The sequence below is a fragment of the Arachis hypogaea genome, chromosome 13 (genome assembly GCF_003086295.3).
Source record: "Arachis hypogaea cultivar Tifrunner chromosome 13, arahy.Tifrunner.gnm2.J5K5, whole genome shotgun sequence".
Lineage (NCBI taxonomy): Eukaryota > Viridiplantae > Streptophyta > Magnoliopsida > Fabales > Fabaceae > Arachis > Arachis hypogaea.
Genome location: NC_092048.1, coordinates 8,903,246 through 8,964,193, shown reverse-complemented (window position 1 = coordinate 8,964,193; position 60,948 = coordinate 8,903,246). Strand labels below are relative to the sequence as shown.

At 32.6% G+C, this 60,948-nt stretch overlaps 6 protein-coding genes and 1 non-coding gene across 11 annotated transcripts; 5 read left to right on the top strand and 2 right to left on the bottom strand.

The window, feature by feature from the left end:
• Positions 1–13,079: 13,079 nt before the first annotated feature.
• Positions 13,080–14,195, top strand: LOC112737036 (uncharacterized). The gene has a single exon (XM_025786743.2). The coding sequence runs from the start codon at positions 13,219–13,221 to the stop codon at positions 13,804–13,806; it is 588 nt and encodes a 195-aa protein (XP_025642528.1). The 5' UTR covers positions 13,080–13,218; the 3' UTR covers positions 13,807–14,195.
• An 8,656-nt stretch (positions 14,196–22,851) lies between these two features.
• LOC112737035 (auxin transporter-like protein 5) lies at positions 22,852–25,042 on the bottom strand. Its single transcript, XM_025786742.3, has 4 exons — positions 24,234–25,042; positions 24,053–24,150; positions 23,509–23,974; positions 22,852–23,336 (listed from the first exon to the last, which is right to left on the bottom strand). The coding sequence occupies exons 1-4, from the start codon at positions 24,879–24,881 to the stop codon at positions 23,049–23,051; spliced, it is 1,500 nt and encodes a 499-aa protein (XP_025642527.1). The 5' UTR covers positions 24,882–25,042; the 3' UTR covers positions 22,852–23,048.
• Positions 25,043–29,932: 4,890 nt separating this feature from the next.
• Positions 29,933–31,593, top strand: LOC112737033 (uncharacterized). Of its 2 annotated transcripts, XM_025786741.2 has the most exons (4): positions 30,027–30,164; positions 30,434–30,772; positions 30,859–30,931; positions 31,002–31,593. In XM_025786741.2, exons 2-4 carry the CDS (start codon positions 30,440–30,442, stop codon positions 31,490–31,492), a joined length of 897 nt encoding a protein of 298 aa, XP_025642526.1. In that variant the 5' UTR covers positions 30,027–30,164; positions 30,434–30,439; the 3' UTR covers positions 31,493–31,593. The 2 variants fall into 2 exon arrangements, with proteins under 2 accessions (XP_025642525.1, XP_025642526.1); XM_025786740.2 differs by having other exon boundaries at positions 29,933–30,772.
• Positions 31,594–31,845: 252 nt separating this feature from the next.
• LOC112737032 (thaumatin-like protein 1b) lies at positions 31,846–34,687 on the top strand. 4 transcript variants are annotated; one of them, XM_025786739.3, is made up of 5 exons: positions 31,922–32,293; positions 32,435–33,143; positions 34,013–34,116; positions 34,234–34,268; positions 34,364–34,687. In XM_025786739.3, exons 1-4 carry the CDS (start codon positions 32,233–32,235, stop codon positions 34,239–34,241), a joined length of 882 nt encoding a protein of 293 aa, XP_025642524.1. In that variant the 5' UTR covers positions 31,922–32,232; the 3' UTR covers positions 34,242–34,268; positions 34,364–34,687. The 4 variants fall into 4 exon arrangements, 3 of the variants coding, with proteins under 3 accessions (XP_025642523.1, XP_025642524.1, XP_025642522.1); XM_025786738.3 differs by having other exon boundaries at positions 31,846–32,293; positions 34,234–34,687; XR_003168865.3 differs by having other exon boundaries at positions 34,013–34,268.
• A 14,996-nt stretch (positions 34,688–49,683) lies between these two features.
• LOC112737031 (thaumatin-like protein 1) lies at positions 49,684–52,450 on the top strand. The gene is made up of 3 exons (XM_025786736.3): positions 49,684–50,097; positions 50,191–50,863; positions 51,843–52,450. Exons 1-3 carry the CDS (start codon positions 50,028–50,030, stop codon positions 52,222–52,224), a joined length of 1,125 nt encoding a protein of 374 aa, XP_025642521.1. The 5' UTR covers positions 49,684–50,027; the 3' UTR covers positions 52,225–52,450.
• Positions 52,451–56,421: 3,971 nt separating this feature from the next.
• On the bottom strand, positions 56,422–60,293 carry LOC112737030 (endo-1,4-beta-xylanase 5). Its single transcript, XM_025786735.3, has 8 exons — positions 59,313–60,293; positions 59,194–59,228; positions 58,946–59,102; positions 58,453–58,625; positions 58,267–58,368; positions 57,894–58,040; positions 57,174–57,812; positions 56,422–56,947 (listed from the first exon to the last, which is right to left on the bottom strand). Exons 1-8 carry the CDS (start codon positions 59,383–59,385, stop codon positions 56,606–56,608), a joined length of 1,668 nt encoding a protein of 555 aa, XP_025642520.1. The 5' UTR covers positions 59,386–60,293; the 3' UTR covers positions 56,422–56,605.
• TRNAE-CUC (transfer RNA glutamic acid (anticodon CUC)) lies at positions 58,807–58,879 on the top strand. The gene has a single exon. It is a non-coding gene; the product is annotated as a tRNA-Glu (tRNA).
• Positions 60,294–60,948: the final 655 nt, after the last annotated feature.

The window sequence follows — 60,948 nt, the reverse complement described above, 5'->3', positions numbered from 1 at the left end:
TCCACTAGTGAAACTGATTTTTGTTGACTTTGATCCAATTTAATTGGACTTGGATTACCAAAAAGATTTAGATGTCTAACAGCTCTAATAATTTTTTATAGTGAGTTATAGTTTGATAATAATACTCTCTTATTGTAATGACATAAATCTAAATAATTAACTATTATAAATTTAAATTTTATATACATCATAATTTGATTTTTGATAAAGCTTAAAAAAATAAAGATCATTAAATATATATTTATATAAAGATATTTAAATAACTTTTTTTTGTGAAGATTTCGCAAATCTTTATAAGACGGTACTCAATTCCTATTTTCATTCTTATTTATTCGCACTTTCGCAGGGGCATGTTTCTATTTCTGTAAAAATTTTGCGATTTTCGTTAACTCTTTCATAAGATAATCTCTGCAGATGCGACTTTTTTTTCATCCCTAATTAGAAGTAACTTTTTGGAACCATTCTTTGATGTTTATTATGAATGACTAAAGGAATTTGGTTTATCGGCCTCACTTGGTTTTGGACTTAAATAAAGTAAATTTGGTTTTATTCTTTTATTAGTTATTTAAATTTTAAGGTTTGGGTCAGTTTGGCTAAACTTTTTAAATAGATTCTTTTGAAAAAAGAACTTAAAATATAATGACTTTTATTAATAACAACTTTTAAATAAGTTATTTTATATTTGAAAAGTTATTATAGAAGTCTTTGTTTTAAAGTTGTGCATTAATAAGAGGGATAAAGTAGTTTTTGAAAATAGGAGAAGTCACATTTTTTAACTTCTTGAAAACTAGTTTGGCTAAACTTTTTAAATAAATTCTTTTGAAAAATGAGCTTAAAATATAAGGACTTTTTATTAATAACAACTTTTAAATAAGTTATTTTGTGTTTGGAAAGTTATTATAAAAGTCCTTATTTTAAAACTGTGCATTAAATAGGAATGATAAAATAGCTTTTGAAAATAGAAGAAGTCACATTTTTTAACTTCTTCAAAAACTCTTAAATAACTTTTTGAAAAGTTAAAAATTTATCTAAAAAATTGTACCAAACACTATTAATATAACTTTTTATAAGTCAAAAACTAAAAAAAGTAATTTTTGGAATTTCCAAACGGACCCTTAAATAACTTTTTAAAAAATTAAAAATATATCTAAAAAATTATACCAAACACTATTAATATAACTTTTTATAAATTAAAAACTAAAAAGAGTAACTTTTAGAGTTTCCAAACATACCCTTAGTCTAGAACATATGTATAATATGGAAAAAGATGAACTATTTTTATATGAAATATTCATACGTTGCATATCATTATTCTACAATATTGTTATAAATATGTTTGATTTAATTTATTCAAATTGTTGTTATCATATGCCACTGAGTTATAGTTTAAATGGCATAATCTCTCCATACTTAATTAAGAGGTTGCGGGTTCGAGTCTCCTATCTTTGGTATAAAAAAAAATTGTTATCGTATATTTTATGCGAAAAACTGAATGCGGTTTGAATGGCCGAGGATCATGGACTAGTATTACCTGCGTCAATATATACATCTTAGGATTAAAAATTAAATATTTTTTTTATGCAGATACAAATTTAATGCCTAATTTTCCATCTCTAATAAAAATCTAATATATATAAACTTCAGTCAATCTATTTTGAAATTTATAAATTTATAACACAAGACAATCACAAGTATCCTTGAATTTCAAATTTAATTATTTGTTATTGTATATCATCTATATCTACTTCTCGCAACCCCAACTTACTGTGCTTTTCTTTTTTCTCCTTAATTATCTATGTATTAATCTATTTTATCTTTCTAAATGAAGCGTTATTTTTTATATCTCAAAGTTATTTAAACTAAAATTTAAAGTGTTATGCAAATCAAGTTACTTTATTTAATCTTTATTTTTCTCTCTATTTACTGACATCTTTACATTTTGATTCAGCAATTAATAATGTTGAATATTTAAGAAAATTTCAAATATTATCTTTTATACAAGATTACTCAAATATTTAAAACCAATGGCAAATAGTATAACTGTATAAAGGAAAAGTATAGGTAACTAACAATACTTTTGAACAATGTGTAAACAATATAAATTAATAAGGTTAAAAGAGTAAGTTAACTTTAAATTTAATTAGTAGCGTTAAATTAAAATGTGATGTATTTTTATTTGATTGGTGATTGTTCATGTTTTTTAAAATAGCCATTGTTTACCTAGCATTCTCCTTGGATAAAAGATAACATAAAAAAATTAAAAATATAAAGTTAAAGATGAAAAATAATAGAGTAACTAAAGGATTGGGTTTAAAAAGATTTGGATAAATTAAAATCTGAAACTATAAATATAAAACCATAAGATTTGAATCATCCTAGTACCCTGCATTGTGATTCTTTCTATCCCCATCTCCATCTCCAACAATGAATTTTTTTGTTGTTCACCCTTTTTTTATTTTCCCAATCCTACTCATCTCTGTTGTGGTGACCTCCATGTTCACAGAGGATTCAGATCTCATTGTATTATTGTCTTCCATGGCGACGCTGATCTTATATATCTTCATTAGCGTTGTTGGGTCACTGTTAAGAACACTGATTGATGAAAGAAGCAGAGTCCCAGAGGCATCAACAACAGAAACAGAAGAGAGGAGGCAGATAAGAGATACTATTGTGATGGATCATATTGTAAGATTAATGGCTCATCAGAGAGAACATATAACAAGGCTGCAATTCAATGGTGATTCTGCTGTTATAACTATGGGTAGGAAAGCTTTGAGGGTGTTGCCACCGGTTAAGAGCTTTGTTGTTGAAGATAAAAGCAGTGGATGCTCCCCTCTTGAATGCTCTATTTGCATGGAAGTGTTTAAGGATGGGGAGTTGATTCAACCTCTTGGATTGTGTCCTCATCAGTTTCATTCTTCTTGTCTTTACTCTTGGCTTCATAGTGGAAAATCTACTTGCCCCCTTTGCCGTGTGGATTTAGCAACCACATAGATGCTTCATCATTCTTCTTTTTAATCGGCATTAGCCTTTTCTGTTTATATGAGATGAATTTTAGGGTAAGATTCATTTTTGGGGATTGTTGCCCTTGGTGGAAACTGGAAAAGTAACTAATATGTATAGGTTATGCGACTAAAATCGCCTTGAAAATATGGTTTCAAAGCCTTGTTTAGTTTTTCTTTTGCATCACTACTTTAGGTAGGTTCTTTAAGAAACACTTATTTGTATAGTTAACTGTTTAAGTGTCACATACTTTTAGTATTTAACTTTTTTTATCATTAGTTTATTCCAGAATGAACAATTGAACTTGCAATAATGATGAATCACACTTATTACAATGCTAACTACCTGATATATATAGTTAGACTATTCTAACTAACTCCTATACAACTTATCATGACTAATTGAAGCTAGAGTTTAGAATCCAGATAGAAGAACCCAATTATATATGGCATCCATATAAATGATCTAGGGTGCCATGTTGTTAGAGAATTTGATATTATAATAAATTGTGATCCAATTTATTATATTTAGAAGTTAGTTTGAAGATAATGTATTATATATAAATTAGTAGTATATAATTATCGTGCCTGAGATCAACAGCAATTTAGTTGTATATACTGCTATGTCTGCTATGTAAGGGAATAAAATAAGCTCAACCTGATAAGTTAGGACTTTTTTTGACACAGATTCAAAACTTTAGTTCAATTTGATTTTTTGCAGATGGATTCGACAACTTTGTCTCTTTCTGTCGAGGCTCATTGGAGTGCAAAGAAAAATTAAAAAAAAAAACAGTACATGTATTAAGTAACACAAAATTCTTCTCGATTTAATTTCCTCCTCTAATCATGTACCATGGTAATGTAAGAAAAAGAGGAATTTAAACTATATTTACAGGAGTATTCGCCTTTGTATTGGAAAATTGAAAATATGAGCATAAATTTCATGTCTTTCACACGTTTAAGATTCATATATATAAGTAACATTAATAATGTCATCCCAAAAATATATTTCTTTTTTCATCAGAATCAACCAACACTTTTTTTTGTTTGAATTTTTTATACTTTTATTCTAAAATTACAAGACAAATAATATTTTTCTCTTGATATTTTTTGTTAGTTAATCATATTTTAAAAAATATTTATGGTTAGTTTAACGTCGTTGAGGATAGAACTGGCAATAGGCCGGATAAGATAGGATAGGGTTTGGACTTTACCTTTATCCTACCCGCGAGTTAAAAATCTCTCATCTCTAACTCTACTCCCATCCTAAAGTTCTCAATCCTACCCTAGCCGACTCGACTCTATCCGCAGAAAAATCAATTCAAGCAAATATAAAATTCAATCATTTTATATTTTATACAAATTAATAAAATAAAAAATTAAAATTAAAATTAAAATTAATAAAATCTTAAAGAAATCCAATATAAAATTACAAATAGCATGATCATCAAGTTTTTAATAAAATAGACTTTAATACTCATAAATGTCTATTTTTTGGTTACTCACAGCACCATAAAGAGTACAAGTGCCTTTATCCATTTGAAAAACTCTATGTTACAAGGCATGTAGTCTTTGACAAATCTGAATTTCCTTATCAGTTGCTATTTTTTAACAGAGACTCAAATCTAAAGGCGTCAATTCCTTATACAAACAAGCCTATCATTATTTCCATTCATGTAAGCCATCCACTAATACCTACAACACTAATAGTCTAATACGCTCAACAGATTTTCCAGTCACAATAGTACCCTCATCAATCTAATTTGTCAATTCATCAAGAAATAGTTCCAGAGTCAACCACTGTTATATCTCCTCCTCCAGTTCTAGTCCCATCCGAGCCAACCTCAACCCCTCCACCAACGTTGATCGAGTCATTTACCAGTCCTATTTATACTGATTCTTGTCCATTAATTGTTGACACTTGCATCTCTAACTCTACTTCTGAGTTTTCCTTGAGTAATGCAGGGTTTACTGAACAATCATTACATGGTGTTGTCCCTGAGCCTCTGACAAAGGTGGGGCACACTAGCCCTTTGGTGACTAAAAGTCAAGCAGGTATTTTCAAGCCCAAGGCGTACTCTTCCTAGCTTTACTCTTCCTCTCCTGATCTCACACAAATAGAACTTTCTTCCATTGCTCAGGCTCTTACCTCACCACAGTGGGAGGTAGCTATGGACGAAGAGTATGCTGCTTGATAAAGTGCAAAACCTGGAAGCTTGTAGATACCTCAACAGCAACAGCCCAATTGGATGTCGGTGGGTGCTCCACATTGAAAGACAGTCGGATGAAAGTATCCAGAAGTACAAGGCGCGACTGGTGGCAAAAGGCTTTTCAAAGGGAAGGCTTTGATTATGGGGAAGTATTCAGCCCTATGGCTAAATCTGCAGCACTCCGTGCTATTTTGACAGTGGCTTTGTCGAGACAATGGTGAATTCGTCAGTTTGACTTTAACAGCGTCTTTCTCAATGGCAATTTGTCTGAAAATGTCTATACGGTGTAGCCTGAAAGCTACAGTTTTGGCTCTAATTTAGTGTGTAAGCTAGAGAAGTGTTATACGACCTCAAGCAGGCTCCACGTGCATGGTTCCTCAAGCTAAAGAATACTCTTGAGAGTTTTAGGTTCACTAATACTACCTCTAACCCCTGCTAGTTTGTCAAACACAACTCTCTCTCCACTGTTTATCTTTTGGCATATGTCGGTATTCTAGTGACTAGCACTACTGCAGGTGAGCTAAACAAGCTTATTGCTTATTTAAATGAGGTTTTTACACTTAAGGACTTGGGAGAAATGAAATTTTTTTTTTTTTTGGTATTGAGACTGCGTAGCTACTGGTTCCTTAGTGCTAAAACAAATGAAGTATGTAAAGGACTTGCTCGAGAGGGTTGATATGGTTGACGCTCGCGCTATGCCTACACCTATGATGAGTGGCCTTCAGATTGACATGCCAAGAGCAGTGTTTGATAGGCCAACTCTATATTGATCGGTGGTTGGTGACTTGTAATACGCCACCATAACGAGGCTAGACATCACATACATTGTGAACAAAGTCTCACAATTTTCGCATTCTCCCTTAGAATGGCATTAGAGAGATGTGAAGCACATTCTACGCTATCTGGCAAGAACAACAAACATGGAGCTTGAGTTCCATAAGAGTGAAGACTTCAGAATTTTAGCGTTTTGTGACTCAGATTGGGTTCCTGATCCAGTTGATCGCAAATCTACTATGAGTTATTGTGAGCTCCTAGGATCGGACATTATTTGCTGGTCTAGTTGGAAACAAGTATCAGTGTCCAGGGCTAACACTGAAGCGGAGTTCAGGGTGCTAGCTGATGCTATAACTGATACTATGTGGTCGCAGAACTACTATTTGAAATGCACCTTCCTCAAGTCTAGCAACTACATTGTACTGTGATAATCAGAGCACCTACTGATGAGTATAAATTCAATACTTTACAGCAGGTCAAAACACGTTGAAATTGACTTGCATTTTGTTTAAAACAGGATGATTTAACAGCATGCATATATTGTGCATATTTCCTCCTTTGATCAAGTTGCAGATATCCTTACAAAGCCTCTATCTCATGATGTATTGGTATGCCTCGGGTCCAAATTGAGATCGGTTTCACAACTCTCCTCAGTTTAAGGGAGAATATCAAGGATAAATAATAACTAAGCCAGTAAACTAAGCTGGCAAAGTTGGTTAGTTAGTTATGACATCAGTTAGTGGTCGTTAGTATTAATCTTAGGAGCTACGATAAAAGTTACTATATAAAACTAAGAGTCAGTGTAATAATAAATTAATAAAATTATTTTTTTCATTTACACTCAACAAAAAAATCTTTTAAATATATATATCTCTACTTGTGTGTTTTCATTCTCTAAAGAGTTTTGATGCCATCACAAAAGAATTTGATGTATAAATTTTGTTCCTAAATTAAAATATCTTTTATTATATATATTTATGATTTTTTATTTTTAATTATTTTTATAGAATGTTATTGCTTGTCATGAAATCTATTTTAAAATCAAGTCTAATTGACACTTTAGAAAACTAATAGAAAGGATGTATGTATCAGTATATTAATAATGTAAAGTATATCTACAAAAATATCTTATGTTTAGGTATATTTTATATTGTACTGAAATAATCATTGTGTTTGTAATCTTTATTAGATGTAGGGATGGCAATGGAATTTGGGGTTTTGACCTCGTCCCCTATTTCTGTTAAGTGTTAATAAAATGTTCTTTATTTTTGTTCTATGTTTATTATAGATTCTCATTTACTTTTTTTTGGTAGAAGAGGCGGATACTCACAAATATTTATGAATATTAATATTTAATTTATTTATTTTAAAAATAACATAATCATAATAAAATTTAATACAATTTAATTAAATATATCAATTTAAAATATAATTCAAATACAAATTTAATATAATTAAAATGCACACAAAATTTTTAACATATAAATTAAAATAGAATAAAATATAAAAGTTTTCAACAAAACAATATAACAATTCGAATAAATTTCTATATCCAAGTCATAATTCTAACTAATTCCAACCAAATATTTTAAATTCATGCGCACACATTTATTATCGTTGCTTCTTCTTCTCTTTTCTTATTTTTTTTTCTTTTGTTATTGTCATCACCAACAACATCAACATTTTGCTAACATTTTTATTGATTCTGATTTTCTCTGGAGCCATTATTAAATAATTTTGGTTCATTTCTTAGTTTATTTGAGGTTCATTTGGATCCAAAAATGAATTCGATATATTTTTGTTGATGATTGAATTTTTTTACTGCTTGTTCACATATGAACTAATTTAAGTTCATTTGTGAATTAATTGAGGTTCATCTAACCAAATTTTTTATTCTTTAAGAAATTTTGGTTAATTTATTAGTTAATTTAGGTTTGTTTGATTTCGTTTCACTTGAATTTCTCCTCCTCATTTTCCGCTTCGTCTTCTTTTTCTTTTTCATCTTTTTTCTTCATCTTTTCCTTCTTATTTCATTTTCTCAAAATTCTTTTTTATTTACTCTTTTGAGAGGAATAAAACCAAGAAGGAACACAAAAAAAAAAAAAAGGAAGAGGAGCACGAAGAAAAAAGAAGAATAATGCTAAGAAGGAAGAGGAGCAACACGAATAAGAAGAAGAAGAAAAAGAAATAAGAAGAGCGAAACATGGAAGCATTTAGGTTATTGGAGCACATATTCACGCTCCCCTAATAAAACTGATTTTTGTTGGATTTGATTCAATTTAATTGGACTTGATTACCAAAAATATTTAAATGTATAACAGCTCTAACAATTCTTGATAGTTAGTTATAGTTTAATAATAATACTCTTTTATTGTAATGACATAAATCTAAATAATTAAATATTATAAATTTAAATTTTATACACATCATAATTTGTTTTTTGATAAAGCTTAAAAAAATAAAGATCATTAAAAATATATATTTATATAAAAATATTTAAATAACCTTTTTTTTTTGTGAAGATTTCGCAAATCTTTATAAGACGGTACTTAATTCCTATTTTCATTCTTATTTATTCGCAGGGGCATGTTTTTATTTCTGTGAAAATTTTGCGAATTTTCGTTTAACTCTTTCACGAGATAATCTCTGCAGATGCGAGTTTTTTTTCATCCCTAACTAAAAGTAATTTTTTGGAACCATTCTTAAGGATTTGTTTGGATAAGTTTATAAGTGATTTTTTTTAACTTTTAATTTATGAAAAGGTGTAGTATTAATGTCTGGTACAATTTTTAAAACAAAAATTGTAATAGTCTAAAAGTTTAGGGGCCAGTAATTTTTGTGTTTTGTGGCCAGCAATTAACTATAAAAAAAATGAATAATTTCTTACAATTGGATATAATTAAAAACACTATTAATGGCCAATTGATAGTTACAAAATACAAAAGTTATTGGTCTCCTAGTACTCCTCTTTCTAAAAAGTTATTTTGGTGCTTAAGGAGAAGTTAAAAAAATAACTTCTCTCATAATAAAAAGCTTTTTATCACTTTTCTCCTAAAATAAGTACTTTTAGAACTAAAAAATAAACATAAAATAATTTATTTATAAGCTACTTTTAATATAAATATTTATTATTTAAACTATTTCTTCAAAAATAACTTAATTAAGTTATGTATCTAAACTGGACCTTAGATGTTTATTATGAATGACTAAGGAATTTGGTTTATCGGCCTCACTTGGTTTTGGGCTTAAATAAAGTAATTTTGGTTTTATTCTTTTATTAGTTATTTTTTTATTACTTAAAAATTTTAAGTTTTACTAAATTTTTTAAATAATTTTTAAAAAAAAAATTTAAAATATAAAGACTTTTATTAATAACAACTTTTAAATAAGTTATTTTGTATTTGAAAAGTTATTATAAAAATTCTTGTTTTAAAATTGTACATTAAATAGGAGTGATAAAATAGTTTTTGAAAATAGGAGAAATCATATTTTTTAACAAAAGCTTTTAAATAATTTTTTGAAAAGTTAAAAATTTATCTAAAAAATTGTACTAAATACTATTAATATAACTTTTTATAAATAAAAAAAAAAAAAGCTTTTAGAGTTCCCAAACAGACTTTAGTCTAGAACATATGTACAATATGAAAAAAGATGAACTATTTTTATATGAAATATTCATACGTTGCATATCATTATTCTACAATATTGTTATAAATATGTTTGATTTAATTTATTCAAATTGCTGTTATCGTATATTTTATGCCAAAAACTGAACGCGATTTGAATGGCCGAGGATCATGAACTAGTATTACATTACCTGCGTCAATATATACATCTTAGGATTAAAAATTAAATATTTTTTTTTATGCAGATACAAATTTAATGCCTAATTTTCCATCTCTAATAAAAATCTAATATATATAAACTTCAGTCAATCTATTTTAAAATTTATAAATTTATAACACAAGACAATCACAAGTATCCTTGAATTTCAAATTTAATTATTTATTATTGACTTATTGTATATCATCTATATCTATTTCTCGCAACCCCAACCTACTCTGTTTGTTTTTTCTCCTTAATTATCTATGTATTAATCTATTTTATCTTTCTAAATGGAGCGTTATTTTTTATATCTCAAAGTTATTTAAACTAAAATTTAAAGTGTTATGCAAATCAAGTTACTTTATTTAGTCTTTATTTTTCTCTATATATTGACATCTTTACATTTTGATTCAGCAATTAATAATGTTGAATATTTAAGAAAATTTCAAATGTTATCTTTTATACAAGATTACTCAAATATTTAATGGCAAAGAGTATAATTGGATAAAAAAGATAACATAAAAAAATTAAAAAATATGAGAAGCCGAAAGTTAAAAGATGAAAAATAATAGAGTAACGAAAGGATTGGGTTTAAAAAGATTGGAAACATTTCAAGTGCAGCAGGAGTACCGGTGCACCAGTTGTTTTAACCGTTGATCTGAATTATAAAAAATATATATAATATATATTAATAAATATCAACGGTTAAAACAACTGGTGCACCGGTGCACCTGAAATGTTTCCAAAAAGATTTGGATAAATTAAAATTTGAAACTATAAATATTGTCTAGTACCCTGCATTGTGATTCTTTCTATCTCCATCTCCAACAATGAATTTTTTTGTTGTTCACCCTTTTTTTATTTTTCCAATACTACTCATCTCTATTGTGGTGACTTCCATGTTCACAGAGGATTCAAATCTCATTGTATTATTGTCTTCCATTGCGACGCTGATCTTATATATTTTCATTAGCGTTGTTGGGTCACTGTTAAGAACACTGATTGATGACAGAAGCAGAGTACCAGAGGCATCAACGACAACAGAAACAGAAGAGAGGAGGCAGATAAGAGATACTATTGTGATGGATCATATTGTAAGATTAATGGCTCATCAGAGAGAACATCAAACAAGGCTGCAATTCAATGGTGATTCTGCTGTTATAACTATGGGTAGGAAAGCTTTGAGGGTGTTGCCACCGGTTAAGAGCTTTGTTGTTGAAGATAAAAGCAGTGGATGCTCCCCTCTTGAATGCTCTATTTGCATGGAAGTGTTTAAGGATGGGGAGTTGATTCAACCTCTTGGATTGTGTCCTCATCAGTTTCATTCTTCTTGTCTTTACTCTTGGCTTCATAGTGGAAAATCTACTTGCCCCCTTTGCCGTGTGGATTTAGCAACCACATAGATGCTTCATCATTCTTCTTTTTAATCGGCATTAGCCTTTTCTGTTCATATGAGATGAATTTTAGGGTAAGATTCATTTTTTTGGGATTGTTGCCCTTGGTAGAAAACTGGAAAACTAACTGATATGTATAGGTTATGCGACTAAAATCACCTTGAAAATATGGTTTCAAAGCCTTGTTTAGTTTTTCTTTTGCATCACTACTTTAGGTAGGTTCTTTAAAGAAACACTTATTTGTATATGTTTACTGTTTAAGTGTCACATACTTTTTTTTATCGTTAGTTTATTCCAGGATATTAATACGAATTTTCATTTTTATTTTCTTTTTAAATGACATGTGTTACTAAGAACGAGTTTATAGTAGAAGTTCAGTAGAAAACAAATCATCCTGTTTTTGGTATTGGATCGTTTTCGTTTTCATGTTAAGTTCAATTTTCAAGGTCCAAGCTCATCTGGTGAGTGGTAACTCATGCATGCTAGCTAGGTTCTCTTGTTCTGACTTTAAATTAGCAAGAATTCTAGTGATTACTGTAGTGACTCTCTTCTATTAATAATGAACAATTACTTGATTTGGTTATCACCTTAATAGTGATAACTTGAGGAGTAAAAAAACATCTAACTTGCTCTTCAAATGTAGTCGAAATTCATATTACGAAACCCAAATTCAAGCGATTCGATTTCGACCCACTTATATCTAGTTAGGATAGGTGAGCTCTCTTTTCACAAGAGCCATTGGTTGAGTCGAATTGAGTTGGACTGTTTTAGGTTCAAGTATAAACAGATATAAAAATTAACAAAATCGATAAAAATAAAAATTTAAATTTTGTATTTTAATTCAAATTTTAAAAAATGTGCAATTTTATGAATTTAAAATAACATGTTTCATGATTTCTTAAAAATTATCTTTTCATTTATTAGCTTCTAAAAAATTATTATCCTATAATATTAAAAAAGTTAATATAAAGTATAAAAATACAAGAGTATATGATTTTTTTTTTTTTTACATTTAGAAGTAAAAGAGAGTCCTAATATAATTATATCAAGAGATTAACTTTTTTTTTTTTTTACATTTAGAAGTAAAACAATAATTAAAAAATTATTATTATTTAATTAATAAAAATAAGTATATAACAAATGTTTTGATAATGATATTTATTAATTTTTCAACATTAAAAATTTATAATAATTTTTTAGATTTTAATGAATTTAAAAAAATGTTAATAATTTTGTTTTAAAGTTATAAGTTTATGAAAATACGTATTTAAATTAGAACACAAAATTTAAATATTTATTTTTATTAGTTTTGTTTTGTTTTCATATTTAATTTAAAGTGAATTTTTTCTACTTTAATAAACAATTTTATTGTCAGTGACTTTGAAATTAAAGTAAAATACATTTTTAATTTTGCTTATAAATTGCGAAAATGAGAAATAAATCAATAATTTGTATAAGAGTGTAAATATGTATTTTTGAATAAAGATTTATAAAATAAGAGTAGTTTGCGGGTGAGGGAAACTCATAACCTAACTGCGTGGGAGAAAGATATTTTGGGGAACAGTGATAAACAGCGTAAGAGAGTAAATAGAAAACTTCACGCTTAACTCCATTCTTCATTCAAAATCGAAAAAGAAGAAGCAGCGTTGACCACTGCACTCTGGCGCCAGTGCCATCAATCACGTTTTCAGACGGTACAACCCAGAAATCCAACGACCCAGAACACATCACGAACCAATAGGCCACACCCCCCACCACACGATCAACAAATCCAAATCTGGAGCACCCAAATTTCTTTTAAAAATGAAACGGCAATTGGGGGCCCACAAAGCCCAATAAAGCCCTGATACAGCAAGGAGTGATTTTCACCCTTCACATGCTGACGTGTCGGTCCCAATAACCGAGCTGCGGATATAAAACAGCACCGTTTTGCCCCATTCCCCTGTGCGAAACCCTTATTCTCCCAAAATCAAAATCAAATCAAAATCAGAGTGAGTTTGTGTGTGTGTGAGAATGAGTAGGGTTTGCGGTAAGGTGAAGTGGTTCAATGACCAGAAGGGTTTCGGTTTCATAACCCCCGACGATGGCGGCGAAGAACTCTTTGTTCATCAATCTTCGATTCGATCCGAAGGGTTTCGCAGCCTCGCCGAGGGTGAATCCGTTGAGTTCGCCATAGAGTCCGATCCTGATGGACGCACCAAGGCCGTTGATGTCACTGGACCTGATGGCTCTAACGTGCAGGGGAGTCGCCGTGGTGGAGGCGGTGGCGGAGGTGGTGGAAGGAGTTACGGCGGTGGACGAGGCGGCGGCGGCGGCTATGGTGGTGGATATGGTGGTGGAGGAGGATATGGCGGCGGTGCTCGCGGTGGAGGCCGTGGCGGCGGTGGATATGGTGGTGGTGGATACGGAGGAGGAGGAGGAGGTGGCGGCGGCGCTTGCTACAGCTGCGGTGGGATGGGTCACATGGCCAGGGATTGCACCCAGGGAGGAGGCGGAGGAGGAGGCAGGTACGGTGGAGGCGGCGGCGGTGGTGGCGGAAGCTGCTACAACTGTGGGGATTCTGGGCATTTTGCAAGAGACTGCCCAACAGGCTCTCGCTGAAAATAGAACGTATGATGTTTTAATGTGTCTGCTCATTACTTTTTGCGTTTGACATAGAGAATGGGTAGAAGGGTTTTCAATGATTTGCGTTTTGTTGGGGGTGGTTTCTCGATTTTAATTTCCGAGTTTTTATGTTAGGGTTTTATCTATTTTGATGATGGATCTGTTAGATTATGTGGTTGGCAACTCTGCTTTCTTAATATTACAATCAAATTAGGTGTTTCGTTTTGTTCGGATTCGGGATACGGAGGAGCTCTCTTTAATTTTTTTGTCAAGTTGTGAAATCATTTGCATGTATGGCTCTCTGTTTCCGAGCCTGGTTAAGACATGGTGAACAAGATTTGAAATTACTTTTGCTCATGCTGGAACATGTGGTTTAGTTTCTATAATTGTTGTGGGTGCCAGATTGATTCAATGCTTTTTATATTTTTGATGATGTGGTGTTGGTGATTTGCTTTGAACTTTTGCTGTGAGATCTGGTGATGTGTTGGTATTGATTTTGTGAATTAATGGTACTGAAGAATGAAATCCTACCAACATTGTTTTAAGCCCTTAATTTTTACTGTTATTTCACTTATTTGGTGTCAATGCACATACAGAAAAAATTGAATATATTGCTGATTTGTATGCCTGTGTGCTTCGAGTATGTTTTCTGGGATGCTAATCAGAGCTCAAACAATGAATTTAAGTGTTGTTTCCTAATAACCAAAATGCTTTGTTATTCATCAATTAATTTGTTTTTATTATGGTTCTGTTTTGATCATTGTACATTATCTATTGCTACTATTAGCATTGATTGAATCCAGAAGCTCAATACCAGCTGGTGAAATCCAACTTGATGCTAGCTGCAGTATTGGATTTCTAGTTTGCTTTTTAAGAATGCATTCTTGTTTGATGATTGATGAGAATATTTAGTTCAATTTTTCCTAAATATTTAGTTCAATTTTTCCTAAATATTTAGTTCAGATTGTTGAGAATAAATCTTCTCTTAAATAGTGTACTTTGTTATATCAAATTTCATGTTTTTTCCTTACTGAATGTGTGTTCCACAATTAGTATTTATTATATAACCACAGGTTACATAATGGTTGTTGGTATGAAAGAATTTGAAGGAAATCTGACCAATGATGTGGAGTTCGTTGCTTTTTGTTTTATTCAAATCTGACTATTGAAATTTGTGGATTGTTAAATTAATCCCAGTATTGTTCAATCTAACAGTTGCTGTGGAGTTTATTGTTTATTTTTTTTTCACTTGAATGATATTTTGTGCAGTGCGATTTTGTATAGTAAGTTGAAAATTATGAATTGTTGATCTAATCGCAATAGGATATTATTTTATTTCGATATCAATTCGCACTGAATAATTTAAGGGATATAGCACTGCCGGTTTCTGAAAAGGTTTAAGGTTCCGCGCATCCCTTATTTTTCATTTCATGAGCCAATAATTTAACTATGCCAGAAATGTATATTATGTAACTAAAGACATAGGTTTGATTTGGGAAAAATTTTATTTTTCGAATAATATGAGAAAGTAAGACTTATATTAGTTACTTTTATTTCAACGGAAGTGCATATAAACTAAATTTATTATTATTATTATTATTATTATTATAAAATCTAATTATCTAACTCGGCTTGTTTGTGTTTGAAAGCAAATTTAAGAATCTTAACTGTATTTGATTTTAAGAGAGAGGAAATAGTCTAAATGCTAACGGATAAGTATCACGTCTACTCTCATAAAAAGAAAAATAAATAAATAAAAAGCCTTCAAACTAAAAAACTTCGATGATTCCAAATTTCACCCTAGCACTACCCTTGAAAATAAACTTCTCGAGTGATGTAATGTAGGAACTTAATCTGTTTTGGACTGAGTCAACATATCTGATATAACCCCAACAAGAATAGCCCATGAATTCGTTTTGTAATGCTTAGTATTTCGGTTTCTTTTAATGTATTATTGGAAGTGGTAAGCGTCATTGGGTTCTTCCCTGATTTAATGCAATCCATGTCCTTGGAGGCCTGTCAATTTGGGCTTACTTTTTAGTGCATTATATTTCCCGTTTCCTGTTAGTCTCGTTCAACACAATGTAGAAACTAGGTACGTTTTTTGGGCCCTTGGCCTCTTCAAATAAAAGAAAAACTGTAAGCTTTCACATCTAACCTATTCAGAACTTTCCACCACCAAAGAAGAAAGAACCTGTTTAGAACTTTGAATCTCTCCTGCAAAGTCTTAGTCTAGTGCTTATAACAGGGTCAACAATGGCTAGGGTAGAATTTGGATTTCATTCTAACTTTATCTGCAGGCTTGAAACTTTCTTCATAATCCCCCCCCCCCCCCCAAAAAAAAACTTTCTTAAAACCTAATACTAGTACCTTAAAAATCTCTCCATTCTAATTCTATCCACACTCTAAAAGTCTTAATTTTATTCTATTTGTAAGTATAATATCCACACTTAATTGGCCATAGGATTACTCACTCGTATAAATGACGCTATCATATTTTTCATTTCTCAAACTCACTAACACTCATAATAATAAGGAGAGAATTTTTTTGAAACAAACACTAAATATTTTGGTTCATAGAGAAATAGATAACAACATACATATGAAGACTTTATATAAGCAAACCTTCATAATAAAATAATAATTCTTATAACAACTAAGCACTAGTTGTCATAATTCAAGAAACTAGTTGTCATAATTCAAGAAACGTGTAGAAACTTTGACTAGTCAATTCCTTATTCAATTTTGCGTCAAATTCTTAATCATCAATCTTGAAGCTTCCAATTTATAATTCTTCATTCTTCTAATATGAAGATGATGAGTGCAACTTGTATTCAATTTCAATTCAATTTGATTTTGAACTTCTTCAATGTTCTAGTATGTTGTAGTTGTACTACTTTCTTGAATATTCTTGATTTAATTTTTTAACATTGCCTCCTTTAAATCAAACTTGTAGAGTTTATCATTCCAAGCATCTTCTTCAACTTGCAAAATAACTCGGTCTTCAATGGCTTTGTAAATATATCTGCAACTTGTTCTTCAGTTGGACAGTACTCGATCACAACTTCTTTCTCATTTACCAATTCTCTAATTTTATGAACCCAAATATCAATATGCTTCGATCTTCCATGAAATACTGGTTTTTGCAAAGTGCAATAACTGACTTGTTATCGCAAAATATTGTTGTTGGAGTACTTTGTTTCTCGTTCAATTCCTTAAGAATTCTTCTTAGCCAAACTGCTTGCGTTGCACAATTTGATGCTGCTATATATTCTGCTTCTGTTGTAGAGAATGCTACTACTGGTTGCTTTTTTATGACCATGAAATTGCACTAGAACCAAGATGAAATACAAATCTTGAAGTAATTTTTCTTGTTTCTATATCTCCAGTCCAATCACTGTCAGTGTAACCGACAAGATTCACTTCTTTACTATTTTCATAATAAATATCATCATTTAAAGTACCTTTGATATATCGAAAAATCCTTTTTGCCGCTTGCAAATGGTTGGTACAAGGTTTCTCTATGAATCTGCTAAGCAAACTAACTCCAAACACAATATCTGGTCTAGTCGTAGTCAAATACCTTAGACTTCCAATCAAGCTTTTGTAATATGTAGGATTTACTACTCTTCCTTTATCTTCTCTTAGTAACTTGAACTTCTCTTCAACTGGAGTAGGAACTGGCTTTGAATGTTCCATTTGAAATTTCTTCAAAATACTATTTGTATATTTCTTCTAAGAAATGAAAATGCCATCATCTCTTTGAACCACTTCAATGCCAAAAAAGTAAGACATCAAGCCCATATCTATCATTTCAAAGTGCTTTATCATAACCTCCCTGAATTCTGCAATTATCTTCAAATTGTTCCAAGTAAAGATCAAATCATCAACATAAAGATACACGATCAAGATATCTCCAGGTTTAACAAACTTGATATAAAGAGTATGTTCAAACGGACATCTTTTGAAACCATTCTGAGTAAAATAAGAATTAATCTTCTTATACCACGCTCTTGGTGTTTGCTTTAACCCGTACAAGGCTTTATTCAACTTGTAAACTTTATCTTCTTTTCCAAAAACTTCATATCCTGCAGGTTGCTCAACATACACTTCTTCTTCTGGCTTTTGTTTGTATCCTTTTACAACAAATCTTGCTTTGAAATGATCAACTTCACCGTTGGGTTTGTACTTAGTTTTATAAACCCACTTTACTCCAATCGGCTTCTTATCTGCTGGTAAATCTGTCAGCTCCCATGTGTCATTCTTCTCAATAGCATGAATCTCCTCATCCATTGCTTTCTTCCAAGTGTTGTCTTTAGAGGCTTCTTCAAAGTTCAACGGCTCACAGTCTAAAAATAGAGCAAATTTTATGATTTCTTCATCGGACGGATCGTTGTCATTGCCAACTTCATAATCTGCTAATCTAGCAGGTAGTCTCCGCTCTCTTTGTGATCTTCTAGATGATTCTAGTTGTTTGGTTGTGTCAGGTTGCCTTTTTCTACTTCATCACATGTATTTGGAATTATAGTCAGCTGCTTTTCTATCTTTGTGTTCCAGTCCCACATGTCTTTCTCGTTGAACGCCACATCTCTGCTGATGATTACTTTCTTTGTTTCTGGATTGTACAACTTGTATGCTTTTGAGGCTGTGCTATAGCCAATAAAAATACACTTCTCGCCTTTGTCATCTAACTTCTTCCTTAATTGATCTGGTATGTGGGCATAAGCAATACACCCAAAGACTCTGAAATGATGGATGGAAGGCCGCTTTCCACTCCAAGCTTCCTTTGGAGTTTTATCACGAACACTTTTTGTTGGACACCTGTTTAAAATATTAACTGCTGTTGCGATTGCTTCTGTCCGAAACTCTTTAGGCATTTGTTTTGACTTGAGCATGCATATGAACATATCCATGATGGTTCTGTTCTTTCTTTCAGCAACTCTATTTTGTTGAGGAGTATATCTAGTTGTTAGTTAGTGTTGAATTCCGTGTTGCTTAAAGTATTATGAACACGCAAGATATTCCGTTCTTCTGTCTGTTCTGAGAATTTTGATTTTATAGCCACTTTGTTTTTCGACAAACGCCTTGAATGTCTTAAAGACATCACATGCTTCTGATTTCTGCTTCAGAAAGTATACCCATGTATATCTACTAAAATCATCAATAAAAGTGATAAAGTACCTGCTACCACCATTACTTGGAACTTCTACAGAACAGATATCTGAATGCACACTTTCAAGTAATCTTCTAGCTCTCCATGACTTTCCTATAGGGAATGGATCTCTGTGCTCCTTTCCCAGAATCCCAGTTGACAAATCTCATAAACACAATTGGGAATATGAATCCGTAGTAGACCAGAAACAAGTCATTTTCTTAATAGATAGTTTAGGCCAGAAAAATAAAAATGCCCAAACCGCATATGCCACAACCAGTTATCATCAAGTATTACAGAGCAAGAGGGATTAACATGTTGAATTTTTAATGGAAACATTCTGTTTGAAGTCATCTTTCCTTTATCTATGAACCTTCCATTGTTATCAAATACAGTGCAATGTCCATGATAAGTTATCATCTTATATCACTTCTCAGATAATTGTCCCATACTCAATAAATTGTAATTAAGTTCAAGAGCATGGAAAATATCAGAAATATAACTCAGAAAATCATCCTTCAATCTAATTGGTATGTGTCATTTTCCTTCAATAGGGATCTTTGTACTATTACCAAACTTCAATAATAGTTTAACAGAATCATCTAATGAAGAAAAGAATTCCTTTCTACCAGGCATATGATTACTACAAGCATTATCCAAGTACCATATATTTTCATCTTCAATACATGAATTACTTGTAAATAATAAAGTCTGAGTACCCGAATTATCATCAATCTTTTGATGCTGATTTTTTGCAACGTGTACTTAATTGTTATTCACCATTTTGAACCTGCAATCTGCTGCTTTTTGTCCATACTTTTCACAATGAAAACAGTTGAAATTGGTTCTTTCTTGATAAAAATTGCCTCGACTTCTTCCTCGGTTGACAGGCCTGAAACTTGTTCCACCTCTTTCTTGATTAGGTGGTGTAAAATTATTGTAACTTCTTTGGTTGTAATTGCCACGACCTCTTTCTCTGAAACTTCCTCTGCCTATACTTTGAAAATTAAAACCACGACCTCGTCCTTCTTGTGTATGACTTAATTCTGTAACATTGTTTAAATTCACTTGACTTTTCAGGGCTTCTTCAGTTGATTTTTCTGACTTCTCCAATATTCTGCTGATGTGGCTTTCTATGGTTCCTTGCAACTCTGCAATCGGCATAATATCCATATCATGGGACTCTAGTATCGTAGTAACCACTTGTAGCACAACAATTCTATAAATATATCCACTCCTGACATGAAGGAGGTACGTTATTCATTTCGAATAACTTCATCTTTATCTTTTACTCTTACTGAGTGTTGGAGTGCGCCGCCCACCGCCGTCATCCTTACAAGAAGACGATGTTCTTTCTTCTCACTCTCAAGGAAAGCAAATTTAAGCACTAGCAAAACAGGCTATACCTTGGAGACCTATTTTCACACAGGAACACCATTGATAACCAACATCATCATCTTGATATGCATTAATACTAAGCTCTTGTGGTCTTTCTATTTTAATGTGATGAAAATATCTCTATATAATCATGCAATTTCTAATATCACATAAGTAAAATTTTATCTAGTCAGACAATTAAAAAAAATTTTGTTTTGTGAATACTCCTATGATAATATTTTTACATAAAAATAGCATTATGAATCATTAGATGAATTGATATATTTGAACTAAATATATTTGATTAATTATCTAAAAATCCACAATGTCATCTTAATATAAAAATGTCATCATGCGAGTATTTTTTTTTTTTTTTTTTTTTGGTAAATGGAACGCCTGACTTATTAGTTATTATACACCAACTCACAGAGATGTTATGTCTTTTACCGGTTACAGCCCAGTACATCACACTATTATAATTTTTTTATTTTCACACTTTTCTTAACTAAATTCAAACCATGGTATAATTTGTAGAATAATTATATAATATGATAGTTGACAAATTTTTATCTAAGTTTTACTTAACAAAATTTTTATTAATGCGTCAGAGGGATTTTCACTTGAATGAGGGTCTCTGATCTTTGTCTTGCAATATGTGTATCCGAGTTTGAGATTAGATTTAGCTGAGGAAACATTAGACGGGTGAGTGTTGTGAACTTGTGATTAATACTAGTTAAAGGTCGTTCCAAAAAATGTTAGCTGATATTAAATTGTAGTAGTTAGGTCTCTAGTTAGACTCAAAAAATATATTTAAAAGTTTAACTCTTTCCGGTAATTGAATTGAAATTGCTAGTAACGAAAGGAAAAGAAGATTAACAAAATCTATTGCTTTGCTTAATGTTTAATTTGTTACTTTATTAAAAATAGTTATCTGGAATAGAATAATGTCATATTACATATTTTTTCTTAATTATTCATGCAACTAAATTATTTTTAATTTCAAATTAAATGTAAAAAGAGTTAACAACTAGTAAAGACTACACTTGAATAGACTATAATTTCAAATCAAATGTATAATATTTTATATAATAGTCTAATCGCATTTGTTTTTTTTGGATGATCATTCACCCCTTCAATACAAAAAGTAGTTATCTTTATCGAAGTAGCATTACATAATTAGATGCAGATAGATATTAAAATTAAATTAAACTTGAATATTACATAAGGCTCAATTCTTTTTTGTAAGTATCTCTGTAAAACCTATTTATAATTACATTAAGCCACAAGTTTATAGCAACCAGTATATAATTATGAAAAATATTTTTCCAACATCAAAATGATCATAATATTGTATGTCAATATCATCAACTCAAATATCTTTAGAACTTGTTTAGGGGATTGCTAAACACCTAGTTGTTAATTCATATATATATACAAGGCTCCGAGTCCCAAGAAGAATACTTTGGTTACTCTTGTCTTTTTCCATTCAGGGAAAAGCAAATAATAAAGATAAAAATATAACTATCAATGAATAAGAGAACCAGTTTGGAGCTAGGCCGAAACCAAAGAAAGAAGCAAAGCTTGTCTCCAAAGTTGATAGCAGGGCTCTCCTCTTTTACCTTGAGAGAAAAAAAAAAGGGGTAGATCCAAATGAACTGATTAAAGTTGATGAGAGAAGATATTCTTTCAACTGAAAAGTCTCAAAGCTTTGTTATTGCAATTGTTCTTTCTTTTCCCTCTTTTTCCATTGCATGCCTGTTACATATTGAAAAAAAGAAAAGAAAAGCTGCTGTGTGTTCTCAGAACTCGCATGAAAGGTCTATTTGCTTTAGACGTATATCATAAGATCGCATTGTCACTGTATTTTTCAGCCACCCTTTTCAAGGGAGCTATGGATCTAGATAGGTAGATAGATAGATAGATACCTAATAATTATTAGATTCTCCCACCTACCTAACTCTATACATGACACATTTATTATATGTTATGTCAATTGGTACAGTATTCGTACACAGCAGCCTTTATTTGCTTTAGTTTCCAACTTTAATTTTGCTATGTATATTATTGATGATGATATACAGAAGTCTATGTAACACACTAACACTATATCACTGTTTACATATGCTACTCTTTGAATCAATGAAAAAAAGTCTGAGAAACATGTAAAAAAGCAAAAGATGCTCTCATCAGTAGTAACTACCATTCCTCTATCCTGGCTGAACGATTATATACCTTTGTTTCATCTCTAATCATTTTCAAGCCTGTACATTCATTGTTGTTGATTATAAAAGGCAGGCATTTCGTTTTTATGTTTTTCTATTTCCAAGGATATATGCCATACATTATATGAATCATGAGAGAACTTCTCTTTTCTTTCTTTGCTTTGATTCCTACTTTAATTATTGAACCTTTCATTATTATTATTCCACACATATTAAGATTGCAGAGAGCATGAGAAATTAAATTAAAGTGGTAAAGTAGTGTAAGATGAGAGCTAGAAGGGGTAAACAAACTAAGTGAAAAAGAAGAATACATTATGTGTTTGTTTTAATTATGGCATGACCAATACATAATAAATGCAGGACATGACTGAACTCTGATTCATCACATCGATCTCTCCTTAATTAATTAACAACAATGTAGCTATAGCTAGCTAGCAAGGAGTACTACATAACATGCATTGCACTTGCACCACCATTGATTGGGATAATCAGTGACCACCACGATGATGAAGAGGAGGAAGGGAGTGGTGGTGAGGGGAAGGAGCAGCAGCTGTGGCAGTGGCGGTAGCGTTGAGCTGATGTGGCAGCTGTGGTGGAGGGCACTGGTAACACTTAGTGAAGAGTCCAAAAGTGTCAATCTGGTGAATGAAGTTGACCATGCTAGCCCACCCTCCAAATCCAAAGCCTACTACTAGCACCCAGATTACCACAAACACATTGATGACATAGGTTCCGACCCATCTTCCCATAAACTTGGGAGGTTGCTCCACTGCATTCTGCATAAAAAGTTGAATTCATAATTTTAGATACAGAAGAAAGAAAATAGGTACTATTGTGATGATGTGACTTGTCTTTGAATAGTTTGGAGGACTGTGTACAATATTCTGTTATATAGGAAGCATTTTGATGAGATGTGTTTGTCTTGATCCTTGATGTAAGAATATATACCTGACGGGCAGAGGAGGATTTGAAGGTGAAGATGTGAGCAAGGGCAGGGATGATGTAAACAGTGAAGCTAACAAGGAGAGATCCAACGGTGGAGTTGATGGGGCCAAAGAAGGGGAATATGATGGCCAAGAACCATATGGGAATGACAACAGGCAGCCTCACTAGTGCACGCTTGCAGAGGCTCTTGCATTCATGCATTCCAATTGCTTTCTCCCACACAAAGTATAACGGGGTGCATGCAAACCCAAATGTTATGAACTGGTGGATCAGCATCAAAATGACAGCCATGTCCCTGAATGGGGATCTTGGCAGCAGAGCAAATGCGTTTGAGTGGTTCAGAAGCATGTCTCCGAATGCCCAATACACTGCTGCCGCCGATGGAAGCGTCAATGTCAGCACATATATTGTTGCCACTAAGTATATGCTCTTGAACTTCTGTGGCTTCCACATTGCGTGCATTATCTCTCTGTACACAACAAACCATTCAAAACAAGGGCATTTTCGGGTATACAGAAATAAATAATGAATCATGTATGTGTCTTACACAGTAACAGCATGTCCCCCGAAGGTGTAGAGAATGTTTGTGGCCCCCGTAAAATACAAAACCAACTTGGTCGGACCGGAATGCTTAACTCCTTCCACCTACTCCATCCATCATTATTAATACATATGTATGTATGAATGAATGAATGCATAATAAATAAACAAAACAAGACATATAATACCTGGCCGTGAAGGAGAGAAGCAACGGTGAGATACCAGGCAGTGTAAGTGGTCATAAGAAGACCCAAGAAAGACCAGATTCTGTAGTTATGAAAAGAAGGAATGAAGACGGTGGTGGCACAGCAAGCACCAAAGATATAAGTCCAAGTCCTCTTATCAAGATTATCGTTGATGTAATATATGTTGCTGGCACAGGCGATGAGTTGGATAACAGATCCAAACAGAAGAAACGTGCAGTTAAACGCCAAACCCACGTTCCTCCAGTGCTTCCCCAGGAGTCCATCAAGAACCTCGAACCACTGGATCACGTGGTTCCTGAAGTTCACCTTCTCTCTCTCTTTTCGAGTTCTGTATTCTACGTACAGTATGCTTATCAGGTACGCCGTCCAGCTACCTAGCAAACCGTACAGTAGTTGGAATGCTATGCCGGACGCCATGCCTAGCTGAGAGAAGGAGTATGGCAATGTTAGAAGCACTTGTGCTACTTGGTTTGATGCGCAGCTGAACCATGCGTCGTACACTGAACCGCCGTGCCATAACAGGCTTGATACCCTGCTTTTCATGTCTTTTCCCTTCCCTCCTTCGCTTTCCATTTCTACGTAGTTACCCGCTATTACTGTTTCTACCACCTTATCTGATGACGATGCCATTTTTTATGCAGTTTCTTCTTCTTCTTCTTCTTCTTCTTCTTGGTGTGGAAGCTAAGAAAGTGGTTGTGGTGTGTGATTGATGATGAGATGAGATGAGATTTGGAAAAGACTTGTGTCGATGGCGCTATATATATACACCACACAACACTAAAAGGAAGAGAGAAAAGAGACACTCTATTCTTGGGAATCGAGTCAAATCCACTCTCTTTTTTCATTTCTTTTTTTTTAAAAAAATTACAAATAATAATTTGAATAGGAATCCGGCTAATTTTTTTTATATTGTTTAAATACATGTGTAATACATTGTTATTGGAAGATTTGGTTTTTTTTATATGGTGTTTTATTTAAATCGGACGGTCCGATTTGTTTGAAGAAAAAAATAAACTACAAATCGGAGGGTCCGATTTATTTGAAGAAAAAAATATATTACAAATCGGAGGTCCGTTTCGTATTTTTTAATTTTTTTATTTATTATAAAAATCGGACGGTCCGATTTTAACATTAAATTTTTTTTTTATTTTCGAAATCACAAATCGGACCATCCGATTTCTGATTGTTGGTTTAAAAAATGAAACAAATCGGAGGGTCTAAATTGTTTAAACCATACCAGCGTAAAACTCATCTCTTCTCACATCATTGTGAGATACACTCCTCTCTCTCTCACATAAAAAAGAAAAAGCGGTAGAATGACAAATAAAATCTTAAAAATATATATTTAGAATAAATTAATTTAAAAAAAAATATTAATAAATTTTTTTAAAATAATAAATACGAACAAGTTAATTTAAATTTAAATTTTTTATTTTAATTATAAGAATTCATTTAAAAATAATATATTTATATTCATTATCTTAAAAATTTTATTCATATTTTTTTAAAAATTTATTTATCTAAAATATAAATTCTCATAAATTTATTTATCATCGTAATCTGACGATTTAAAACAACAACCTGCTTTGGTAAAAATATTTTCATAACATATGAGATATTATTGGGTTGATATTATTCCAATATATAATGTAATGTAATTTTATGTAAAAAGCTAGGTTGGTGCCATTCGATGAAATCCCTTGGTTATGGAGCCCCTTTATGGTAATTACAACTTTTGTTCTTATTACTATACCTTAATGCTCGCATCTTGGTTTGGTTAGCTTCTTTGTCACTAGTATATAAGTATAAGTTTATTTAACTTGCTTGAAATATGAATTAAAAGGCCCTAACATAAAATTGCATATTTTAGGGAGCGTGATTGGCTTGTCCGCACGAGCGGGGTGCCTCGCTTCCCGAGCATAATGATCATCATAATCCTGTGAATTCCCACTTAATTAACCAAATAAAATCAATCATCTTCACTATTCTATTCTATGTATTTCCCTCAATTTGCCATTCTTTATTATATACCTACTGCAACATACCAGAGTCGGTATGAATATTATACCATTTATTTATATAACTCAATTAACAAACACTGTATAGTAGTTTTTGTCCTTGCTTCAAGACTCGAGGTAGCTTGACCAATTTGAATGCTTTTACATTTGCCAAAGTTGAATCTACCTTCAATAAACTTCTAACTAGCTAGATAGTTTTAAACTTTTAATTTAATGTATACATACATAGCTTGACATATTTAGCTGTGTTTAATTATATATGGTGTTGGCATGTGGAAAACAGAAGATATAACACGGCACATGATATATAGTATAGATTTGTTGAAGAAGAACAAGGTAAAAACATTGGAGAGGACAGAATAAAAAGGATTAAATTATTAAGAAAAATAAGGAAGCTAAGAGAAGGAGTGAAGAGGGAAATAATAAGATAGTAGACCACATGATTGCAGCCAAACGGGCGTGGTCGCTTTGCAACTCCAACAAAGCTGCTTTTATCACATGGCCAACAATTTCAAACTCACCTTATTCCCATTTGCATTTCCATACACATAGTAAATACCAAATAAATCTTATATTTATTTCTACTTTTTTTTTTATTTTCCACATATAAGCTCACAATCACTTATTATTCTTCTTTATTCTTGAATATTCTATGCAATGTATATGTATATGTATAACACTCTAAATAATGTAATGGGCTTAGGGGATTGAATTAGGACAAATACATAGACAAAACATTGGTAGAATTGTTAGATCATGTGCCCTTGCCCAGATGCATCTCCCCAATTTTTAATATTTATCATGATTTTCCTTGGTATCCCTAATATTCTCTAATGTCTTCTCCTTGAAACAACAAATAATATTCTATTTATTTTCTCTCATATAATCCTCTAGATTCTCTTTGTTTTTTCCCCATCTTCTTCCAATAAGAAAGCTATAATACTATCTCAATTATTTTTCTATTTTTTTATTTTGTTACAGTGATACTTTTTCTTTTTCTTTTTTATATTTTTCCTGTCTAATAAAACAAATAAAAAGAGCCAAAACTTTGTTTGAGTTGTGTCACGCATTTATTCGGCAAATACATTTTTAGGCCTTTAAAGGCTACGTAGAAAATTACAGCACATTTCCAATAGTAGGTGAAAATGAAAAAAGTGTTGCATTTTCTTTCACCCCTCGTTTTCAATTTCATTGTCCTGAAATTTTCTGACTGTGGTCCAAACAACTCAGCAAGAAAAAAGTTACTATGGTATTACCACTTTACCAGCCTTCAAATTTGTCCTTTTTAGAAAAGAATTTGAGTGAGTTGGCTAAAGAGATCACTGATTATTCTCCTTCTTCTCATGATGGTAAACCATGATGAGTTTGTCTCTTTTATCAATGTTAATAAGAAAATCATTTTTACCTAGCTAGTAGTAGTGCGTGGTCTTGATCATACCATACTATAACCAAAATACATATAAATCATTATAATAATAATTACATTAAATTAAATTGAATAATATCCACAAAAGAAGTAAAATTGTTTTGGCATAGCAAAACATATTCATGAAGAATGTTGGTCATAATAATTTTCTATAGTCACTGGGACCAGAAACATTCTCTGTAGCTTCTGTCTCCTTGACCACCTTCATTTCCATTGCTACATTGTGTGTGGTTTAATTTGCTCTAATGAAAATTCCTTGCATCAATAATTAATCAAACACACCCTTTAATTTGCACTTTGCTGATTGCTCATTAGTGTTAATGTAGCTATATATGTATATATGGGACAAGTGTACCTTTTTAATGTTTCTAACTTTGGATAGAATGAATTTGTAGCAACCTTCATTGTCAGGTGAAGTGGTGGTTAACGTGGGAGTCTACATAATTAGCCACATTCAGTGTGTTGTGCACGTTTTTAACCAATTCCGAAGCAAAATGATGTTCAAGGCTAAGGCCAAATTCCCCATTTTCTGAATCAATTATTATTACTTCTTATCACTACTTATGAGTTTTTACTTACATAGCCGATTTCCAAGAATAGTGTTTGTTGTATCTACTATATTTTATGAAATGAAATAGTTTGCTTCATGTTTACGACAGAGCCAATCATATGAACAATAAGGCCTTAATTAATTAATTGAAAAACAACAAAATTCAATTTTTGTTTGAAGCTAATTAATTAACCAACAAAGGTGGTTGCTGATTGGTGATCTACTATGGACATTGCAAACAAGGAATAACTAACTGTTTTCTTTTCTTTTCTTTTCTTTTATTTTTCAAATCAAAACTTTGGACCAAAATGAACTTTATGATAAGGCATGCTAGTTTCAACATGGTGTTTTTTCTTGGGCCATATCACTGTCCTTAATTAAGGTAGGGGACCATGGATGAAAAACAGAAAGTTGCATTGTGTGATTTCAATGGAATGATATAGATATAGTTTTTAGAGACAAACAAGATTTTTCAAGTCTTAAACTATGCATGCTTGTGTTGTATCTGTCGGAATCAAGAAACAACATGGATATCCATTTTGCCTGCTAAAGTTGGTAGCATGCTATATGCTGTTTAATTTAGTTGGTGATGAAAGTGTGAAACTCCTAGAGAGATCTTGAGAATGAACAAGTCAAAAACTTATAAAGACCAATGATTTTTCAAAGGGATATATATTCTTTCTCAATTCGGATAAAAGTTGTAGAGAATACTATTGATGACAACAACTCAGTCTGATTATATTAGTGTGGCAATAATGTGATCATACAATATATAATCATCCATCAAATAGCATACAGTTCAAAATTGATTGTCAAAGTTAAAACACTATGAATAATAGGAAAAACTATGAAACTATATTATATCTTGATATGCAATTATGCATGCTTAAACACATGAGAAAATAAAATTGACCGTTAGGACTATATGTTCTTTAATGATTAAAAAGGTTAAAACACATTATAATATCTCCTTTCTTGCTGTGATATTTTTGTGGGTCTTGGAGCTTTAGGCTTTTGGGTAGGCATGGGACAGCCCAAAACCTGCATTGACTTAGTGAAATTGATTCAAGTTCATGAGGTGTGTGTGTTGGGGGGGTCCTTAGTTTTTGCACCAATTAATAGTTGCTGATGCAACTTTGGTCAACCTTAATTATTTTGCAAAGATGCAAATGTGTATGTTTTATAATTGCTTTTGATGTTATGATTTCTCCACAAACACCATCATAACTCATAAGGAGGCTCATATTTATTGCCTCCATGCTGGGGCCTTCCCCTGTGACCAAAAGAATCCTATCATTTTCACAATAAACCTTTTTGCATCACTTTAGTCCCTTCTTTTGCACTGTGAAGATCCAACCAAATATTCTGTATCATTTTCAGCCACTTTATTTATCTTGTCATTCTTACATATTCCTTCAAATCATCACTTGTAGTGTACACATTTTGACACTTTGACACTTTGACACTTTTGACATTAATTACATTAACTGCTACTACCACTTTTTTTTTGGTAGTATATACTAAACATATTTGAGGCCCAATATTTGTTTGGCCCAACTTTTAGCCAAAATCTTCATGTTGGGCCAATCAGAGATCAAGCCCACTATGAAAGCCAGTGGCTATGGACTAATGTTGCAGTTTAATTTATTTTATCCCAAGAAAGCCCATATCTGATTTTGTTTTGCTGGCATGACACGTGGCATAAAGGGTCAAACCAGAAGCAGACAGATCAGTATATATATAACTTGGTTAATGGTTATTATGCAGCTGATTCCGTCATTTTGGTCATGAAAGATTTCTCTTGTTATCAAGCATAGCATTATTATGAGCTTTTGGTGTTGGATTGTCACAGTTTACTCTTGAGGTCCATTCTTGATTTCTTGCTACAAAAATACAATATAAGAATTGACTTCTTTCAGGTACTTATTTTACTAGCTAGCTAGTGATTAATCATTCATTACATAAATGACATATACGTTTGCTTTTGAATTATACATATGATTTTTTTAGCCTTTGAGTTGAAATTTGAATCTTAGTCGTACTGCATAAGGATAGATATGCTTTTGAGACTTATCGTTTGTGATATATCAATGTTCCTTGACTATGTCACAAAAACAAAGAAGGAAGTGATTGGAGGCTTTATATTAATGTGTTGAAAAACTGTAAACCACTAAACCTCCTACCCCAGACAAAAATGTCAGCCGGACAAGATGGATTTCTAGGCCGATCGAAGGCGGAATGGACGCCGACTCGCGACGCGTACTTGGTGGAACTACTCAGAGAGCAGCACAAGAATGGAAGAACAGCTTACAATGAATTCAAGAATGAAGTGATTAAGGCTGTCACATGGGATTTCAACAAGAAGTTTTGCTTGAACTTGGAAGAGAATCAAATCAAGAATCGATACAATGTTATGAAGAAAGATTATGGTGTTGTCAAAACACTACTTAGTCACAAGGAATTTGCCTGGGATGAAACTAGGCACATGGTTGTGGCTGATGATAAAGTTTGGGACAGTTATATTATGGTAACTAACTAAGTATCTTCATTCTTCAAGGCATATGTAAGTTTATGTATCAAATTTTGGTGTTATGTTTTGTGTGCTACTTTTAGGTAAGATGTGAAGCTAGACCTTTTCGGCGCAAGAGCTTCCCTCTGTATAAACAGATGGCAATCATATTTGAAGGTGAAGCCACGATCAATTTATCTATGGTGTTTGTGGAATTCAATAACAAGTTATGGCTTGTTGAATGCAGGGGAAAGAGGCACTCCAAAAGCTCATTTTCCAAGTGGAGCAATAGCTACAGCAGAAGAAGGAAATAGCTACACAGAAACGGTCCGGTCTTCAGAACCATGTAATCTTCCAACACAAGTAATTGATGGCACGCTTGATTCTGATTCGATAATCCGGATCAACAACCTGCGAATCAAGAAGAACAAATTTGTCAGTCCAAGCGAATCATTTCGCAAGAAAAGAGCACACTGCAAATTTGGCGAAACTATAGAGAACGTCTTGTATGAGGTTTTTACAGCAGCTAAGTGCAAAGCCAAGCAGAGAAATGAAGCCAATGCAACAATGTATAAGAACTGCTTGGTGGAATTGCAGAAATTGGAGGAGTTGGATGAGTTTGAGTTTGCAAAGGCTGTTAATGCTCTTAAAGATGACAAGAACGCCATTGCTTTCATGACTATAAAAGGGCCTAGACGTTTAACTTGGTTAAGGTCTTTATGGCACTCAGAGCAGTAACATTGATAGTCAATTTGGCAGAATTAGACAATCATGTTTCAACAAAAAATTCTATTCTTCTGAGATTAATATTTACCTATGCATTCTTTATTCACTTGGGATCATATTTGCTATGACTAATTTATGATTTATGGGAAGAGACCACTTCTCTTTTTAAAGCACAAGTTATAACAACATGCAAAATCTTGGAACCAGGAACACTCTAGCATGGGGTCCCTTGCTTATTGGTTACTACTGACAGACAGTTAAGCTTCTTTTATAGTTTTATCAAAGCAAATCTAATTTCTTTCTAAAAAGTGCTACCTTCTAATGCTATTAATATAAGAAATTCAGTATTAGAAGGAAAATAAGGAAAAGTTGGCAATGGGGCGTAAGTGGCATAGTTCCGTTCTATAAATAGTAGAACCTGTGGCTAGTGTTTAGTGGTTAGTGGTTACTTAAGATAAAGGTTAGCAAAATCAAAAAGAATAGAAAGGATTTTTTTTTCTTTTTTCTTTTTGGCGGTAAAGACTATATTATTATTGGAGCTAACTCAGCTAAGAAACAGTGAAGTGAGTCAGCAAACAGAAACCAGAAATTTACCCAAGCAAGAAAAAAAACAGAAAAGCAAAGCAAAAATAAAGAACCAAAACACCACTCAACTTGATTCACACACAGAAAATAAAGTGAAATTCTGTGATCTGATCAAATCAAAGCTTTGATCTTTGCTGTTAAACTAAGCCAATCTTCCATCCCTCCCAATGGGTCGCCTTGTCCTCTTTCTCACTATCATCGTCTTCTTCGCATTCTCTTTCTTCTCAGGTAACAATACTCTTTCTTCTCATTCTTCATAACCCAAACAAAAAACACTCGGAAACTCGAACTAAAGATTTAAAAAAACCTATCTTTTTGCAGTGTAATAAGGCCTGTTTTCTTCAAAATTCGTTCTTTCTCTTTTTGCAGAGGTAGAATCAGCGCGGTTCAGGGTTATTAACAAGTGCCGCCACCCAATATGGCCGGGGCTTCTCTCCGGCGCCACCTCGCCGCCGCTACCGACCACCGGCTTCCTCCTCAACGCCGGAAGATCGAGGACAATCACCATCCCAAGGTCCTGGTCGGGTCGGATTTGGGCGAGGACACTCTGCGGCCAAGACTCCGACGGAAAGTTCTCGTGCGTCACCGCAGACTGCGGCTCCGGCAAGGTGGAGTGTGGTGGCGGGGGAGCAAAGCCGCCGGCAACATTAGCGGAGTTCACTCTCAACGGAGCTGACGGGCTTGACTTCTATGACGTGAGCTTGGTCGACGGTTACAACCTTCCGATGCTGATCGTGGCTCAGGGAGGGACGAGAGGAGGGTGCAGCGCCACCGGGTGCCTGGTGGACTTGAACGGTGCGTGTCCTTCAGATCTGAGAGTGGCGCGTGGGAATGGAACTAAAAGTGGTAGAGGTGGTGGGGTCGCGTGCAGAAGCGCGTGTGAGGCGTTTGGGGACCCAAGGTATTGTTGCAGTGAGGCTTACTCTACGCCTGACACGTGTGGCCCTTCGGCTTACTCGCTTTACTTCAAACACGCTTGCCCACGCGCGTATAGCTACGCGTATGATGACAAAACCAGCACTTACACGTGTGCTTCCGCTAATTACTTAATCATTTTCTGCCCTTTGCCTTACACCAGGTAATTTCTCTCAGTCAAAATTACTATTTTGACCATATAGTAGATAGTCATAGTGATAGTTATATTCATATATTAGTGTATATTGCTGTATATTAATATTATTATATTTCCTAAGATGCGTTAGTTGATAATTGTGAGTGAGGCAACTGGGCAATTCTTTATGTTTTTAGTGCATGATTGGTGTGGAAGCTTATTGAAGGTTGGATTATTTTTTGGTATTTTCTTTTTTCCAATGTTTCGTTGTCCATGTCGTAGATAATTGACTTCATGTTTTGTGGTCTAAAGTTGAGGGTCCATTCATGGATTGGTTGGGTGAGCTTTTTCCTTTGTGCTATGTTCTCGAATATACTAAATTAATCATCATATACTTAATTGGAATTTGGTAATTTGAATCATTTTTTCATAACAATTTAATTGGTTTACATGTTCAATAATTTTTCTTTGCAAGGTTGGAAGTTAGTCAGCTGTTTTTCTAATTACATTTATGATTTGATCTCTGAACCAATGTAAACAAACTAAAGTCTCTAAGTCTCTTTAATTATCTTAGTGAACAGAAGAAACAAACAAGTTATTCATAATTCCATATGCTTAGAAGTGGTCATGCTTCCTAAAAATTTTGTGGTGTTTTGGATTCTGATGATTCTTATCCTAACACCAAATCATAAAATGGAACCAAAAGGGTATGCACACTCAATATTTCACATACTTTAGACAGTTAGACGTGTCTTCTTCTAAGTAGTGCATAATGTGGCAAAATTGCCAGTGCATCCATAGCTAGTTTTCTTCTTGTATCTCCGGCCTTCGGCTTTTAAGTGTCATGTTTTGGATGGATCTAACATGTGCCATGTACTTTGTTTCGACTTGAACAGCCAAAAGGTGCTTGGAGCAAGAAAAGATGGCGTGCCGCTTCCTCTGGTAAACAAAACTATGATGTACTTATCAAGGCCACACTCTGGCAGTTCTTCATCCTCAGGTCCGACCCGAACACAGAGTATTGTAGCTTATGTTGTCGCCATCGCGGTGGCATTTTTCCTCTTCTGCCCTTGTTTACATGCCTTATGATGACTTCCCTTTTGCATGGACAATTCAGGCAGATAGTGAGGCTCAATCTTAATTCTAGCAACTGTAAGAGTTCTTCAATCTTCATGCTGTTTCGCTCCTCACTTTTTTTCCACATTAAAGTATCAAATGGCTGGTGCTGATTCCACTCAATCATGCAGGACTTGAAGGATATGATGTAGGAAACATTGTAAATTTCTTTTAACTTTTTTATGTCATATCGTTTCTTTGACGTTAACATTGCAATATCCTCTATTCCGATTTTTATGATGAGAGAGGCTTCAAGAGTTTCCAAGTAGTAGTACTCTGGAGTCTGGAGTCTGGAGTCAGATTTTGCAAGTTATGAGAGGCTCTATGGTACTTCAGACTTTATATAACTACAACAAAGGACTGTGTACATTGAAGTTTATGGATTGATGTTTTGTGCAGAGTTCTTCAATCAGTATTAAATTTAAAATTTATACGATAGAAACGCTTGAAGCCAATGGATTTGCATGAGTATCATTGTTACAAGTTTCCACCAATGCCCATACTCGAGGAATGGGAAATAATGTTTGCGTTACTTTTTGGGTATGGGAGCAATGGACTTATCATGTTGCACGGGTCTTGTTGCTAGTCTTAAAGTGTGGCCCATTCTTTGGTCCGAAAAGCATGGCCCCATTAGTATATATCTAATGGATCATAGATAAATGAGTAAATGACTTAAAAAAACACAACTTTTGGGGAGAGAATATATTAAAAAATTATATACCAGAAAATCACCAAAAAAATATTAAAAACTAAAAGCAACAGCTAAATTAGTCATCTGTATAAAATACATGTTGAAATATAAAATATATATTAAAAATGAGTTAAATAATATATTTATATACAAATACATAGTGGTTAATTTGGTAGTTGATTTTTTTTTTTTAAATTAAGAGTGAGAGATTTAAACCCAAGACCTCAAGGTGAGGATGAAACGACTATTGAATTATAGCTCGATGGCAGCTGATTTTTTGTTTGCACGTAATAATTTTGTAAAACCAAATTAACTACAAAAATCCATAAATTGTACCCTTGTTAAATCGATCGTGGCACAAGCAAAACATTTTGTTCGAAAGTTTTATTCAGCCCAATGATATTTTTTATTTCATTGTTAAAAAAAATCATTATCAAGAGATAGTATTTCTTGTGGTTATACTAATAGAACCCATGGGGAGGGAAAGGGATGAGTTAGGGTATAACTTGTTCCAAAAAAGGAGATAGTATTTCTTTAGACTAATATAATGTTATGCAATAATGAACTTAATTTTAATATATTATTATGAAAATTTGAATAAAGGTTGACTGTGCTACATTACATTAATTGACTAAATATTTTGTTCTCTGATTGAGACTGATTCCTTCATTCCAAAAGGGATACATACTAATAACATAAGGACTTTATAAACTCATATTCTTATAACATCCCTCGCTCGCTTTATAATATTCTTATGACTATTCCATCCTATCGCTAATTATGTGCAATTTTTAAAGAATCGCTTATTTCTTACTCCTTTCTAGTTTCATCTATACGGAAAGATGAATGACCAAATCTTCACCCTTTCATATTTAACAAGAAACATTATTCTATTATCATAATACAAGTTTAATTATCATTCTACATGATAATATATTAATATTCATGGATCTTATCAGTCTTTGGGCACGAAAGAAGGAGAAAAATGTATATATAGAATTGCAAAGAGTCGTGAAAGAAGAACAAGAGATTTGGATCAAGTTAAGTGCATAAAGGACAAGGATAGAGAGGTGTTGGCTCAAGAGGAGAAGATTAATAAAAGGTGGAAGAGCTACATCTACGAGTTATTCAATGAGGGACAGAAGACTCTTTCGAGCCTTGGTCGGTTATGCACAAGGGAAGAAGATCAAAACTTTGACTACTATCGAAGGATTCGAGACTTCGAGGTAAAAGAGGCTCTAAAGCAGATGAAAAATAGCAAGGTAGTAGGACCTGATAATATCCCGATTGAGATTTGGAAGGGTCTTGGAGAAAAAGGCATCAACTGGTTAACCAAGCTTTTTAATGAGATTTTAAGGTCAAAGAAGATGCCTGATGAGTGGAGAAAGAGCACCTTGATACCTATCTACAAGAATAATGGGGATATACAAAGTTGCGAAAACTATAGAGGGATCAAGCTTATGAGTCATACCATGAAGTTATGGGAAAGGGTGATAGAACGGAGGTTGAGAAAAGAGACACAAGTAACAAAGAACCAATTTGGATTTATGCCAGACAGGTCTACCACTAAAGCGATATACCTATTAAGAAGGATGATGGAGAGGTATCGTAGTGATAAAAGGGATCTACATATGGTGTTTATTGATTTGGAAAAAGCGTATGATAGAGTACCAAGGGATGTCTTATGAAAGGTTTTAGAAAAGAGGAGAGTAAGGATCGCATAGATTCGTGCAATTAAAGGCATGTATAATGGGGTCACAACTAGTGTGAAGACTCAAGGTGGTGTGACAGAGGAATTTCCTATTGGTATAGGATTATACCAGGGATCATCCTTAAGTCCATACATTTTCACATTAGTCTTGGAAGTACTCATAGAGCACATCCAAGAGCCTGTGCATGGTGCATGCTTTTTGCCGATGATATCGTCCTTATGGGAGAGTCAAGGGAAGACCTAAATAAGAAGTTGGAGTTATGGAGAGAAGCTCTAAAAGTGTATGGTCTGCGCATAAGCCGTAGCAAGACGGAATATATGGAATGTAAGTTCAGTCTGAGAAGGGAAAATCCTAATATAGAGGTGAAGATTGGAGAAAACATCCTACGAAAAGTTAAAAGTTTTAAGTATCTTGGGTGCATCATACAGGATAATGGAGAGATTGAACAGGATGTAAATCATAGGATCCAAGCAGGTTGGTCAAAATGGCGGTGTGCATCTGGTTTTATATGCGACAAAAAAGTGCCTTTAAAACTTAAAGGTAAATTCTATCGCACCGCTATAAGATCGGCTATGCTTTATGATACGGAGTGTTGGGCGGCTAAAGAAGAACACGAACATAAGATAAGTATGACAGAGATGAAGATGTTGAGATGGATGAGTGGTCATACGCGATTGGATAAAATAAGGAACGAAGATATAAGGGAGAGAGTTGGAGTAGCACCAATTGTGGAAAAGATGGTTAAATCGCGTCTCAAGTGGTTTGGACATGTGAGAAGAAGACCGATAGAACATCCAGTCAGGAAGGTGAATGAGATGGAAGATGGACAAGGGGTGAAAGGCAAAGGAAGACCTAAGAAGACCATCTATGAGGTAGTCAAACGAGATCTACATGTAAACAGTCTCTCTGTAAACATGATATATGACAGAGTACAATAGCATCGTTTGATTCATGTAGCCAATCCCACTTAGTGGGACAAGACTTTGTTGTTGTTGTTTGTTGATCTTACCTCATTGTATTATAGTGTATTCCAACTTAACCAAAATTATCTCGTGAATGACATCAATTGAACGATGTGCAATTTGAAACATTGTAAATAATATTGAACATTTGAGTAGCAATTTAATTGGAGTTAATACTTAAATTGGTTCTTTAAATTTGTTTTTAAATTTTAAATTAGTTATTAAAATTTTAATTGTCTCAATTTATATCATAAATTTTTATTCTATAATTTTTGTTAACCTCTCTAATAATTTTTGTTTAACACCATGCTGATATGATATACTAACATAAACAGTCAGCATCACGTGTCAAAATAATATTCAACTATATGAAATAAAAAAATGATATATTTATTAGTGACACGTGATATATTAACATAAACAATAGTATCATATATTATAATACTATTTATCCACATGCCAATTATCACATTATTTAAGAGGACAATTTGAATATTATCTCATTCAATTGCTTCCATGATAATTTTAGGTTCTTTAATAGACCGTGTTATAATGTCTAACTAATTTTTGCAAGCTTCCACATTATTCTTCATGAGATGCCTCAATCCATTTTAATACAAAACGAACCGTTATTTTCTACAGACTTTACGACGATAATATTCTTTGAGAAAAAAAAAAGTTAACACAACAAAGTGGGGGCTCTTTTTAAAATCTTGAACGTGAAAAAACCTTAAAAAGTTACAACCATTACTTGACTTTTTGGTAAAAATGGGCCATAAATTCATTATTCTTTGTCCGAGATAGGACACTACTTAACCAGCCTTATATTCGTGCGTTTTTAAAAACTTCATCATGATTCTACCATGTAAGTTGTAAATCTCCTATTACTATGTGGAAACAATAATGCACAAATCAAAACCCCACTTGTTTTTGTTTAAAAAAAATTGAATACTATACTGAATTATCACTTGTTTATGGAAATCCGAGCTTATAACCGAAATGAATTTGGTGACTCTGAGTTATAACTTAATTAAATAGCTTTTTTTTCTTTATCATAAATTAAACTATTCATTGAATATAGTAGTCAAGATCGTACCAAAAATATGTGAGAATGTCCATACAAAAGATACTCAGACAAAGTTTTAAAAAATGTATAATTTATATAGCATGATTTGATTCCTATAGAACATACCTTAAAAAAATGGGGAATGAAGAACACAGAGCTTTTAGAGAATAAAGATTTTATCTTCAAATTTGATCCTAGAACTTAATCTTTGATAAGAGATATGGAAGACAACTTATATAATAATAACACTTGATAGCTAAGCTATATAGCTCAATGTTGTGATTATTTGACCTGGAAAACGGCAATGATGGTCGTTAAAATCGTTTATAAACTCAAAATGAATGCAAAATAAAATTGAGTTGAGTCATTATGAGTAACCGATATAGTATGATAATAATAAAAAAAATTAGTACATGAATTCGAAGAAATTTTTTCAAAAATAAAAGTACACAAAGACCTCCCACAAGTATGATAGTAATAATATTGATTATAAATCAAATATAACGTCAGTATCAATTAAAAAAAAAATAAAGACTTGGCTAATGAGTGAGAAGTTAACAAATATATCTATCCTATATATATAATTATATATAACTGCTAGGGGTATTCGCGGTGCGGTTCTTAATTTATGTGCGGTGCGGTTTGGATTGGATGAAATTTTTTTGGAAATCTGATCCGATCCGATCCGATTACAAGCGGTTTGGATTGGTTTTGGATTTGCGGTTTTTTAAATAAAAAAATTAAATACATATAACAAGTCTCAACATCAAATTTTAAATAATCAACAATGACATAACAAGTCTTAACAATATCTTAAAAAGCTAACGATAACATAACAATAGAAATAAAATTATAGGTTAGTTAAAATAAATAAATAAATAATATTTTGAATATAAAATATTTATTAAATAATAATGATACATGAATAATAGAAAAATGTATAATAAATTGAACATGTTATAAGTATAATTGTAAATATAATAATAAAATAATAATATTATAGCACATTTTGCGGTTTGGATTGGATCGGATCGGTTATGAAAAGTAGATTTGAAATCCAATCCAATCTAGCGATTTGCAAAAAATAGAATCCAATCAAATCCGAATTAGTGCGATTTTAATCGGTTTTCGATTTGGATCGAATTGAATGAGCGATTTAATTTAGATCGGTTTAGATTTGAACATCTCTCGTAACCTAGGAAGCACCGATACGACACGCGATACGGACACGACACGACACGGATACGCCGACACGTTCTTTTTATAAAAAATTGGATACGACACATTTAGGATACGTTGTGAATTAAAATTTAAATAATATATTAAATTAATAAAATATCATATTGTAAATATAAGAGGAAATATAGTTGCATAAAAAAGTCTAAAAATTATGCAATTATTAAAAAAAATAAAAAATTTTAATCTACTCTTCCCATCTCGCTAACAGAAAATGTATCAATTTCTTCTTCTCCAAGTCCATCATCTGTAAATACCACAACTTCTATGTTTGGTTCATCTAAAGATAAATACGAAACTTCACTCAGATCTGGACTGTTGTCATCAACTCTGTTTCTATTAATTATTTTATTTTTAAATTTAAATTTTGATTTATTTTGATTTTAAAATATTTTAAAATGGAAAAAAATCAATTAATTTGGCCATAAAACCACAAAATCGGGTCGGACTCGTTCGGATTCGTGACAGCTTCACCAAAATTCTGCACCGCAAAAAAAATACGTCACCGATACGCTCGTTTGAAGTATCCGTCGAGTGTCAGTGTCAAATTCGTGTCCGGCACGGATACACCGGCACCTGTCAACAATAATTGAAGTTGTTTTGGTAGAACAATATCCATAACTTGAGAATTAAATTCTTTCTATTATAATAAAGATGTTGAACATTTATTACATAATAAATTAATAATACACCAATTGCCAAGGCTCAAAAACTCGTAAAACTATGATTACAATAAATAATTTCATATCGTAACGTGATTAACTTATTAGATTGGGGCAAGAGTCAAATATAGGAAAGTAGGAACCCTACGAAATAAAAATTGTGTAATTTACATTTGCAAGAATGGAAGTCAAAAATTTGGGGTTACGATGGTGTCTGGCATAAAAAGAAGAGAAGGTAACGGAATCCAATGCTTTTCTGAGTTCTCTCATCACATAATTGCAGTGCTCTGCCACCCTGTTACGTACTGTCCATCAAGCACTATACACGTTGCACAATAATGGTCCATCCGATCTGACGTGGCTGCATCTTGTTGCATGAACCAAAGGGTCCCACTTTGCCCTTGAATTCAATTCAACTCATGCTCAATACACATGCTTCTGTCTAAACTAAACTCTCAACTTGTACTCCCTGCGTTTGTTTAGTATTAGGGAAAACTTCTTCTCTAAACTAATAAAATAAAAGTAATTATTATTATTAGATTAATAATTTCTACAGAATTATTGTAAGGTTGTACCAAGAATCAAACTAGGATGTGCATGGATGAAGTCGAATTTGTCTTAATCCAGATTTAATTTCAAATACTGACTGGTTTTATTTTTGGAGATTATTATTCGATTATAGACTTGATAAAATTATATTATTTTTGGACCACATGAAAACTAAATTTAAATTCAGTAAAATAATTTTTGATAAATTTTATTATAAAAAATTATGATATTATTTATTTATAAATAAAAAATTTATTTGTTATTGAGAAGTTAATATCCATATTTAAATTTAAATTTGTCTATAAATTCTAATTTTATAATTCTTTGATCTATTTCTATTTCAACGAGTTTGATTAAAAACAAAACAGTAATATTAAAATTAATTTTATAATACATTAGGACATCACTAAAATTTGGATCTTACATCTTTTAAACTTCTAAATTTTTTAAAACAATTATTCCATAACATTGCAACATTCATATAAAAATAACTAGAGTCTAATAATAATAATAATTAAATCAATTACATACCAAAATGCGTATTTAAAGTCTCCTGAGAATAAAATGCATATTTTTTTATGCGGGTTCAATGGATTAGGTTCGGGTGATCTGAGCTTTAATTCGAACCCAATTTAATAAATTAGTCAGACCATTTATTAAAACCTCGAGTCAAATCGAATCACAATGAAATTGGACTAAAATTAGTCCCAAAGTAATCGTGCTCAGGTTGGATCATGAGCACCCCCAAATCAAATACAAAATTTTTTCTTTTTTTTTTTCAAATGACTCAATATTTGATAATAGATTAAATTTGACCATTCTTATTTTCTAACAATATCAATTCACATGGTTTTTAATAATTTAATATTATTTTTTAAATTTTATTAATTACACTTTTTAAATTTTGTATTCTGCCTTTCATTTTTTTTCAACTTTAGAACAAGAGTAGGGATTAAGTGAGGAGGTAAAATTGGAGGAGGAGATGAGGTTCACAAATCGCGATTTGTGAGACAAGGATGACAAAACGACAAGGAGCAGACGAGGCTAGGTAACCAAAGGAAAATGTAAGGTTGGCGAATCGTAATTAGTGAGGCAAGAACGATGAGACAGTAATGAGAAGAAAAGGTTGGAACCTGGAGGCATGCTGGTAGGCGGCGCCTGTAATGCAATGGTCCTCTACAAAGAAGAAGATTGGTATTTCTTTGGAGTTAGTGAAAGCGGCCTTATGTCTATGTGCTTGACTTGAGTGCGCAAGGCAGCAAGAACAAAATTCTAACCTAATATATTCGGCGGGTACATCTAGCTCTCGATTTCATCGCGTCTCAATAAGAATTACTTCACATCAGATTGGGCAATTTATAGCAGATATGGTAGGTCGGATACCCGCAATACGAGTTATATTGCTATCCTTATGTGTGAGTCTAACAATCTTAATATACAAGTGATTAAATTTACACTTTTTTGCTTTACCTATTTTTTTATTTCAAAAAAATATAAATAATAGGGGTGCAAATAACATAAATAATAGACTGCATCCCAAGCCTACTAAATTTAAAAAAAAAAACATTTCACCTCCAATTAACCACCACAACCCTATTTTCACTTTTTACATTTACAATTTCACCTTCCACCGTCCAAAATCTTTACTGCAAAAAAAAAATACATCTAATAAAAAGAAACATCCATCGAACTTAAAAGAAACATCCATCTAATAAAAAGAAAAATATGCAAAACAAAAGTAACATCTGGAGAAGTGGAGGAGGAGAAGAAGAACCACGGTGGCAGAGGGAGGATGGCAACGAGACAGCAGCAGTGCCGCCCAAAGATCACGAGGCAGCAACAATGGCGCCCATGAAATGCGAGACAGCAACAGTGGCGCATGGAAAATGCGCACGATGGCATCACTCGCATGGCAGCAGCCGGCATTGGCGACCTGGACGACGGGATAAATGGACGCGCACCAGCGGCAACGGCGCACTGCATAGGCGGAGCTACAGTGACGACGACACACTGCGAAGGCAGGCTATGCCAATGTTCGTGGCAGAGGGTTGACGCGATGAGAAGGAATGGGAACGTGGTGTGAGGGTTTGGTGTGAGGTATATTTAGAGGAGGTTATGTTGCCTCATCCTAATTATTCAAATTCACAATCTAATTTTTAACATTAACTTAAAATTAATTTTTAAACTGCCATTTAAGTTTTTTGATAGGTGTGTTATCCTCCTATGTTTTTTCAAATATAAAGTATTAGTACTTTTGTATTGTTTTATAGGTACAAATAATAAAAAAAATAGATCTTCTCAATTTTTTTAATATTTGAGGGAATAAAGTGTGATCTCCTACTATTAATTTTATAAGTGGGACCAAAAATAAATATGAAAGAGAAAACAGTAAAGAGTTAGATTAAACACTTGACACCATCTAGTTTTTTTTCCATTGGAGAGAATCCACTATCCAAATAATAATTTGACTAATTTTTTTTTTATAGATAAATCTATCAGCATTTTCAATTTTTATGAGTTTAAAAATAGCCACATATAGCTGTTCGCTGTTAAGATAAGCATGATGATGTGGATGCCCATTTAATGGGCGATTCACTCTTTCCACAAATAATAATTCACTTTTTCAACACAGAATGAAATTAATAGACACTACTCTTGTACGCCTATAAATAGACATGAACTGATGCAAAAGTAATACACATTAATAATAACAAACATTCTCTCTCTTTATACTGAATACTTCTCTCTTTATATATATATATATATATATATATATATATATATATATATATATATATATATATATATATATATATATATATATATATATACATTACAATATATAATATTGGTAAATACATATATGAATTATTATTATTGAGCTAATTATATTAATATTAGAGTCTTCTATTTACACATCTTAATTTTATATTTAGTACATCTTCTTTATTTATTTTACAACACATTATCAGCACGAGACTCTGATCAGATTTTAGAAGACTTCAGGTAACAAATTTTCATTATGTCGAAACTCTCTCATCTTGAATTTAATACTCTTGATATATCTGGAAACAATTATTTATCATGGATATTAGATGCTGAAATCCATCTTGATTCAATGGGTCTTGGAGATACCATTAAGGTTGAAAATAATGTATCCCAGAAAGATAAAGTCAAAGCCATGATTTTTCTTCGTCATTATCTTGACGAAGGATTGAAAAATGAATATCTCACATTAAAAGATCCTGCAGATCTTTAAAAAGACCTTGAAAAAATGTATAATCATCAAAAGACGGTGATACTTCCTCAAGCCTGATATGAATGGACGCACTTGCGTCTACAAGATTTTAAATCAATAAATAAATATAATTTGGCAATGTTTCAAATCACCTCACGAATAAAATTATGTGGGAAAAAGATATCTGATAATGATATGTTAGAGAAAACTTTCTCGACCTTCCATGCCTCGAATGTGCTCCTACAGCAGCCATATCGAAAAAAAGGATTTAAAAAATATTCTGAGTTAATTTCTTACCTTCTTATTGCTGAACGCAACAATGAATTACTTTTAAGGAATCATGAAGCGCGTCTAGTTGGCGCAACCCCATTTTCTGAAGTAAATGCGGCAAATCATTACCCCAGAAGAGGTAAATGGCAAGATTTTGGCAACAAGAAAAATTATGGAAGGAAAAGAAATTATGTTCAAAAGAGAGGATCTCAACAGAAGTGGATAAAGAAAGAAATATTAGGCAAAATAAATCAACAGAAAATAAGTGTTTTCGTTGTGGTGGAAAGGGCCATTGGTCACGTACCTGTCGTACCCCAAGGCACCTAGTCGATCTTTATCAAGCATCTTTGAAAAAGGACGACAAAGAAAAAGAGTCGAATTTTGTTTCAAATGATGCTGAAAATTCCACCACTCATTATGATGTATCCGATTTCTTTGAGGATCCTGAAGGAAATATTGGCCATTTGATAAATGATGGAATAGTTTAATACGTGGGATTGTTAAGTATCCATGTAAATAAATAATGTAAATAACTTATTGTTAAGTTTTATTTTCTATGTATTTAAGTTTCAAATATGATGTATATAAATAATGAAATATTAATGTTTATAAATTTTGAAATCATTAAAGGTGTCAAGTTTTAAAATAAAATTTTAGTATATGATATTATTTTTATGTACAGTGTTTCTTAGAAAAATAATTCCGATCAAGTATTCAATTTAACTGTGTATACTACTCATTTTTTTTATTATTATTATTATTATTATTATTATTATTATTATTATTATTATTATTATTATTATTATTATTATTATTATTATTATTATTATTATTTGTCTTTGAAGAAAATGACAAGGATATATAATGAAGATGTATGCCTTGCGGATAGTGCAAGTTCACACACCATTCTCAAAAATGATATATATTTTACCTATCTGTGCCAAAAGAAGAATATGTTAATACTATTATTGGCGCAGACAATGTGATTGAAGGCTCCGGAAGAGCTATAATTTTGTTTCCCGGAGGAACAAAATTCATAATAAATAATGCACTATTGTCTACCAAGTCTCTAAGAAACTTGTTGAGCTTTAAAGATATTCGCAGAAATGGATATCATATTGAAACTATGAATGAGGAAAGTCATGAGTACTTATGTATCACAACTCATTATTCAAATAAAAAAGTTATATTAGAAAAGTTACCCTCACTTTCATTTGGGTTATATTATTCCAAAATTAGTGCAATTGAATCACATGCCATCGTAAGCCAGAAGTTTACTAGTCCAAATGAATTTATAACTTCGCATGATCGATTGGGTCATCCGAAAACAACCATGATGCGGAGAATTATTGAAAACTCTCATGGACATTCACTAAAGAACCAGAAGATTCTTAAATCTAGTAAATTTTGTTGTGCTACATGTTCTCAAGGGAAGTTAATTTTAAGGCCATCACCAGTAAAGATTGGATTTGAGTCCCCTGAATTTCTATATAGAATTCAAGGCGATATATGTGGACCTATTCATCCACCATGTGGATCTTTTAAATATTTTATGGTCCTAATAGACGCATATTCGAGATGGTCACATGTGTGCTTATTGTCTTATCGCAACCTGACGTTTGCGATATTACTGGCTCAAATGATTCGATTAAAAGTACAGTTTCCAGAAAATCCAATCAAAACAATTCATCTTGATAATGCTGGTGAATTTACTTTCCAAGCATTTGATGCTTATTGTATGGCTAATGGAATAAGTGTTGAACATCCAGTAGCTCATGTTCACACACAAAATGGATTAGCAGAATCACTTATTAAATGTCTCCAATTAATTGTTAGACCCTTACTTATGAGAACAAATCTCCCAACCTCGGTTTAGGGCATGTTATTTTACATGTCGCAGCACTTATTCGTTTGAAACTAACGAGTTACCATCAGTTCTCTCCTATGCAATTAGCTTTTGGCCAGCAGTCAAATGTTTTCCATTTAAGAATATTCGGATGTGCGATATATGTTCCCATTGCACCACCTAATCGCACCAAAATAGAACCCCAAAGAAAATTGGGGATATATGTTGGATATGATTCTCCCTCTATAGTGAGGTATCTTGAGATACAAACTAGAGATGTATTTAAAACCCGATTTGCGGATTGTCATTTTGATTAATCAAAATTTCCAACATTAGGGGGGAGAGAATAAGCTTCCTGAAAATGAACTTAATTGAAATGCATCATCCTTTATGCATTTAGATCCTCGATCAGGGCAATGTGAACTAAAAGTTCAAAATATTATACATTTGCAAAGAATAGCAAATGAATTGCCTGATGCATTTTTCGATACAAAGAGGATAACCAAGTCTTATATACCAGTGGAAAATGCCCCAATTCGAATTGATGTCCCAGTTGGACAAATTGCCACCGAAGTAAATACACGCCAGAAGCGTGGCAGGCCTGTCGATTCCGAAGACAAAAATCTTCGAAAGAGAAAATAGGTAAATATCATTCCTATTGAAAAAGACATAGTAAAGACACATGCAGTTGTCCAAAATTCCGATATAATTTTAACGCCAGAAGACGTTCAGGTACCTGAAAATTGTGAAAATGACGAGATCTCGATAAATTATGTTTTTACAGGAGAGAAATGGGACCGAAATAAGACAATTATCAATGAAATATTTGCATATAATGTGGCATTAAATATCATGCATGAAAGTAAGGATCTTGAGCCTAGATCAGTCGAAGAATGTCGACAAATGAATGGTTGGCCAAAATAGAAAGAAGTCATGAAGGCTGAGTTAGACTCACTTGCAAAACGTGATGTCTTTGGACCTGTAGTTCGTACACCAGAAGATGTAAAACCTGTTGGATACCGATGGGTATTTGTGAGAAAATGAAATGAGAAAAATGAAGTTGTACGCTACAAAGCTCGACTTGTAGCACAAGGTTTTACACAGAGGCTCGATATAGATTATGAAGAAACGTATTCCCCTGTAGTAGATGCGATAACATTGTGTTATTTGGTCAGTTTATCTGCATATCATAAACTGCATATGCATTTAATGGATGTGGTAACAGCCTATTTATACGGCTCATTAGATCGAGATATCTATATGAAAGTCCCTGAAAGACTAAAGATATCTAAGCCATCCAATGAATATTCGCAAGGGTTATACTCAGTCAAATTGTAAAGATCTTTAAATGGTCTGAAGAAATCTGGACGAATGTGGTATAATCGTTTTACTGAGTATCTGGCCAAAAATATATTCAAGAATGATGATATCTGTCCATGTGTTTTCATAAAGAAATCTGCATTTGGATTCATTATAATTACTGTGTACGTTGATGATTTAAATATCGTTGGGACTCCTGAAGAGATTCCAACAATTATAAAAACTCTAAAAGAAGAGTTTGAGATGAAAGATCTTGGAAATACTAAATTTTGTCTCGGCCTGCAGATCGAGCATATAAAAAATGGGATCCTTATTCATCAAACAATATACACAAAGAAGATCTTAAAAAGATTTTATATGGATAGGTCACGTCCCTTGAGTACCCCAATGATCGTAAGATCTTTGGATGTGGAAAAAAATCAATTCCGTTCTAAAGAAGAAAATGAAGATATCCTTGGTCCTGAAGTAACATATCTTAGTGCCATTGGAGCATTAATGTATATTGCCAATAATACAAGACCCGATATATCATTTGTTGTGAATTTACTAGCAAGATACAGTTCCTCTCCAACCAAAAGATATTGGAATGGAATCAAACAAATCTTTCGATATCTTCATGGAACGATTGATATGAGATTGTTTTATCCATATGAATCCAAGTCACAATTAGTTGGCTATGCAGATGCTAGATACTTGTCTGATCCACATAAAGGGAGATCTCAAACAGGATATCTGTTCACATATGGTGGTACAGCTATATCATGGAGGTCCACAAAACAGACGATTGCAGCAACATCCTCTAATCATGCTGAAATACTAGCGATACATGAAACTAGTCGAGAGTGTTTTTGGTTGAGGAGTTTGATCCAATATATTCTGTCATCATGTGGACTGATTGATTAGAAGATAGCTCCAACTGTCCTATTTGAAGATAATACAACATGTATTGCTCAACTTAAAGGTGGATATATCAAAGTTGATAGAACAAAGCATATTTTTCCCAAATTCTTCTTCACTCATGATCTTTAAAATCAAGGGACAATTGATGTCCAACAGATCCGCTCAAGTGACAATCTGGCAGATTTATTCACAAAGTCACTTCAAAAATCTTCCTTTAAAAAATTGGTACATCAGATTGGGATGCGCCGATTTCGAGATATTAAATGATGTCGACAAGAGGGGGAGACTGTACTCTTTTTTCCTTGGTCAAGTTTTTTCCCATTGGATTTTTCTTAACAAGGTTTTTAGTGAGGCAGTCCCCATCACAAAGGATATTGTACTCTTTTTCCTTCACTAAAATTTTTTCCATTGGAGTTTCTTTAATAAGGTTTTAATGAGACATATTCCTAAATGGTCATCCAAAGGAGAGTGTTAAGATAAGTATGATGATGTGGATGCCCATTTAATGGACAGTTCACTCTTTCCACAAATAATAATTCACTTTCTCAACACAGAATGAAATTAATAGACACTACTCTTGTACGTTTATAAATAGGCATGAACTGATACAAAAGTAATACACATTAATAATAATAAATATTCTCTCTTTATACTGAATACTTCTCTCTTTATATATATATACATTATAATATATAATATTAGTAAATACATATATGAATTATTATTATTGAGCTAATTATATTAATATTAGAATCTTCTATTTACACATCTTAATTTTATATTTTGTACATCTTCTTTATTTATTTTACTATTTATTTTACAACACTCTCGCAAGTATTTTTTTTTTTTTTTATAATTGTTGACGGTGGTCCAAGTAGTGATGTGGTTTCTAAATTCTAATTAATGTCATGGTATGGTTAAACCCGGCAACAAACTACTAAATAATAGAATTTAATTTATGTATGTATGTATTTAATGAAGATAAAGGACATATGTTAATGTTAATGTTGTCCCTTACACTTGCTTTGTATCCTGCGTCCTCACTCCTCACTCCTCACTTGTTGCTGAACCCCATCCCCTTGGCCTCTGCTCTAAACAGTAAACACACTACATTTTTCTCCCTTTTATGAATGCCTACTGCTACTACCTTCACTCTCTAACCACTCTCTCATTATCCATTTCCTCCACACGCCTCCCTCTTCACCCCTGCATTATTCTTCTCTTCTCTTCCGCCGCCGCAACCACTACCACCACCCTTCCATGCACACCACGTAGCTAACAAACAAACCAACCAACAAGCAAACACACAAGAAAAAAAAAACCAAACTTTCAGCAAACCACCTATGGATCTCTTCTCTTCCTCCCACTCCACTCTCATTATCTTCTTACTCCTCACACTCACACCTCAACAAGGTAACTGAGGCACTAAAAGAGCAACCTTTCTCACTGTTTCTTACTTCTTTCTTGTCTTTTACTGCATACTCCTAACTCCACTTTTTTCTTCAGGTACTGTTATGGGTGCTACCTTCACATTCGTCAACAGGTGCGACTACACTGTCTGGCCCGGCATTCTCGCAAATGCCGGTAGCCCAGCACTCGACAGCACCGGTTTCGAGCTTCCAAAGGCCACTTCTAGAACCTTCCAAGCTCCCACCGGTTGGTCCGGTCGCTTCTGGGGCAGAACTGGCTGCAACTTCGACGGATCCGGCTCCGGTTCATGCCTCACCGGAGACTGCGGCTCCGGCCAAATGGAGTGCAACGGCGCCGGTGCAGCCCCTCCCGCCACCCTCGCCGAGTTCACCCTCGGCACCGGCGGTCAGGACTTCTATGACGTGAGCCTGGTGGACGGTTACAACCTTCCGATGATCGTTGAAGGCACTGGCGGGTCGGGGCAGTGCGCGTCGACGGGTTGCACTTCGGATCTGAACCAGCAGTGCCCTTCGGAGCTTAAAGCGTTGGATGGAAGCGCGTGTAAGAGCGCGTGTGAGGCTTTTGGGAGCCCTGAGTACTGTTGCAGTGGCGCGTATGGGTCACCTTCCACTTGTAGGCCTTCTATTTACTCGGAGATGTTCAAGGCTGCTTGCCCTCGATCGTATAGCTACGCATACGATGATGCTACGAGTACTTTTACGTGTACGGGTGCTGATTATACGGTTACCTTTTGTCCATCCTCTCCAAGGTAAAAATATTGGGTTTTGCCACCCTTTGCCCTAAGTCATTTGTTAATCATATTATAAAAAGAAATTATTTTATTATTTTTGATATATTCAATATATTAAAAATGTGAAAAATTTTATTTTTGTAATAAATAACATCAAAATTTTTCTTATGGTATGTTTAACCAGATGTTGTTATATCATAGGATAGCAAAATTCATAAAATAAAAAAAAAGGAAAAAGAAGAATCTCTATCTTTATTCTTTGTTGATTGATTACATTGTTTATTATATTATATGGTGGCTAGTGGCTACTCAGTTTTAGTTTATTGTTTTATTAACCTCATGAGAATTAGAAAGGAGACATCAGGGAGTTAAATTATTAAAAAATGCCATCATACACCAAAAATAGGTGCCAAATCGTTTATTATTATTTATTGGTACCATTAAAAATATGTATTGTTTTGCTTATCTTTAATGTGTAAATATTATGAAAAAGTTTTTAAGTATATTGATATTTCAGTATATTTTAACCAATGATCTTAGTTAAGATCAGCATTTAAAAGTTTTCCTATATTATATATATTCATATATTTGATAGAAATTGGAGGGTGAGTGGAAGGTAGGTAGCGTGTTCTATAGGGTCAATTCCAAAGGTGAGCTTTTTAATGCTTATGTTGGTAAATTACATAAAGTGACAATTAATGATGGCTGGTTCTGTGTTTGTGGAATAAATGCTTTTATTACAGGACTATAAAATAACAACCAGGTTAGGATTATACTACTAAAATTAGTTATTAATATATTCCCTAATATAAAATATGTATTAAAAATAAATTAAATAATACGTTTATACACAGATATATGATATTAATTTTGATAGTTAATTTTAATATACAAATAATATTTTTGATAAAATAAATAACATTATCTATTCAGCAAGAGAGTCTAAGCAATATTAGTACTGATTAAAATGTTGAATATCTGATTTGTGTGGTTGCAGTCAGAAATCTTCAAGAGACACAACACCAACAATAGGGTCAGGCATAGGAACACCAATGACACCAACAACGCCCATGGCTTCAGGAACTGGGATTGGAACACAAACAGGAACCGGAACTGGAATCGGAACCGGATCAACAGGTTCCCAAGAAGGTGCAGGTTTTGCATACACCGGTGCTGGTGTTGGTGTTGACCCTGGCCTTGGTTATTCATCATCAGTTACTGGTTCTGGTTCGGGTTCAGGTTCCGGCGAAGCCATGCTTGCAGATGGTTCATATTTAGCTGGTTTAGCCATGGGAGACTCACCTAGGAGTACAACATTTTCCTCTGCTTTTCTCTATCCTGCAAGCTTTTTTCTTATTCTATCTTGTTATTTCCTTTAGGTTTTAGCTGCTATTATTGCACCATTTTCATGGACCTTGGTTTGTTAAATTAAATGTAAATGGTTCTTAGGGATATTTTCGGGTTTTTTATGGTGGGTTCGATGAATTTTGGCTCTTTGCAACTAAAGCTGGCACAGATTCTTCTTGCATTATGTAAACCACTCACCTCAATATTCTCCCCCTCATGGAAAAAATGAAGGAAAAAAAATCCATGTTTCACGTTAAAGTGCTTTTTTCTTTTTTAATATTAATGTTGGGAGTGTTTATGTCTATCTCTCTGCAATGGGAGGAGAGCTTTTTGGGGTTCTATGATTGTTGGGGGATTCAAAAAAGTTAACATATTGTACGCAATTTTGGGCTGGCTTTGTTGGTTTCACATGTATCATATTCATTGGTAATGATTATTTAAATTAATGTTTACTCCATTGTTATGTCCGTGAGAGATTTGTTTGGGAGTTTGATTTTTTCATTAGCGAAGAAAGATTTTTGAGACATAATAATAATGTGAACGATCTGATTTAAGAGACTTTGATTTGTGTCTGAATTGGGGTCTTAACTTTGCCCCTGTCACAAGTAGTGTGCCTCAGCTTTTGTCTTGTCCCTTCTTTAATTTGGACAAAAAGATTTACGAGATGCATTTGATGGGGACTTTAATTTCTGTACGGCTTTCAAAGTGCAAATATATGAAGTATGACCGTGTTAGAAATTAGAATACACTAAAATGAGTTACGAACCCAGAATACATATTCAAAAAATAAATTAAATTATATATATTTATACAAAAATATATAATAATTAATTTTTATATATGTGTAGCATTTTTTTATATGAAGTAATAGCGAAAAACTAGATTATAAATAAATAAGTTTAATTATTTTATCCGTCTTTATAGTTTCATCAAATTTTTATTTAAATTCTTATATTTTTAATTAAGTTCTTAGTATATCAAAAATATTAAAATTAATCGAATATTCAAATCGAATATATCTACCACTTGATTGAATATTCTATTTTATTTAATATAATATTCAGTTAATTCTAATATTTTTATTACGATAAAAATTTAATTATAAAATTTGATATAGTATAAGAATTCAATTAAAAATAAAATAAATATAAAGATTTATTTAAAAATTTAATAAAATTATAGAAATAAAAAATAATTAAACCAAATAAGTATGGGACTCCTGCTAAAATTATTAGTCCAACTCAACATTTTTGTAATGGGTTCATTTATGAAATGTAAAATATTATTTTGATCATTTATATACTTATATTTATTCTTCGTATCGACTAGTAATAAACCACTAAATGATCTTTAATCGGTCGGATTAAAAGATATAACGAAAAAAAAAAACTTATATTTCTTGGTAGTATTATGCAAATGTAAATCCCCAATCTCCTGTTTTTTTTTTTTCCTTCATCGAGAACAACAACTAAAGTTAGCAAGAAGATCGTATATTTTATACAAAATAAAAGTAAGATACTATATCTAATTGAAAATGCCTCTCTAGTACTCTCATGCTTCAAATTTGTGCCGTAAGTCTAGTTTATGCTCCTTTTCTTCAGCAATTTTCAAAGAGATGGATAATCTTCTCCAATTGCTGCGGTTTAGGGGACCTACCACTACTCCACTAGCTACATTGTGGTTTTAATATTTAATAGAATTTATCTATCTTATGTCCTAACCAGACATGTTATATAAACTAAATTTTTTTTATTAAAAATATAAAAAATTTAAAATTTTAATATATTTATTTTATATTTATTAAATAAAAATATTTAAAATTTTTTATTAACAGTAAATTTATGTAAATTAAATCTTTTTGGTTTGACTAATGGCAATTGCAATTGTGTTTGTTGTCACTCTTAATTTTTTTTTTTGGGCTTTATATTTCTTTTGGAGTTTTGGTTGTCTATGGTGGGTTTGATATTTTTTTTTTGTTAAGAGTATTCTTTATTTCGACAGGTTAAATACTAATTCGTAGCGAATTTGAGTTCCATTTAAAGGTCAGTTACTAACCAATAGGTTGCTGTATGTACAAACAGAATTCAAATTCTGATCTTTATTTAAACGGATGAGTGAGCTGGCTACTCGACTTATGTTGGGTTTTTTTGGGCTTGATATTGTTAATCTTTTCATACTTGTTTTGTTTTTGCAAAAGCCACCTCCTCTGCTAAATAACTTGAAGCAATTCGTCTTGAGTTAATTACAATTGATTTTTTTATTTATTTTACTGAGTAATCATACTCTTATTTTTAAGCTTTTACAATCTCTTTGCAATTATGCATGTGTTTTCGAAAGGTAATAGATAAAAGGAATAAAAGATCTTACATGTGCATTAAATGTATAAGGTATTGTGTTGATTCAAATATTTATCTATCATTATTATTAGATGAAATTGAGACTTTAATTTAACTGAAGTTCATATCTCATTTATTGAATAGTATAATATCTGTGACTTGATATAATCAGATTTGTTTGAATAAGCTTCTAAAATTTTTTTTTGGAGTTATTTTTTTTAAAAAAATATTTTTAAAAATTTTTTTGTTTAGATATTTTATATAAAAAAATTATTTATTAATTATATTTAGTATAATAATATAAAAAAAATTATTTATTTATTTATTATGTAATTTTTTTAAAATATAAATTATAATTTTAAAAAAAAATATATTTTTTAATTTTTAATATTTTTATTTTTATTATTAAAAATTGGTCAAATATACTATAAATACAAAAATTATTAATATCTCTTTTATCTGCAAATAACAGCTTTTTTATTTATATAAGCATGAAAAAAACATTATTTTTTGCTTGTCTCAAAAGTGTTCCTGAAATGCGCATGGCCATTTCATGTTAAGCATTCACGAAATGAAATTAGCCTCCATTTCATGCTAAGCACACTAAATGGGTGAGGAATAATGTGCGCGCCAGAAAACCCATTCCAAGAGGGGCAGACACGAAATGGAGCAACTTATGTATACCAGCCTCAAAATAGAGGAATTCGTGACTAACACACACAAAATGGAAACTTCAGTGGAGCTGAACACAAAATGGCCACTCATATATGGATGATGGGTCATACATTATTCAGCTGTGTGCATAACTCATCCTCCCGTAAATATTCAATCTTAAATCAATTGAATTCCTTACTCCTTATATGCAATAAAATGTGATGATGATTAGCAAATTAAATTTTTCCAACATTACACCAATTTCATGAGTTTTATTTGGATTATCCCTATTATTATATTACACATTCTCATGCTCTTAATTGATAACATTATAAAATATTATATAAATTTAATTTTGGATAATTTATATAAATAAAATAAATGAAATTTAAAATTATACATACTTCTATATATTAAAATCGAATCAACTTAATTCGATTTATACAATATATGATTTTAAAAGTAATTAAAATATTATATCAATTAAATTATCATTTAATTTATAAAATTAAGTGTAGAACAACATTTTGATGATATTATATGTTACTTCTAACTCTAAAAAATCTAAATTTTAATTCATATGCTACTTTAAAGAGCTATATTTTATATTAACTTTTTTAACATCAAAAGTCTCATTTTGAATTTATAAATTCATAAAAATGTAGATTTTTAAATTTGAACTAAAATACAAAATTTGAATTTATATTTTTATTTGTTTAGATATTTTTGATATTTTATTTGAATCTAAATTCGTGTATTTTTACTGATATTTATATTTTAAAGTTAACGAAGAATAAATCATTTATACAAGTAGTAAATCATTTCGTGTTCAGCTCCATTGAAGTCCTCATTTCGCGTGTGTCAGTCACGATACTCCTCATGCGCATTTCAAGAATACTTTTGAAGCTTGCGCATTATGAAAAATAATATTTTTTCCATGCGTATATAAATAAAAAAGCCTGCAAATAACATTGCTAGCAAAATATGTTGCTCCATCTTTACTTAGAGATTTTGGTTCAAATCTCCCTTCTAACTTAAAAAAAAAAAACATGCGGCTCCCACCTTTGTTATAATCAGAGCATGGTATAAAATTGATACTAAAGTTACATAAAGATTTCCTGTCCAGCTAAACTTTATGGTACACATCATGTGACAGAAATAATTAACCAGTGCAAGAGAATTTACATAGAGGTTACTATATGATTTTTCAAGTAGAATGTATATATACTAGTAGAACTCTGAATGAAAATTATCCCCATTCAAGCATTCAACAATTTCTTCAAATAGTTAAATTTACAGATTTGACATGTATATCATGTAAATTACTGCATGCGTCTATGATCTATAAAGGTAACAGTATCATGATCAGGAAAACAATTATATCCTGTTAGATTAACCTGCTACATAATTTTAAACTGAAAAATCAAAGTCTAATACTGATAGTAACATGTTTAGTTTCTCTACCTCCACAGAGAGAAAAAGTTGTATCTGCAGTTTTGTTACCATATGTGGCAGTGACTCTATATTCTCCTAAGAATCCAAAAATGCTGTAAGAACCATGTTCATCTGTCACTCCTTCTGCATGACCAGTTTGCCATTCTTGAAGAAGCTTGTCCACAACATCACCTGATGGAAGGTTTCTGAAATCATTGTCTGTGAGACACATTTGGTAGCATCCTTGTGGATGAAGTGCAGTCCATAGCATTATTCCATTCACTGAAGGATGAGAGAAGCCTTCCCTCAACACTTGTTCCAAATAAATAGCCTAAATATGGTAGCAAAGAAAGTCAACTAAATCAAGAAAATGCTGCTACCAACAAGGGTGTTGGCACATTAGTAGAGGCATGCTACAATCCTAGAAAAAAATTGGGGTGCGTTTGATTTGCATTTTCATTTTCAGTATTTTCTTCTTCTTAGATTTTGCAAAAATAAAATCAGAAAATGAAAACGCAAACAAAACACACCTTGATTTGAAACACTAGATGACTTACCTGAGTATCTTTATCAAGTGTCTTGCTAATATCAACCTCAGTTAGCCAAATGGGAAGGTTGAGTGTTGCCAACTTGTCTATGATGGCTCTCATAAGGGGAAGATTTGGAACTGTGAAGTGACTTTCTAGGCCAATTCCATCCATGAATACACCATTTTGTTGCAATTCTCTGAGCCTTGAGATATATGTGTCAACAGTTGAATTCACATCACTGCAGGTTTCCACCACATTGAAGTCATTCATGAAAAGGGTTGCTAATGGATCAGATTTATGTGCAGTTTCAAAGAAATGCAATGTGGCATCAGGTCCAAGCCTTTTCTCATAGAAATCAAAGTGAAGCATTTCATTGCTGACATCCCAATGTATGAATTCTTCTCTGTATTGGTTCATAAGACTCTGAATTCTTGAATCAACAGCAGCTTGTAATTGAATTCCGGTAAGGTTTCGTGCCCATGCAGGCGTGTATTTAGGATCTTCCCAGAAGATGTTGTGACCTCTAGCTATGATTTTGTTTGCTCTAACAAATTGTAGCATTTGATCTGAAATTGTATAATTGACCTTGCCTTGATCAGGTTCTGTGGCATACCATTTTAGCTCATTTTCAAACACTGCAGCATTGAATCTTTTCACAAACCAATTCTGTGCAGAACAATTAAAAAAGGCATGAACTAACTAACTACCAATTGAATGTAACTAAGTTTTAGGAGAATGTTGCAAAACCTGATAGGGCATGTTGCCAAGAATGGTCTTGGCTATTGCAGATCCAAAAGGGAAGTCCTTTGAGATCTGCTCTATATTGATGGTGGCTCCTTGCATTCTCTTCCCATTGCTATCTGACACATGAATCGTTACGGCTTGCTTTCGATGCTATCAAATTGGAAAAGATTAAAATATGTTTAGGATGCTGAATTAGACAAAAAAGAAATAAAATACTTATAATTTAGAACAATATCAATCTCATTTCATGTCATAGGCATATGTAACTTTTTCCTTATTTTTGAATGTTATGTGCATATTTGAAGGAAAACATGCTGCATTGTGTTGTGCTGAAATCTTGGAGCTACAAAAAAGAAAAAAAGTTGATTGTACTAACAGTGTTGATTAGGTACTCTTGATTGAATCTCCATTGCTGCTTAGTAAATGGCTGCAGTGATGGGCTAGCTAACTCTATATTTATATCTTTACCATCAGTGTTCTGCATCATTATAAAATCATTAATGCTAATTTTTGGACAATGCCATTAACTAATAATGCTGAAAAGACAGCATAGCTAAAGTACCTGAAAGAAGAGCATAGATGAAGTAGAAGGCCAATTAAGAAGAAATCCACCTTTAAGAAATGACCAGCATCCACTCTTGGCCAAAACTGTTCCTATGCAATCATAGGTTTCATTTTCTGTTTGCAAGCTTGCCCTTATTAGACCTGAACTTGAACCTTCAATTCTCACCCAAACTATAGTGTTTTTTTAATAAAAAGAGAAGGTGCAATTAGGTATCATATTCAACACTCTAATATAAAATGTGCAAAGAAACATCTATATTCAATGGTGTAAATTTGATTGACAAAAACCATGGGCAAGGAAATCCATGGTTTTCATAAATCATTATTTAACTTATCCTTATAACAACATCAATCCGTTGTAGTCTAGGTGGTTAGGATACTCGGCTCTCACCCGAGAGACCCGGGTTCAAGTCCCGGCAACGGAAAACTTTTTATGAACATTTGTTTTCAATTCTCTGAAATACAAGAGTGTAGAAAGAGCATAACCGTACCGGAGAAAGAGTAGATAGTGTCTTGTGTAAGGCTATGGAGAATGAATGAAGGACCATCAACTGCATACAAGGCAATGGCATGTTGAACTCCCCCAGATTGTGGCTGACTCTCAAAAACTCCACCATTGTAAAGTGGCTTCTCAGGTTCCTCTTTGCACTGAAACAAACAAAAATAACATATATTTTAGCTTTCTGAAAATGGCACTTCTTCAGTGATATCAGGTGATGATTTCATTACTGTATTGTACCTCAGTGTAAGCAGTGGAATCATACATGGGTCCATCTGCAGCACATAGAAACAAAACACAATAAAAAAATGTACTTATAGAAATCAAGTTTAAAGGAGGAAATAGGAATAAGAAAGAACCATGTAAAGGAGAAACCAAACAAGTCCCTACGAAGAGGACTAAAAGGATAAAGAATGGAATAATGTCCTGCATGGTTGGACCTGAAGTTTAATTTGAATCTATAGAATGACAATGATGAATGAAAAACCTTTTTTGACAGTGCAAGGAATTATAAGGAAGTGGTTTAGCATTATATACAATACAATACAATTCAAACACAAAGACCCGTGTATATATATATAGTATTAGTGAATCCAACAAAGGTTGATGCGACAAAAATTGTGAGGTGGATTTGGATTTTTTTGGAGGTGTGATATTTGATATCACAAGGGAAACAGTACAGTGTACCCTGCCTCTACTTCTTCAATTCACATGTTGATTGAAGGTGAAGGAGAGGTTCATGTGACTCTTGTTAATAAAACGCCAATTATGTAATAACTAGCTTGTTGCCAACACGTTTTTGCTATAGTATGTTATTGCCATAGCATCAACTTCAAAATGATGTTTGCTAATTCCAGAGTGCAGTATTTAATTGTAGTAATAAAAACATGTACGATAAGCTGCTTTGTATATTATTTAGTTATTTATTTTACAGTATATAGTCACTTATGTTTATAGTTGACCTACTACAGATGATGAAGGCCGCATAAATTTTTTTGGTGAAAGTAGTTGAGTGATTTACAAATAAGGACTATATGTTTGGTAGATGTTGCACAACTTCATAAAACCACTTCCCAAATGACACAAATAATTAACCCATCAATTTTCTGTTGTTATATATATAGACATATAATATAAAAATATCTTGAAAATTGTGGTTCCATAGTAATAAGATGGAAAACTGTAGCTAAAATCTTCACTTTTTGATAATGAAAGTAAATTAATATGAAACAATGCTGATCAAGTGATGAATGTCACATGAGAATCACCAAGAAGAACATGATGATGAGCATGCGCACACTTCATATTGGGACCATTTATATATAGGAATGTGCATGTCCATTTAATGGCACGGTGTGCAGCGTTTTAAGTTTTAAGGGTTGGAGTGTTTCTCTGTACAAGTAAACATTAATAAAGCCTATGCTTCAAGTATGGGGCACAGCATGGGAGACGCAAAGTCCCGCAAGCAAAGCCACATGAAGTGAACTTTGAAACACAATTCCAAACTTTACCTTTTAAGTGAAGTATCAAGCATGCTTTCCTATTGTCCCTTTGCTGTGCCCATTACAAATTCTTTTTTTGGTGTCTTGGACCAAATCGGAAAAAAAAGACTTGGGTGAGTTTAGGAAGCGCCCCTTTAGAAGACGCGTTTCAAGCCCGGTTATTTTTTGGTTTCGTGGCATCGTTTGAATTTGACACGTGAGGATACAGTCGATAGTTTCGTGCAACGAGGAGAATGGTGAAACCTGCAATCGGGAAGATCCCATTTTTTATTAAATACATTTTTGGCTGGTGTCTTTATGGTGGAAACATGATACATGAATATTATGTAAATATCATTTAAAATATTTTTTTGGGGGATGACATTTTTTTGGCCAGAAAGGGGGACTGTTCATCTGGGATTTACGTCTTTTTTTTTTTTTTCTTTTACATAAACCTTTGAAAGATATTAGCGATGGACTTTTTGGTGGCTGACTTCTAAATTTTTTTTTGAAT

Excerpts from the sequence above, each read along its gene's own strand:
- LOC112737033 (XM_025786740.2), top strand. The coding sequence starts at position 30,440 with ATGTCAGCCGGACAAGATGGATTTCTAGGCCGATCGAAGGCGGAATGG. Across the intron at positions 30,773-30,858 it reads TTTGGGACAGTTATATTATG|GTAAGATGTGAAGCTAGACC; the intron begins GTAACTAACTAA and ends TGCTACTTTTAG. Across the intron at positions 30,932-31,001 it reads GATGGCAATCATATTTGAAG|GGGAAAGAGGCACTCCAAAA; the intron begins GTGAAGCCACGA and ends TGTTGAATGCAG.
- LOC112737036 (XM_025786743.2), top strand. The coding sequence starts at position 13,219 with ATGAGTAGGGTTTGCGGTAAGGTGAAGTGGTTCAATGACCAGAAGGGT.
- LOC112737032 (XM_025786737.3), top strand. The coding sequence starts at position 32,233 with ATGGGTCGCCTTGTCCTCTTTCTCACTATCATCGTCTTCTTCGCATTC. Across the intron at positions 32,294-32,434 it reads CGCATTCTCTTTCTTCTCAG|AGGTAGAATCAGCGCGGTTC; the intron begins GTAACAATACTC and ends CTCTTTTTGCAG. Across the intron at positions 33,144-34,012 it reads TGCCCTTTGCCTTACACCAG|CCAAAAGGTGCTTGGAGCAA; the intron begins GTAATTTCTCTC and ends CGACTTGAACAG.
- LOC112737030 (XM_025786735.3), bottom strand. The coding sequence starts at position 59,385 with ATGCAGGACATTATTCCATTCTTTATCCTTTTAGTCCTCTTCGTAGGG. Across the intron at positions 59,229-59,312 it reads TTTGGTTTCTCCTTTACATG|ATGGACCCATGTATGATTCC; the intron begins GTTCTTTCTTAT and ends TATGTGCTGCAG. Across the intron at positions 59,103-59,193 it reads ATTCCACTGCTTACACTGAG|TGCAAAGAGGAACCTGAGAA; the intron begins GTACAATACAGT and ends TGTTTGTTTCAG.
- LOC112737031 (XM_025786736.3), top strand. The coding sequence starts at position 50,028 with ATGGATCTCTTCTCTTCCTCCCACTCCACTCTCATTATCTTCTTACTC. Across the intron at positions 50,098-50,190 it reads CACACTCACACCTCAACAAG|GTACTGTTATGGGTGCTACC; the intron begins GTAACTGAGGCA and ends TTTTTTCTTCAG. Across the intron at positions 50,864-51,842 it reads TTTTGTCCATCCTCTCCAAG|TCAGAAATCTTCAAGAGACA; the intron begins GTAAAAATATTG and ends GTGTGGTTGCAG.
- LOC112737035 (XM_025786742.3), bottom strand. The coding sequence starts at position 24,881 with ATGGCATCGTCATCAGATAAGGTGGTAGAAACAGTAATAGCGGGTAAC. Across the intron at positions 23,975-24,052 it reads GGGGGACATGCTGTTACTGT|AGAGATAATGCACGCAATGT; the intron begins GTAAGACACATA and ends TGTTGTGTACAG. Across the intron at positions 23,337-23,508 it reads AATCCTCCTCTGCCCGTCAG|AATGCAGTGGAGCAACCTCC; the intron begins GTATATATTCTT and ends CTTTTTATGCAG.